This window comes from Oncorhynchus masou, chromosome 15 (assembly GCF_036934945.1).
Source record: "Oncorhynchus masou masou isolate Uvic2021 chromosome 15, UVic_Omas_1.1, whole genome shotgun sequence".
Taxonomy (NCBI): Eukaryota; Metazoa; Chordata; class Actinopteri; order Salmoniformes; family Salmonidae; genus Oncorhynchus; species Oncorhynchus masou.
In genome coordinates, this window is record NC_088226.1 from 2,980,206 (window position 1) to 3,050,843 (window position 70,638).

At 44.7% G+C, this 70,638-nt stretch overlaps 5 protein-coding genes across 8 annotated transcripts; 4 read left to right on the top strand and 1 right to left on the bottom strand.

The window, feature by feature from the left end:
• Nucleotides 1-2,148: 2,148 nt before the first annotated feature.
• On the top strand, nt 2,149-9,767 carry LOC135555336 (coronin-1A-like). Its single transcript, XM_064987676.1, has 11 exons — nt 2,149-2,260; nt 3,904-4,107; nt 7,067-7,189; nt 7,374-7,503; nt 7,620-7,801; nt 8,039-8,158; nt 8,246-8,350; nt 8,616-8,761; nt 8,870-8,927; nt 9,008-9,223; nt 9,381-9,767. The coding sequence occupies exons 2-11, from the start codon at nt 3,910-3,912 to the stop codon at nt 9,471-9,473; spliced, it is 1,371 nt and encodes a 456-aa protein (XP_064843748.1). The 5' UTR covers nt 2,149-2,260; nt 3,904-3,909; the 3' UTR covers nt 9,474-9,767.
• Nucleotides 8,826-12,849, bottom strand: LOC135555337 (claudin-4-like). Its single transcript, XM_064987677.1, has 3 exons — nt 12,693-12,849; nt 11,096-11,228; nt 8,826-10,899 (listed from the first exon to the last, which is right to left on the bottom strand). The coding sequence occupies exons 2-3, from the start codon at nt 11,225-11,227 to the stop codon at nt 10,396-10,398; spliced, it is 636 nt and encodes a 211-aa protein (XP_064843749.1). The 5' UTR covers nt 11,228; nt 12,693-12,849; the 3' UTR covers nt 8,826-10,395.
• A 9,934-nt stretch (nt 12,850-22,783) lies between these two features.
• On the top strand, nt 22,784-35,510 carry LOC135555338 (serine/threonine-protein phosphatase alpha-2 isoform-like). 2 transcript variants are annotated; one of them, XM_064987679.1, is made up of 8 exons: nt 22,784-22,921; nt 23,189-23,300; nt 32,439-32,570; nt 32,840-33,070; nt 33,172-33,276; nt 33,559-33,782; nt 34,385-34,519; nt 34,705-35,510. In XM_064987679.1, the coding sequence occupies exons 2-8, from the start codon at nt 23,246-23,248 to the stop codon at nt 34,819-34,821; spliced, it is 999 nt and encodes a 332-aa protein (XP_064843751.1). In that variant the 5' UTR covers nt 22,784-22,921; nt 23,189-23,245; the 3' UTR covers nt 34,822-35,510. The 2 variants fall into 2 exon arrangements, with proteins under 2 accessions (XP_064843751.1, XP_064843752.1); XM_064987680.1 differs by having other exon boundaries at nt 23,192-23,300.
• A 5,174-nt stretch (nt 35,511-40,684) lies between these two features.
• Nucleotides 40,685-53,380, top strand: kmt5c (lysine methyltransferase 5C). 3 transcript variants are annotated; one of them, XR_010457860.1, is made up of 10 exons: nt 40,685-41,007; nt 41,374-41,506; nt 41,752-41,917; nt 42,174-42,283; nt 42,599-42,762; nt 43,120-43,139; nt 43,384-43,520; nt 45,066-45,232; nt 45,494-46,773; nt 51,136-53,380. XR_010457860.1 is itself a non-coding variant. In XM_064987682.1 (9 exons), exons 2-9 carry the CDS (start codon nt 41,394-41,396, stop codon nt 45,847-45,849), a joined length of 1,233 nt encoding a protein of 410 aa, XP_064843754.1. In that variant the 5' UTR covers nt 40,685-41,007; nt 41,374-41,393; the 3' UTR covers nt 45,850-53,380. The 3 variants fall into 3 exon arrangements, 2 of the variants coding, with proteins under 2 accessions (XP_064843754.1, XP_064843755.1); XM_064987682.1 differs by having other exon boundaries at nt 45,494-53,380; XM_064987683.1 differs by lacking the exon at nt 40,685-41,007 and having other exon boundaries at nt 41,019-41,506; nt 45,494-53,380.
• On the top strand, nt 45,996-53,167 carry LOC135555339 (uncharacterized). The gene has a single exon (XM_064987681.1). It carries the CDS (start codon nt 45,996-45,998, stop codon nt 51,330-51,332), a length of 5,337 nt encoding a protein of 1,778 aa, XP_064843753.1. The 3' UTR covers nt 51,333-53,167.
• Nucleotides 53,381-70,638: the final 17,258 nt, after the last annotated feature.

Consider the following 70,638-nt stretch of genomic DNA (forward strand, 5'->3'; position numbering starts at 1 on the left):
TCAGCAGTAGTAGTAGAAGTAGGGATTATTTAGGGATTCTTGGGGTGGGATCTGATAAAACAAGGTGAAATGTATTTAAAGAGTAAGACTGTGGAAACGGGAAGATGAGAGGGGAGGGAAGAGTGGTGGGAGAAAGAACTGAAAACCATTTTTCAGAGACCGAACCAGGCCCATCAACAGTACCATTTTTCAGAGATGGAACCGGGCCAGCCAATGGTCATTGTTTTAGTCTGTATATTCTGCTATTCTATGATGATAATGATGACATGATATATGAAACACTAACAAAATGTAATGTTTTTTTTTTTGTACACAGGTGCCAGCTAGCCTGTTTCTGACTATTTATAAAGGATTAACTGTCCACTATTGTTATACGATGATGATGGTGATGATACTTATTATTATTGATACAATTACTCTGTGGGGGGTTGGTACTAATTATGATACTGTCTGTACTGATAATGAAATGCCCTTTTCCTCTTGATGAAGGGAGCTTTCTTGAGGGTCTGTCTGTTTCTCTGTTTGTCCTTGTCTTCGGTCTCTCTTGGTTTTTGTAAATGAATTGAATGGCTGTTTATTTGGCCCCATCTGGTGGACATAACTCTGTAACGTTGCAGTCTATTGCAGGCATCATATTGTATTGTATAAAGGCTCACCGCCAACCGTTCTGTGTCTTGCAGAGGAAGCCCAGTTTTGATATTTTCACTAATTGTTCTTTTGACCAATCAACTCAATCAAAAAGATCTGATGTGAAAAGACCTGATGTGATTCGTCAAAGGACCATTGGTGGAAAACAAATACCAGAATTAGACGTTGCTTTTACACAGGCAATGTGACTGACTGACATACTTACTACTCAACAGTGTTAACATGCTATGAGTGACCAAATCCTGCATGTTCAGGGTTGCACAAACCAGTTATGAATGTATATTTATGGACCCTGTATGTTTGAATATATGAGCTGTTTTAAGATCTCATACTTCATGTGTGAAATCTGTGTTTTAATGTGTTTTGTCTGTCCTGCTCCATGTCTGGGTGCAAGTTGCATCCTACTGTGCCTCATCGACCCGCCTGTGTTCTCACAAACTCTTCTGTTAATTTATGGCCATCTTGTATCTCCCTGTGTCTAGTTTCTCTACGTGTCCATCTGTAGTGTCATGCATTATACAGGCAGGCCCTCCCACTCCTCAGTCTCCAGCAACGATTGTGCAATAAACTGAAGATTATATTTTTAAACCTGTCTCTGGCCTTCCATTCTGTCTTTTTGGTCTCTCCTGTTCTGTTCTCTTGCTTGTTTTAATGGAGATGATTTCAGGGGGGTTGAGGGAGCAGGGTCTGGTTAAAGGATGCATACATGTGTCTTTAAACAGAGCCTAGCTGTGCCATGGCATTCTCTGTTTGACTTCATCTTGTTATCCATACATTGTGCACAGGTTAAATTGTGATTTTTGTAGGCGGTTGTCCTGTACACAGCAGCACCCTCTTTGCGCATATTTATATCCCACAGTCAACAGTCCCCACTGCAAGTAGGCAACTACAGTATGGTAGATGCTAAGTGGGATCCTTGGGATGACCTAACCCTATAATTCATTGTTCTTTAATTATTTAACTAGGCAAGTCAGTTCGGAATAAATTCTTATTTACAATGACAGCCTACTTTTGAGCCCCCTCGGCCAAACCCTCCCCTAACCCAGACGACACTGGCCAAATGTGCGCCGCCTTATGGGCCTCCCAATCACAGCCGGTTGTGATACAGCCCGGGATCAAACCTGGTCTGTAGTGACACCTCTAGCACTGCGATGCAGTGCCGTAGACCGCTGTGCCATTCGGTAGGCCCAAAGCTTTAGAGCACTCTGGAGACTCTGTTCCAGTGACATTACAATGTTTATCTTCATATATATATATATATATATATATATATATATATATATATATATATATATATTAATTTAAATGTAATCAAATCAAACTAATACAGACTTGATGATTTGATTAGTCTAATTAATTAGGCTCACTTTGGTCTGCATATCAACAACTTCATCTAATCTCTTCTTGAGATCTGTCATTTAAATGTTTCAACCCCAGCAAGTAAGAAGACAGAATGAGACACCTCCCATTTCCACCTTCATCTAAAACTCTCACTTCCTCCATCACATAAAGAGATCTACCCTAGACTACCGGCTCCTACTCCTCTCTGGCGACACAGCAGAACCAAGCAGGGAGCCTGACTGAGCAGAACATTTCCCCATCACTAAAACAGGTAGGCCTGCTTTCAGCACCCTTCTCCTAGTAATCACAAACCATGTGACTGATAGTCCAAAATTGCTGTCACTTTATATGATCATGCTGTAGGCCTACACACACACACACACACACACACACCATTATTGACATGTACTCTGGTCCTGGTCCTTTATAACATTAAGGTACACTCTGCAAAGGATTATTGCATTAGATGAATGTCTACCAAAGAAGTCTTGTGATGCACAAATGCTACAAGAACAATGAGGCCTAAGTCTTTAGCCAAGGGATCAGAGTCAGCGCAGCTTCAGATTTGAGGAAGTAAGGTCTGCAAATGGAGGTAAATTCTCTGCTCACTCTTTTAGAGTTGTCGTTTTACAGCATAAATGTATGGGCTGTAGGTCAGGACTGAGTCATTGTGTGCACTAATATTCTTATTGATAAATCTGAAACTTGTTAAATGTAGCCTATGCATTGAACATGAGGACTATCTACTGACAGTAATGCATTACAAACCCTACAAACCATAAATTGGACGACAATATTTCAACCAGTTGCATTCTCTTTGGTTATAGCTCGTAAAAAAAATAATATCATATATATATCTGCCAATTGTTCAATGTGTGAAAAGGAGCATCAGAGAGGGACAAGAGAGCATGTGTGTGAATGAAACGGAAAGAAGGATAGTTTTGTGGTTCTGTTGTTTGTTCTGTAGGATGTGGTCTAACTGTTGCTGTAGGTTCCTGGTTCACATGATTTCCAAACAGCAGTGGAGTATTTCTTTCAGTTTGCCTCTGTAGTCCCATATGCTCATATTTCCTTCAATTCTCCATGTTTTCTCTCTCTGTGCGGGTTCATCCCTATGACTAGATGTGAGTTAAAGCATTGCACAGAGCCACAAGTGCACCTCGGATAATAAAGACAAAAAGAAACAGTTGCAGACTGGAGGAAGTAGTTGTGCAAGTTCTTTCTTCCCCTTTTCTCTGCTTTTCCTGTATTGTCCTTCCTTCCTGTAGCTTTGTGTCTGTATGTTTGTCTCCTCACTATGTGTTTGTCTTGTGGTCTAACTAGGGAGTGGGCCAGTGATGCTCATGTTCTTAAGACATTTTGTGGCATCTAAGGTCACAGTATTCAAATCCCTACATTGCTCTTCATATCCTGTAAAATGTTTATACTTGCATTTGTGTATTATTTATGCAAATGAAAACAGTTACATTTATTTCACAGATTACTGCTTTTCTTCTATACATCTCTCTCACTCCCTCTCTGTCTCTCTCTCTCTCTCTCTCTCTGTCTCTCTGTCTCTCTGTCTCTCTCTCTCTCTCTCTCTCTCTCTCTCTCTCTCTCTCTCTCTCTCCTCTCTCTCTCTCTCTCTCTCTCTCTGTCTCTCTCTCTCTCCCTCTCTCTGTCTCTCTCTCTCTCTCTCTCTCTCTCTCTCTCTCTCTCCCTCTCTGTCTATGTAAATGTTGTAGAGGTGCCTGGTGACACCTCACTGGCTACAGTAGCAGTCTGCATATTCTTAAATACAATAACCACTTGATTAGTCTACTGCTGTGCATTAAAAACTCTGCCCTCTTCCATTTTCTTCTTATATCTCCTCTTAATCCTCACACTAACCCCCCCCTCTCTCCTCTCCCCATCCTCATCTCTCTCCCCTATCAGGTCACCATGTCCAGGAAGGTAGTCAGGGCCAGTAAGTTCCGTCATGTCTTCGGCCAGGGGGTGAAGGCTGACCAGTGCTACGATGACATCCGCATCTCCCAGATGACCTGGGACAGCAACTTCTGCTCTGTCAACCCCAAGTTCGTGGCCATGATTGTGGATGCCAGCGGAGGAGGGGCCTTCCTTGTGCTGCCTCTGAACAAGGTGGGCCTGAGCAGAGAGACAGAGGTCAAAGTGAATGCCTTAAGTGAAGTTAGACGTTTTCAGGTCTCAGAAGTGGCCTCAGTCTCAAATCTTGAAGTTTCAAAATGTCACTTTAATTCATGCCTAGATTTTCCCAACTACGCTACAATTTTGATGAAAATGCTCATTGGCGTGTCGTTTGTACAGTGTTCATTTTAATTTTGAATATTGCAAGGCGGCATCACACATTGTGCTGAATAAGGAAGTTTGGGGCAGTGTTTCGGTTCTACACGTCACTGGCTCTCTCTGTGTTGTTGCTAGTTTTTCACCATATTTGGAGCGGTTCAGTGCAACACAGTCTTGACAGGATGTGGCGAGGGCGCAGTATAGTGCAGCTGCATATACAGTCAGGTCCAAAATGATTAGCACACTTGATAAAGATGAGACAAAAAGACTGTATAAAATATATATATACTGAGCTAGAGTTATATTTTCGTGCCATCTGACTATAGCACCGCCTGGAGTTTGATCAATAGCATTGGCACATGAATTGGAACCGGTGCTATGGTCAGATAACATGAAAATATAGCTCTTTTGTCATGCATACCAGTGGTGGGTTTGACATTGAAAAACAGAAGCATATGTGGGATGCAGGTAGAGTATCAGCATGGGACGAATGTGCTGCAATATCAGCAACAAACACATACACTACATGACCAAAAGTATGTTGACACCTGCTTGTCGAACATTTCATTCCAAAATCATAGGAATTAGTATGAAGTTGATCCCCCCTTTGCTGCTATAACAGCCTCCACTCTTCTGTGAAGGCTTTCCACTCGATGTTGGAACATTGCTGCAGGGACTTGCTTCCATTCAGCCACAAGAGCATTAGTGAGGTTGGGCACTGATGTTGGACGATTAGGCCTGGCACCCTGTCGGCATTCCAATTCATCCCAAAGGTGTTCAATGGGGTTGAGGTCAGGGCTCTGTGCAGGCAAGTTAAATTCTTCCACACCGATCTTGACAAAACATTTCTGTATGGACATCACTTTGGGGGGGCATTGTCATGCTGAAACGGGAAAGGGCCTTCCCCAAACTGTTGCCACAATGTTGGAAGCACAGAATCATCTATAATGTAATTGTAATTGTATGCTGTAGCATTAATATTTCCCTTCACTGGAACTAAGGTGCCTAGCCCGAACCATGAAAAACAGCCCCATACCATTATTTCTCCTCCACCAAACTTTACAGTTGACAGTATGCATTGGGGCAGGTAGCGTTCTCCTGGCATCCACCAAACCCAGATTCGTCCATCGGACTGCCAGATGGTGAAGTGTGATTAATCACTCCAGAGAACACATTTCCACTGCTCTGGAGTCCAATTGCAGTGAGCTTTACACCACTCCAGGAGATGCTTGGCATTGTGCATGGTGATGAGCAGCTGCTCGGCCATGAAGACCCATTTCATGAAGCTCCTGAAGAACAGTTCTTGTGCTGACATTGCTTCAGGTTGCAGTCCACATACTTTTGTATATATAGTGTATGTAGTGGTCTTATAGTAGTCAATATCTAGATTGATTTTGAATGCGTTATGTGATATTGAAGCATAAAGGTGTAATTGAAAGACTTTGACATTAAGTGTATGCATATTCATATATAGAACAGATACGTAGATATAACAGATTTTTTTTTACCCAAAGATATAGACTGTCTCAACGTCATGGGTAGATGCCATTGCATCACTGTTTGGACTTCCCTGTAACAGGGATGAATAGTAGCCCTCTCAACCAAAATTCACAGTGCATTTAAGGCCTAATGATTTGGTCAAAGGAAGCCATTGTTCCCAAGTGAACGATAATTTGATTTAAAGGTAGACAGCGAAATGACTGCAGATATTGAGATGAGCGAGATGCACGACTTCACACAGTCACACAAAGTATCTGCGCATGTGCACGGGTTCGCTTCACGCTCTTACAGTGTGGGAGCCACAGGACCAAAACAGCTGAGAAGTTGAGTCTCGTGCTTCAACGTTCTTAGTTGTTGTGGAAATTGACCCACTATGCTGTTTACTTTCTGCATCTACGTCATATCGCTGATTCTACCTTGATTTATATGTTGGAGAAGTAAATTTTTCTGTCACTTAACTACTCTGTAGATATTACTACAGCCATATAACCCGTATGTGATCACTATTATTGAGAAGGTGACTAAGAGGTTTTAGGATGGCAGCTGTTCATCTACAATGAAGGCAGGAACATTAGGAGAAACATTTGAATAAAGTATGAAAAAAAACATTATGCCACTTCATATACAAAATAAGGCATGTACTATACATCCTTAGTACATTATTGAATGTAGATGGTTTTGTTTTGGTACTGTGAATGATGGGCGAGGGCCAACAGTCCAGATCCTGTGTGTGTTCCACCAGGGCCAACAGTCCAGATCCTGTGTGTGTTCCACCAGGGCCAACAGTCCAGATCCTGTGTGTGTTCCACCAGGGCCAACAGTCCAGATCCTGTGTGTGTTCCACCAGGGCCAACAGTCCAGATCCTGTGTGTGTTCCTCCAGGGCCATGGGAACCCTGCAGACTGCTAGTGCTCTCCCAGTAGAGTTCTCTGCTCTCTAAGGCTGATTTCTGGCATAGCTATACAATTGTCATCAGCTGACTGAGTTCCTCTCCTCTAAACCCTCTCTAGGTCTTTCTGTTGCCAAGACCACAGTGGTAGCAACACTATACATCTCCATGTGTTCCTATTGCATACTGTAGTATTTATCTCCTGTTTGAGCCATCAGCTTGTGTGTGTGTGTGTGTGTGTGTGTGTGTGTGTGTGTGTGTGTGTGTGTGTGTGTGTGTGTGTGTGTGTGTGTGTGTGTGTGTGTGTGTGTGTGTGTGTGTGTGTGTGTGTGTGTGTGTGTGTGTGTGTGTGTGTGTTTATTTGTGTCATAGTAACTCACCTTTTTCATTTGTGTCTCCCTGTAGACGGGTCGTATTGACATGTCCCAGCCCACAGTCTGTGGACACACAGGCCCAGTGCTGGATATTGAGTTCTGTCCCCACAACGACAACATCATTGCCAGTGGTTCAGAGGACTGCAGTGTCATGGTAAGTAGAGGTCACAACTTTTCATTGGCCATAATGTTGAGCTTGTTAAGTAGAATTATATTATGGAGGCACTTTAGGACATATGTCCCTGTGTGATCCAGTTGATCAGTGTTCTGTATCTATGTACTGTGTTAACTCAGTGTAATGCCATACCCTCCACTTCCTCTACCTCTCCATCGTTCAGATTTGGGAGATCCCGGAGGGTGGCCTGGTCACGCCCTTGAATGACCCCGTGGTGAAGCTGGAGGGGCACTCCAAACGCGTGGGCATCCTCAGTTGGCACCCTACTGCCCACAATGTGCTCATGAGCGCAGGTATAGCACTGCTATGATGCATCGACTCAGAATACAAGTGCCTCTTCAACTGTTAACATAAGTGGAGTAGCACTGCATGGCCTAAATGCCTGTTCTCTCTCTCCCCTGGCTTCCAGGCTGTGACAATGTGGTGATCCTGTGGAACGTGGCGTGTGGAGAGGCCATGGTGAGGATCGACTCGGTCCACCCTGACCTCATCTACAGTGCCTGCTGGAACAGGGACGGCTCCCAGATCCTCACCTCCTGTAAGGACAAGACCATACGTGTGCTGGACCCCCGCAAGGGCACAGTCATTGCCGTGAGTGCCCCCCTCCCTGCCCCCATCAATACCACAGGAGAACCAGCCACTCTAACCCTGGACAGTCAGATGCACCTAGCTACCAGGTTTAATGTCATAGATCTCAATAGAATTACATTCAGGGATTAGTTCATATAGTTCCCTTCACGCATCTTTGATAGATGAACCTCCTTTGTTGAGTGTCTGTCTTTCCCTGAATCTGCAATCTCTCTCTCTCTGCCTTTCTGTCTCTCTCAGGAGAAGGAGAAGACACACGAAGGCTCCAGGCCTGTCAAAGCTGTGTTTGTGTCCGAAGGGAAGATCCTGAGCACCGGCTTCAGTCGCATGAGTGAGAGACAGGTGGCACTTTGGGACCCGGTGAGTGTTATGAGACAATTATGAACTTCTTATAAAGCCTTATGAATAGTGTCTTAAGACCTGACATGACCTGTCTGTGTTTGACAGAAGAGCTTTGGGGAGCCACTCACCCTGCAGGAGTTGGACACCAGCAGTGGTGTCCTATTGCCCTTCTTTGACCCTGACACTGGCATCGTCTACCTCTGTGGCAAGGTTAGAGTTAAAAACACACACACACACACACACACACCCAGGAGGCTCAAATGTTTTTTGAGAACAGCTCAAAATAATGGCCAGAACAAAGCAAATGGAATGGCATCAAACACATTGAAACCATGTGTTTTATATATTCGATACCATTCCACTTATTCCGCTCCAGCCATTACCATGAGCCCTTTCTCCCCAAATAAGATGCCACCAACCTCCTTTGACACACACACACACTATGGTTTACTAACCATTCATTTTCGTGCCTCAGGGTGACAGCAGTATCCGGTACTTTGAGGTGACGGATGAGGCTCCCTATGTTCACTACCTGTCCATGTACAGCAGTAAGGAGAGTCAGAAGGGCATGGGCTACATGCCCAAGAGGGGCCTGGAGGTCAACAAGTGTGAAATCGCCAGGTAACCACACAGAGTCATGGACATTTTCACTTGCCAGTATACACACACATACACACAAGCACTGTTTGTAAAATGGGAATGTATATTGTTTTATTCGTCCTCCACCAGGTTTTACAAGCTCCATGAGAGGAAGTGCGAGCCCATTGTCATGACGGTGCCCCGCAAGGTAAATACACTTTTAAAAAATGACTATAACTCAAAGCATGTGATTCTTAAATATCTCACTTTCTCTCTCTCTCTCTTCAGTCTGACCTGTTTCAGGAGGATTTGTACCCAGACACCATGGGTCCAGAGCCGTCTGTGGAGGCCAATGAGTGGTTTGAAGGCAAAGAGGGCCAACCTATCCTGATATCCTTGAAGGACGGTTTTGCGACAACCACCAAATCCAAAGAGTTCAAAGTTCACAAAAGTCTTCTGAAGACCACATCAGCAGCCATGGGGCATCAGCACGGTAACACTGGGGTAAGGATATGGCTGCATCTACCTACATGCTCTGATATATCTGTGAGATATTAGATATGGCTTCCTCTTTTGCACATTTCACCAGGAATCTCCCCTCTCCTTCTCTCTCTCTCTCTCTCTCTCTCTCTCTCTCTCTCTCTCTCTCTCTCTCTCTCAGGAGGTACATGCCTTGCAGAAGGAGGTGAAGACTCTGAAGGAAACAGTAGAGGAGCTGACCAAGCGCGTGAGCAAACTGGAGAGCAAGAATTGAAACAGAGCCATTGGGTTTGAGATGGAGCTGATTGAGAGAGAGAAGGAGGTGTAAAGAGGAGAAGATAAAGAGGAGATGAAAGTAAAATAGTTATAAATAGTTGGGGATGTTTGAAGGAAAGATGTTTAAAGGGAGAGTTGGAGACAGGATCCATCAATATCAGCAGCCACATATTTTTGGGTCTGGAAGCTTGAATTTGTTTTGTTGGTGTCAGTTTTCCCATTTATAGAGACTTGTTTTTAATATATGCTCTTACATAGTTGGAAATAAAAGTCCTTAATATTATCCCAAATATTTAAACTTGTTTTGCTTTTGTTAACATTTCCAAACGTCATCCAAAGGATGACACACCTGAAGGAGATGACAATCATTTCTATTGCAACAGAATAAAATAAAAACATGTATTTAGTATTTGATACACAAAAGTAAAAGACAAGCTGATTTGACATAAGTAAAAAAGTTGTGATCTCATGGATGTAAATGATATATACAGTCATTTAACTATACCTGTATTTGGAGATGCATGAGTCACTCACCTTGCTAACCTTGCTCACTCACCTTGTCTAACCTTCATGTAGGTGATTCTTAGTGAGTTGGACACAGTTAAGAAACTGTATGAATTTAGGTACATCATCATCCCTACACAGTTTCGATTTGTAGTATATTATAGTATATTGAGTTAGTCCCCCCCTCAAAAAGAAACATATATTTGTATTTTAAATTGAACCACCATATTGGACCCTTGGATTAACTACAACTAAACCAGTCTTACTATTTTGAAATATTCAATATTTACAACCATTATTTCCGCTCATAATGTCCCTTCTTTATCCCCAAGATTAAACCCCTCCCCTTTCTTGTTTCCATTCCATCAAACTATCTCTCTACACACATACAAACATACAGAGGTGTAATACATGTACTAGACGTAGTTCTTGTTGGCAGCGGGGGCTGAAGCGCTGTTGCCGTAGTACTTGGCGGTTCCTCCCGAGCTGCCAGATTTGGCTCTGCTGAAGCACATGAGCAGGCCTCCGGCCAGAATCAGCAGCACCCCAGCAGCCCAGCCAATAAAGATACAGGTTCCCAGCTCCATCTTCTGGGCCACAAGGGGGTTGTAGAAGTTTCTGATGACGTTGTGGGCGGACCAGCTGACAGGGATGATGAGGAGGAGGCCAGACACCAACAGAGCGATCCCGGCCACAAGGCTGATCTTGGGCTTGATGTCCTCATTCTCCACGCAGGTGGTGAAGTCGGCGCCGGCGAACAAGATGAGGATGGCCAGGGAGGTGACCATGCAGCTGATGATGGTCATGGCGCGGGCCGCCTGCAGGTCAGATGGCAGGACCAGCAGGGACTCATAGCTCTTACACTGCTGCTGGCCAGTACTCTGCACCACACAGGTCATCCACAGGCCCTCTTCAGTTTCCTACACACAGAGACAAATAGTTACAGTAATACACACGCCATTCATTCATTACAGCTTATTTGACTTCAGAATATTGCATTCATTCTACATTTTCCGAGTTATTAGAGTCATTAGAGTCAATATAAGGTTAGAAAGTATTTAGAAGTTCAAAATGAAAACCACATAGGGCTAATAAAACACTTGATCTACTCAGTACCTGTGCCGTTACAATGTTCTGTCCTGTAAATGATGAAACTTTCCACCTAGGGATGGCACAGCACACAATGCCCCCGATCAGGCCCAGGACCCCAAGGGCCACACATACAATCTGTACCCCAGCAGATCCCATCCTGGAAGAGAGAGAGAGACAGCGGGGGGGGGGGGGGATACAAAACAGTTCCCATTCTGGTATTAAACAAATGTGGTTTCTTTAAACGTAGATATAGAATTACATGGTCATTTCTGTGATCATCACACAGCAGAGTAGCCCGCAGACGCCTACACACACATACTTACACACACGGACTCATTCCCTATGACAGGCCTGTACAAGTCAGGATTGTGTAGCTCAGAGGTGCATTTAAAAACAAAATCTCAGAAAGCACAGCCCTGGGACTAAGTCGTGTTGTGACAGGCCCGGTCTACCTCAGCCTGCTGCTGCAGCTCAGAGGCATGCTGCCACTCCTAGTCTCACTGAGACTTCAACCTCTCCTCACCTGGATCCACTCAATCTCACCTAGCCCTGCGAAAAAGTCCAGCAAATGTCATCCCTTTAGCCGAGTACAACTTTACTAAATCAAGCCAAAAGAGCTTTTCTTCCACCCCAACTGTCAGTAGCCTTGCAAAATGTCATCCCTTTATTTTCTCCACTGGATCATATTATTTATTCCATCTAAGCAATTGTTTTATTTTATTTAACTAGGCATGTCAGTTTAGAACAAATGCTTTTGTCACAATGACGGCATTGGAACAACTGCCTTGTTCAGGGGCATACTACAGATTTTTATCTTGTCCGCTCGTTAGTTCGATCTAGAAACCTTTCGGTGACTGGCTCAACACTCTAACCACTAGGTTACCTGCCGCCTCTTGATGGTCTGCTACTCTCATTGAATTAAGAAAACATGCAATAGTGCTTTACTTGGACCCTTCTCCTTATATTCAACTGGACAAGACCAGGCAGACTAGTAAAACAAAGACATGCATGTGTCTTCTCTTCTCACAAGGACCCATAGAGGTGAGGGTGAGAGGAAGAGGAGGAGGTCGAGAGGATGGGGGTGAGTGGTAAGAACAAAATGACTAATAGTAATTGTTGCTACTTATAGATCCTGGTGAATTACTGAATCCTGAGCATAACATGAAGGCGTTATGTTTGATTCATCAATGGAATAGAGTATGAATACATTTCTTATACCATTTTGAAAAAGTAGCGTATTTTGGATTAACCATGGAGTGTTTCACAATAGATTCATGTCAAAAGTAAAAGTTTGGGTGGAAATGTTCCTCAGAACTTATTATCTTTTAATCGATAGAGAGCAAAAAACGAGTTTATTTGTTTGTACTTTGCATATGGCCTGAATCATACATACCTTAGTCTGTTTGAATTAAGTGACATTCATGAAGGTATAAGGACACATGCATGTGTCTGCCCCCTAAACATACCATCAATATTAATTCATTTAAACTTGATTGGATTGGTTACTCCACTAAGAGTTATAACAAATTAAAATGCAGTTATAATGCACTATGGAGCTGGTATGTTTCATATTTGAAATAGCACAAAATCAGAAATACAAGTTGAAAAGTTTAACTAATACCTTATGTGTCCTCTTGTCTTGATTGGAAATTTGAAAAGTAAAGTTCTTTGTCAAGGGTTTTCCTTCTCTTTAAAAATGAAATTCTACTCTCTTAATTCAGGTGTTGATCTGTGTAAAGCGGTGGTCTGTTATGTAGCTGGTGTGATGTAAAGGGTTTTGTAGTGGACTGTGAGGTGTAGGGTGGGGCTGGGAAGAACAGGAGAGAGAGGGAGGCGGGATGTACCTCACAGCCAGACTGGACTTGTCTCATGCATCTCTTTCCCACTCTTTTTCCACCTTTCATTTGTTTCCAGTGTTGACATTCCAGGTTTAGTCACAACTTTATAGCAGTGTTGGGGAAGCTACTCTGAAAATAGTTTACAACCTACCAATTACTTCACACTGGAAGAAGTTAAGCTACATTAAAGTTCCCCTTAAGACAAATATAGTTTATTGAACTAAAGTTACTTTGAAAAACGAGTTCACTACATCCAAACTACTTTGTGAAAAATGATCATATGTAAATCTGAAATGTCATAGACTATAAAATTGCAACAGACCACTTTGTTACCAGAATGTGTAACGCTACCATCATGCTGCCCAAAGCTTAAGAAGGTGGGAGTAATGGAGAGGACAGTGTTTTGCTATCGCAAGTGCGTGATCTTTTAAATCAACAAAAATATGTCTACAAGCAATTGTTACAGCAACAGGAAAATAGCTTCAAGAACTTTGTCCAAATATTGGTTGACTCAGCTAACAAAAGAATGGACGATCAGACCAGAGAGATCCAAGACCTTAAGAACAGTTTGCAGTTCTCCCAGGGAGAGGTGGATGCCCTGAAAGAGACTTGCAGGAGGGGGGCAACAAACTCTAAGTCTATGTCTGTGAATCATTATTACAAATGACTGGGAAAACAGACTACAAGGATAATCCAGGAGGAATAACATTCTTGTAGATGGCATACCAGAGTCTCCACATCTGACCTGAATATAGTCTGAGGAGAAAGTGAGCAATTTTTTTACTGAAAAGCTGCAGATGGATCATAGGAAGATTGCGGTGGAGCGCGCCAATAGGTCTGGAAACCCTGTAACCAGCTCAGGTGACAGACCCAGGCCGATAGTGGTCAAGTTCCTAAGGTTCAAGGACAAGATGGCTGTTTTGGAGAGAGACAAAAACTTGAGAGGAATCATCTTCCTCAACGAGGGACTTCTCTGAACCTGTGTGCCAGAGGTGGAAGGAACTTATCCCAGATATGAAAGCTGCCAGAGAGCATGGGTGTAATGCGTCTGTGTGAAGCTGGTGAGATGAGTCAGGCGCAGGACAGCAGATATGAGTAATGAAAGCAATTTTACTCAAATAATACAACAATACACGTTGTATAAATACAAGGCCACAAATACGGACCACAATGCAATAAATAATTAATCACAAACAAACATGGGGGAACAGAGGGTTAAATAATGAACAAGTAATTTGGAGAATTGAAACCAGGTGTGTAAGACAAAGACAAAACAAATGGAAGATGAAAAGTGGATCGGCGATGGCTAGAAGGCTGAACAAGGAGAGGGACCGACTTCGGCGGAAGTCGTGACAATGGGAACATTGCTTATATTGCCTACTACAAGCTCATTGTCCACCCTCCCTCTCAAAGCCTGGGAGGAGTGAGAGAGCCAAGCTTCTGGGTCAGTAGCTTCGGCCCAACATCACACAAACAACAACTGACACAAGTGCCTGATTGACTGACTCTATTAGCTAAACAATGTTTTTATTGAATTTTTTCTTCTCCACATAACTATCTCTCTGATAAGCTACCAAGGAAAATAAGAACAGCCCATATTAATATACAGTGCCTTCAGAAAGTATTCACATCCCTTGACTTTTTCCACATTTTGTTGTGTTACAGCCTGAACCCCATAAAGTGAAATTATGTTTTTCTATTTTTTTTTTTTTTTTTTTTTTTACAAATTAATTAAAAATTTAAATCTGAAATGTCTTGAGTCAATAAGTATTCAGCCCCTTTGGGGTGCTACATTTCGCCACGAAGTGCTAACACTCAGTATTTGGATCATATGTGATCTTATGTGTGCAATACTCGATATTGTGTGTGATATTAACAGAGAAGTCTATTTTCTCTCAAAAGGAAGCTTCTAACTGTGACTAATGCCTGTAATACGACCCAGGTTATCACTCAACCAACTACAGTGCATACAAATAGTGTTGGATCTGTTACATTGACTTGTATTGATCATCTCTTCACTAATACTGAAGAGCTTTGCTCCAGAGCAATAACAGTTCCCATTGGCTGTAGTGACCATAGCATTGACCATATTAATATGCGCACAGTAATCCGGATAGTAGCTCATATCCCGCTTAAGGTCTTTATAGGTATAAGCCATATGGACACTGACTGTAGGCCTACAACCTCTCACGTGTAGCATAACATAATATTAACTCCTGCAGAATTATGCATTTCTTGCAGTGAAATTATACAACAAATTCTAATTTTGTCTTGGGAACAGGAGTGGAGAACTAGGATTTCTTTCTTTCAGGATCTCTTGAGAAAATGCAAATGCCCATGTAATGTGTTATCTTTCACACTGTTATGCAAGCACAGTGTTTCAACCACTGTCACACCCTGGCCATAGTTTACTTTGTATGTTTCTATGTTTTGGTTGGTCAGGGTGTGATCTGAGTGGGCATTCTATGTTGGATGTCTTGTTTGTCTATTTTATGTCTGGCCTGATATGGTTCTCAATCAGAGGCAGGTGTTAGTCATTGTCTCTGATTGGGAACCATATTTAGGTAGCCTGGGTTTCACTGTGTGTGATTGTTCCTGTCTCTGTGTTTTGCACCAGATAGGGCTGTTTAGGTTTTCACACTTTTGTTAGTTTATTAGTGTATAGTTTCTTTATTAAAATAAAATGAATAACAACCACGCTGCATTTTGGTCCGCTCCTCCTTCTACAGATGAAAGCCGTGACAACCACATAAAATATGCATCCAAGACAAACTGAAATCTTATCAGAAACATGTTTTGTCATTTTCTCAGCCTTTCATTTCCTTAAAACTGGTCAAGCACAGGACCAATTGTCACGCCCTGGTCTTAGTATTTTGTGTTTTCTTTTTTTATTTGGTCAGGCCAGGGTGTGACATGGGTTTTGGTATGTGGTGTGTTTTGTCTTGGGGTTTTTCGTAGGTATTGGGATTGTGGCTTAATGGGGTTTTCTAGCATAGTCTATGGCTGTCTGAAGTGGTTCTCAATCAGAGGCAGGTGTTTATCGTTGTCTCTGATTGGGAACCATATTTAGGCAGCCATATTCTTTGAGTGTTTCGTGGGTGATTGTTCCGGTTCCTGTCTCTGTGTTAGTTTGCACCAGTATAGGCTGTTTCGGTTTTCGTGTTACGTTTGTTGTTTTTGTATTGATTCGTGTTCCTTGTTTCATTAAAACATGAATCTAAATAGCCACGCCGCATTTTGGTCCGACTCTCCTTCACCTAAAGAAAACCATTACAGAATCACCCACCACAACAGAACCAAGCGGCGTGGTGAAGGGCAGCAGGAGCAACAGCAGCAGCAACAGAGGCAACAGCAGGAGAAGCAACAGAGGCAGCAGCAGCAGCAGCAGCAGCAGTGGGAGAGGCTGCACTATTTGGATAAATGGACTTGGGAGGAGATCATTGACGAAGAAGGACCCTGGGCACAGCCTGGAGAATATTGCCGCCCCAAAGAAGAACTGGAGGCGGAGAAAGCGGAGAGGCGCTGGTATGAGGAAGCAGCATGGCGACGCGGATGGAAGCCCGAGAGTCAGACCCCAAAAACTTCTTGGGGGAGGCACACAGGAAGTGTGGCGAAGCCAAGTAGGAGTCCTGCGGCAACTTCCTGTGCTTACCGGGGGGCGAGAGAGACAGGGCAGGCACCGTGTTATGCGGTGGAGCGCACGGTGTCCCCAGTGCGGGTGCATAGCCCGGTGCGGTACATTCCAGCTCCGCGTATCGGCCGGGCTTGAGTGAGCGTTGAGCCAAGTGCCATGAAGCCGGCTCTACGCATCTGGTCCCCAGTGCGTCTCCTTGGGCCGGCTTACATGGCACCAGCCTTGCGCACGGTGACCCGGTTCGCCTGCATAGCCCAGTGCGGGCTATTCCACCTCGCCGCACTGGCAGGGCGACCGGGAGTATTCAACCAGGTAAGGTTGGGCAGGCTCGGTGCTCAAGAGCTCCAGTGCGCCTGCACGGTCCGGTCTACCCAGTACCACCTCCACGCACCAGCCCTCCGGTGGCAGCTCCCCGCACCAGGCTTCCTGTGTGAGTCCTCGGCCCAGTACCACCAGTGCCAGCACCACGCATCAGGCCTACAGTGCGCCTCGCCTCTCCAGCGCTGCCAGAGCCTTCCTCCTCTCCAGCGCTGCCGGAGTCTCCTGCCTGTTTAGCGCTGCCAGAGCCTTCCTCCTCTCCAGCGCTGCCGGAGTCTCCCGCCTGTTTAGCACTGCCAGAGCCTTCCGCCTCTACAGCGCTGCCGGAGTCTCCCGCCTGTTCAGCGCTGCCAGTCTGCAAGGAGCTGCCAGAGCTGCCAGTCTGCATGGAGCAGCCAGTCTGCAAGAAGCCGCCAGAGCTGCCAGTCTGCAAGAAGCCGCCAGAGCTGCCAGTCTGCAAGAAGCCGCCAGAGCTGCCAGTCTGCAAGAAGCCGCCAGAGCTGCCAGTCTGCATGGAGCAGCCAGAGCTGCCAGTCAGCATGGAGCAGCCAGAGCCGTCAGTCAGCATGGAGCAGCCAGAGCCGTCAGTCAGCATGGAGCAGCCAGAGCCGTCAGTCAGCATGGAGCAGCCAGAGCCGTCAGTCAGCATGGAGCAGCCAGTCAGCATGGAGCAGCCAGAGCCGTCAGTCAGCATGGAGCAGCCAGAGCCGTCAGTCAGCATGGAGCAGCCAGAGCCGTCAGCCAGCATGGAGCAGCCAGAGCCGCCAGTCAGCATGGAGCAGCCAGAGCCGTCAGTCTGCCAGGATCAGTCAGCCAGACTCTTCCAGATCCGCCAGTCAGCCAGGATCTTCCAGATCCGCCAGTCAGCCAGGATCGGCCAGTCAGCCAGACTCTTCCAGATCCGCCAGAGCCAACTACCTGCCTGAGCTTCCTCTCAGTGCTGAGCCACCCCTCAGTCCCGAGCCACCCCTCAGTCCCGAGCCGCCCCTCAGTCCCGAGCCGCCCCTCAGTCCCGAGCCGCCCCTCAGTCCCGAGCCGCCCCTCAGTCCCGAGCCGCCCATCAGTCCCGAGCTGCCCCTCAGTCCCGAGCTGCCCCTCAGTCCAGTGGGGCCCTTGGTGAGGGCTACTGAGGCCAAGGTCGGCGGCGAGGGTCGCCTATCTAAGGACGCGAGGAAAATGGACTAAGACTTTGTTGGAGTGGGGTCCACGTCCCGCGCCGGAGCCGCCACCATGGACAGACGCCCTCCCGGACCCTCCCCTATGGGTTTAGGTGTGCGGCCGGGAGTCCGCACCTTGGGAGGGGGGGGTTCTGTCACGCCCTGGTCTTAGTATTTTGTGTTTTATTTATTTATTTGGTCAGGCCAGGGTGTGACATGGGTTTTGGTATGTGGTGTGTTTTGTCTTGGGGATTTTCGTAGGTATTAGGATTGTGGCTTAGTGGGGTTTTCTAGCATAGTCTATGGCTGTCTGGAGTGGTTCTCAATCAGAGGCAGGTGTTTATCGTTGTCTCTGATTGGGAACCATATTTAGGCAGCCATATTCTTTGAGTGTTTCGTGGGTGATTGTTCCTGTTCCTGTCTCTGTGTTAGTTTGCACCAGTAAAGGCTGTTTCGGTTTTCGTTACATTTGTTGTTTTTGTATTGATTCGTGTTCCTTGTTTCATTAAAACATGAATCTAAATAGCCAATTTTCTGGGGCAGCAAGTTATGACAGAAGAGAAGCTGCATGTATCAAAATATAGTTGATAAACAAATGACCTACCAAATGTCAGAAATGATAATATGGCCAGTGGCGATTTTAGCATGTAAATCTTGGTGTGGCAAAAAAAAAAAATGTGGTATGTATGCCAGCAAAGCCACAACACTAAACAATACATTAATTGCACTGTACGACTGCTACACCTTGCTATCAGTGGAGCCTTGTCTGGCAGTGAAACAGTTCATTTACTGCCTTGGCAGTGACGTCGTGTCCCCATGACTGACAGAACACTGCGCCGCAACGCTCCGTATTTTCTGCTGGCTTGCCCCACCACAACAGAAAGCAGAGCTGAAACACCTGCATTTTGGAGCGTCCTTATAAAAATGTTTTAAAAACAGACCTTGTTTGTATGCGGCTTTATTAACTCAATGATATATATATATTTTTTTATTGTTTGTAAACTGACATGTATTAATTTATGTATAAAAGATCTAATAATAAAAGAGAAGGATTGCTGTTTTGAATTTGGCCAAATTAGTGTGGGAGAGGTGGAAAATTGTTGTTTTCCATCAGTAATGATCAACCACCAGGTACAGACAACCTTGATGGGAAAATATTGAAAACGGTAGCAGACTGTATTGCTATGCCTATTTGCTATGTATTTAACCAAAGCCTAAAGGACTGTGTGTGTCCACAGGTGTGGAAGGAAGCTAAAGTATTTTCACTGACTACAAATAGTAAAGCACCCTTTGCTGGCTCTAAAAGCTGCCCAATCAGTGTGCTGCCTGTTCTTAGTAGACTGGAGAGAAATGTGTTTGACCAAATACAATGCTATTCTTCAGAGAACAAGTTAACTACTGACATTCAGCATGCATATAGAGAAGACACTCAACTTGCACTGACTCAGATGACTGATGATTGGTTAAAAGAAATGGATAATAAGATGATATCTGGAGCAGTATTGTTAGATTTCAGTGCAGGCTTTGATGTTATTGATCATAAATTGTTATGGAAAAAACTATCTTGCTATGGCTTTACATCACCTACAATCACATGGTTGGAGAGTTATTTATCCAATAGAACCCAGAGAGTATTCTTCAATGGAAGCTTCTCTAACATCAGATATGTACAGTGCAGTGTCCCTCAGGGAAGTTGCCTTGGGCCATTACTGTTCTCTATTTTTACAAATGATTTGCCACTGGTCTTATACAAAGCTAGAATGACTATGTATGCGGATGATTCCACATTACATGTCAGCACCCAAAGCCAATAATACTGAAATTCTAATTAAGGAGTTACAGTCAGTATCAGAATGGGTGATTAATAATAAACTGGTCTTAAGAACATCTAAAACTAAAATTGTATTTGGTTTAAAACATTCCGTAAGACCTAAACCTCAACTGGAGTTGTGCATAAAGGGTGTGAACATTGAGAAAGTTGAGGAAGCTAGATCCTAGTTATAACATTGGATGGTCAATTATCATGGTCAAGTCAAACAACAAAGTTGTTGTGAAGGTGGGGAGGGATATATCTGTTATAAAAAGATGTTCTACGTTTTTGACACAAAGATCAACTGCACTAGTTGTTCAAGCACTGGTCTGGTCCCATCTTGATTACTGTCTGGTAAAATGGTCAAATGCAACAAAGAAAGACCTAGCAAAGCTGCAGCTGGGTCAAAACAGAGTAGCACGCCTTGGCCTAAACGACACATACAGAACTAACATCAACAACATGCATGCCAGTCTTCCCTGGTTGAAGGCTGAGGAGAGATTAACTGCTTCTCTTCTAGTTTTTATGAAAAATATTACTGTGATAAAAATTCCTGATGGTCTGCACAATCAAATTACATACAGATCAGACACCTACACATACCCCACAAGACATTCCACCGGGGGTCTCTTCTCAGTCCCAAGTCCAAAACAAATTAACGGCAACACACAGTATTATACAGAGCCGTGATCGCATTGAACTCCCATCTCTTATTACTAAAGTAAAAATCTAAATGATAAAATAACATCTAATGGCACAATAGGGACTGTGAAATGACACACACACAAACACATGCACACATAAACACAATCTAACACACACACAATCTACACACACATTATTCTTTAATTGTATTGTTTGTATTTCAAATTTGTGTGACTGTTCTTGTCAGTCAGTTTATCAGTGTTTTGTTACTTGTCGTGTTTTATGTTTTTGTGTGGACCCCAGGAAGAATAGCTGCTGCTTCTGCAAGTGTCACGCCCTGGCCATAGAGAGGCTTTTTATTCTCTATTTTGGTTAGGCCAGGGTGTGACTAGGGTGGGCGTTCCATGTTCTTTTTTCTATGTTTTTGTATTTCTTTGTTTTTGGCCGGGTATGGTTCTCAATCAGGCACAGCTGTCTGTCGTTGTCTCTGACTGAGAACCATACTTAGGTAGCTCTTGCCCACATGGGTTTTGTGGGTAGTTGTTTTCTGTGTCTCACCATACAGAACTGTTTTGATTTTCATTGTTTCACTTTGGTTATTTTCTATTCAGTGTTCAGTTATATTTCATTAAAATGAACACTTACCAACGCTGCGTTTTGGTCCGATCTTTCATACTCCTCATCAGATGAAGAAGATTGTTACAGCAAGAGCTAATGGGATCCAAATAAATGAATAAAAACAATAAAACATAACTGTTTCAAGTGAGAATTATGAAGGTCTGATGCTGAAAAAGAAAGGAAATGATTGCCCACTTCACCCATATGATATTTTTGTAAAAAAGTAGTGTGTACTTCCAGTAGTTAGCTACACCGCTTCATCTCAAAAAAGTAATTCAATACTCAAAACACTACCAAGAATCAAATTGAGTTCAACTACCTACAAGCTACTGCAAAATTAGGTTCACTACCCTGTCATACTTTATTTGGATAGTCTGGATAGTCATACTGACAACATACTATCTGTTGATAAGAAACTGCTAGCTAAGGTTAGAGTTAGGTTTAGAATAAGAGTTAGGGTAAGGGTTGGGGCTTGGGATAGGTTTATTAAGATTAGGGTTAGGATAAGGATTCCGTTTGGGGTTAAGGCTTAGTAGATAGTTGAGATGTTACGGATAGTCTGAAGAACATCTACAGATGGACTATAAAGTGTTACCCACTACCCACTACATGAAAAAATGAAAACAAAGGATATGTGAGTGAAAGATAAATTGTTTATTTTTGGTTGTATAGATTGAAGACATGAACAACAATAACTGCAGAGGTCTCTCAATAACATCATGAAACCATGAATCATTTGGAGTTCACACGTTTAGGCTCTGATTCATAGTAAACATGTAGCCTATGATTCACTGTGAATTCAGTCGAAGTCACCTCCTCCCCTACCCCTACCTGTATCATAAGGCACATAACTCACAATGTCCCACCCCATGCCCCACACCTCCAAGGAAAAGTTTTGCCCATACCTCTGTTGAAACTGTCTGACGAATAGGAACACAGTGAGGTGAGGGATGGATTTGGAAACCGGTAAAGAACAAGTAAGGAGGAGGATTGTGTAATAGTAACCTGTAATGGAGGAACGTGTATTTGTGGAGATTATGGGAAGGAATTAGGAATGTCGGTAAAGAGATGAATTAGGGTTGCACAACATCCACATATTACCTTCCCACAAAGTTATACACACGACACACTAAACTACTACATTATTTGAATAATCTGTGTAGTGATAGGGCAAAAACCAAGACTGAGTTTGGGAAACCCTGGACTCTACCCTAATGCAAAATATGCCTTCCACTTTTAACTTCGAACACATGGTGGCAGTCCTTGCCGGTACCAACCCCGTTGACGTCGGTTTCCACTAGATAGCACAGTCACAAAGTAGAAATGGACTATATCGTAAAAATTCTTGAAAACATGCTTTTTGGTCTTAATTTGGGGTTAGGGTTGCGTATATGGTTAGCAATGTGGTTGTGGTAACGGCTAGGTCTAAAATCAAATTTTAAGAAGATACATTGTAGAAATAGGCGGAGTTTCTGACTTTGTGGCTGTGGTAGTTCTTTATACATCAGTAGTGGTAACTAGTGACGACCGTTGATGTCATCCGTAAAACAGCTGGAGGTGGGGCACCACTGTGTGACGGATGTACAATGTTTCCAATGGAAAACGACAACATGGGTTCAAAATCAAGCAGTGACCCAATCATCATTGACTAAATCTAAATCTCGCCTTAGTATCAACCCCCTGTCTTCTCGCTTCCCCTGAACAACACGGCCCTTTTTAAGTTCAGTGGGGGAAGAGAAAGGGGGAATCTGAAATACGAAGACAAAAAGACACTAAACAGACCTGAAAGGGCCCTGTCTTCTACACGGGAAGACTATTGTCAAATCAAAGGTTGATTATAACATTTCGTATTTGCATCATTCATCATTGGCTAGCTATAACTAAAGCGGGTAGCTTGGTTTGTTAGCTAACTAACATCGGCTAGCTAGCTTGAACTAACTAGCTAGCTAACCCATTTAGCCAGCTAGCTACAACACGGAAGAGAAAGTAAAGCCAAATTACATTTTTTTCCCTCAATTTGACAAAATATAAGCTGAAATATAAGCTGCCTAGTTGTTTGTTTAACTTGATCGGTACTTGTTTTTTGTCTCATCGAAGAAGCAACACGAAACGAAGGTCTTGACTGCCTGAACCACGACAAAAAAAATAAGTAAAATGGCGGAGCCGGACAAATTAAACATCGACTCCATAATACAGCGTCTTCTGGAAGGTGAGGATTTGCACTTAACTAGGAATCAAGCCACTTAATTTGATTAATTACGAATCATTTGCTATTTGGATTTGTGTATTTTCAAAGAAGCGTCGGAATTCCAACAATGTCTGGTGTATGTTAGCGTAGTTAGCAGGCTTAACGTCAAGTTAGCTGTTCTCTTAGAAAACGATGTGTCCGGGTAAGAGCGCGAGAACGTTACCTAGGTCTACGAACTAGTAGGGCAAATGAGAGATGGCTGGCTTGCTGCTTCAATCGTTATCACTCGTCCTGAAGTGCCCATTTTGTTGTATTATTAGTATTAATTGCAAATCATTATTACGGTGACAAACGCCGCTATTTTACGATGATACTGTTAGCTAACTAACTCTAGCTAGCTACTGTAACGTTAAATATGTTCCGTGTTCTGTCTAGTGTATGCTGTTATAAAAATGAATGCAAAGCTAGCCAGTAACGTCGGTTAGTAGGCTTTGTTTGGCTGCAGGAAACAGTAATAAATGGCAATCTTTCCATAATGTCGTTTTTTTGTTTGCAAGTATTTAGCTAGCTATGTCTAGCACACATCGGCTATACTGTAGCCTAGGCAGACGATAGTACATGGGCGCTAGATCTGTACTATGGTCTAGGTTGGATGTGCATTCCCAGTATAACACTAGTGTCCCCCTATGGATCGGCTTGTACATAAAACATCCCCCATTCAAGGGAAATATGCTTACTTTATTCTTGAAACACAATTGTTTATATTTTTGGACGATCTAATATGTTGCACACCATGTTCAACCAAGAATGTGCAATATCCAAAATTGTCCGAAAAGACAAAGTTTCATAAAGAAAGTATGCAGTTTTTTTTTTAATGCCCATTAAAGCTAGTTAAGGAGCAAAAATGATCCATTTGCAGCCTTAATGGAGGATGCTGTATGTAGGAGTAGGCCCATTTTTTTTACCTTTATTTTACTAGGCAAGTCAGTTAATAACAAATTCTTATTTTCAATGACGGCCTAGTGGGTTAACTGCCTGTTCAGGGGCAGAACGACAGATTTTGTACCTTGTCAGCTCGGGGATTTGAACTTGCAACCTTTCAGTTACTAGTCCAATGCTCTAACCACTAGGCTACATTCATGCCTGGATGAGGGAGAAGCATACTTAAGCATGTTTTTCAGGGCTGCGGATGCAATTATCATGTGCTGACTGAAGTAATAAATTGCTTTTATTGTTTAAATGCAAGTTACAGTGGGTTTAGCCATATCATTAGTGGTTGGTTACACAGAGTGAAGGGCACCAATGGGTCACTGGCTTTCATTCGGTGCAATTGTCTCCACCATGATAACGTACTACTGTGATACTCCAAATTCCATGGACAGGAAACATCAGTGCCCTGGTTTTAAAGGGAATATCCAGATTTCGGTTTGTTTTTCATTGGCCAAGTAGCTTATAGGAGGACTGAAGTTGTGCATACTGTGAAGACTAGAGGTGGAAACATTATGGCACATTACATTCTCTGCGATCTTAGTAGATTTGTAATGAACTGTTGCTTCCGTCACTCTCCTTGCCCCAACCTGGGCTTGAACCAAGGACCCTCTGAACACAGCCAACTGTCACCCAAGAAGCATCATTACCTATAACTCCACAACAGCCGTGTCCCTTTAAGTGCTAGGGAAACAACTACTTCAAGCTCTGAGCCAGCACTAGTTAGCGATGCTGTCTAGTAGTAATTGAACACTACTAGCCCGTACCGCTAATTAGCTAGGTATTTCACATCGGCTACAGAAGCATGAATAGTAGAAATATGGGCTGTCTTGGGGAATGAGAGGGACAGTGTTGTTTGCAAGGAGCAGGCCTAATGTCTCACTTTCTCTTGGGTTTTTACTCTGAACACGTCTTTTGTTGTGGGCAGCTTATGGATGTATTGATGGATTAAAACGATTCCGCTAACCGTGTTTCTGATTGTGACCACCACACCACTCTTGGAGTACAGTGGGGCAAAAAAGTATTTAGTCAGTCACCAATTGTGCAAGTTCTCCCACTTAATTACAGGGTGGCAAAGTAGCCTAGTGGTTAGAGCGTTGGACTAGAAACCTGAAGGTTGCAAGTTCAAACCCCTGAGCTGACAAGGTACAAATCTGTCATTCTGCCACTGAACAGGCAGTTAACCCACTGTTCCTAGGCCGTCATTGAAAATAAGAATTTGTTCTTAACTGACTTAACTAGCTAAATAAAGGTAAAAAAAAATATTTAAAAAAAGATGAGGCCTGTAATTTTCATCATGGTACACTTCAACTATGACAGACAAAATGAGAGAAAAAATCCAGAAAATCAGATTTCTGGCTCTCACAGACCTGTAACTTCTTTAAGTGGCTCCTCTGCCCTCCACTCGTTACCTGTATTAATGGCACCTGTTTGAACTTATCAGTATAAAAGACACCTGTCCACAACCTCAAACAGTCACACTCCAAACTCCACTATGGCCAAGACCAAAGAGTGGTCAAAGGACACCAGAAACAAAATTGTAGACCTGCACCAGGCTGGGAAGACTGAATCTGCAATAGGTAAGCAGCTTGGTTTGAGGAAATCAACTGTGGGAGCAATTATTAGGAAATGGAAGACATACAAGACCACTGATCATCTCCCTCGATCTGGGGATCCACACAAGATCTCACCCCATGGGGTCAAAATGATCACAAGAACGGTGAGCAAAAATCCCAGAACCACACGGGGGGACCTAGTGAATGACCTGCAGAGAGCTGGGACCAAAGTAACAAAGCCTACCATCAGTAACAAAGCCTACCATCAGTAACACTATGCCGCCAGGGGCTCAAATCCTGCAGTGCCAAACGTGTTCCCCTGCTTAAGCCAGTCCAGGTCCGTCTGAAGTTTGCTAGAGAGTATTTGGATGATCCAGAAGAAGATTGGGAGAATGTCATATGGTCAGATGAAACCAAAATACTTTTTGGTAAAAACTCAACTCGTCGTGTTTGGAGGACAAAGAATGCTGAGTTGCATCCAAAGAACACCATACCTACTGTGAAGCATGGGGGTGGAAACATCATGCTTTGGGGCTGTTTTTCTACAAAGGGACCAGGACGACTGATCCGTGTAAAGGAAAGAATGAATGGGGCCATGTATCGTGAGATTTTGAGTGAAAACCTCCTTCCATCAGCAAGGGCATTGAAGATGAAACGTGGCTGGGTCTTTCAGCATGACAATGATCCCAAACACACCGCCCGGGCAACGGAGTGGCTTCGTAAGAAGCATTTCAAGGTCCTGGAGTGGCCTAGCCAGACTCCAGATCTCAACCCCTCCTTTGGAGGGAGTTGAAAGTCCATGTTGCCCAGCAACAGCCTCAAAACGTTACTGCTCTAGAGGAGATCTGCATGGAGGAATGGGCCAAAATACCAGCAACAGTGTGAACCTTGTGAAGACTTACAGAAAACATTTGACCTCTGTCATTGCCAACAAAGGGTATATAACAAAGTATTGAGATATACTTATGTTCCACCATAATTTGCAAATAAATAAAAAATCCTGCAATGTGATTTTTTTTTTCCCTCATTTTGTCTGTCATAGTTGAAGTGTACCTGTGATGAACATTACAGGCCTCGTCTTTTTAAGTGGGATTGCTTGCACAATTGGTGGCTGACTAAATACTTTTTTGCCCCACTGTAGGTGTTAGTGTTTGGTGCAAGGGAGAAGCTGTCTATACCACACAGGTTTGCCCTCAGTCCTGGCCACTCCTTAGATTTATGATGGCTTCTATAGTAACAGATATGAGACTTGGGGGGGGCAGAAGCAATCTTATGATCTGTATGATAAATGTTGCGTAATGTGAGACCTGAGGCTGTCAGACCATCATAAACCCCTCAGCTACTAAATCTGCAGGGGCCTTCTGCTGTAATGAGCACAGTGGCTGAGCCAGACATGAGCTTCTGCTGGCCTTGGAACAGTTCAGAAAACAGGAAGTGGGGCATTCTGCTGCTTTTGGAACTTGTCTAGTTAGATTTAAAAAATGTCTCTCTCCAAGTCTGGTCTTACTGGTTTAAAAGTCACGTCAGGTGTTCAAACCCCTGGATCTGCTGTTTTGTTCTTCCCTTTTTGAAATCTATTGATCTTGATGTATACAGATTATTACTGTATCAATTTATAGGCTATCACTTATTTCTTTCTTGACAATTATTGACTGTAATGGTACTGCAGTTAACCTAGACATTTTCCCATGTCTGTTTTCTCAGTGTTAGCGCTCCTCTACATCATGGTAATAGCGGTGCATCATGTTGTAGGGCTCCACCACAGATGGAACAATAATCCAGACATTTCATCGGATGTGTAAGTGTGAAGCATCCGATGAAGCTACCTAATATGGTGATGAGAGAGCGCCCAGTGGCCAGCAGTGAGACAAGATGGAACAAGGTGGATTTTTGCAGACATCGTGATCATTTTATCCTTGATGAAACATATGACCTCAACACAGTTTTCTGTTCTCAAAGCTAAAATTGGTTATGAAGAGTGGACTAAGTTTGGGAGATTTTACCCTTTGTCAATATTAAAACAATTAAAATGTTGTTTAGAAGGAGTGCAAGGGCAAATTGAATTATTGCACACACACTTCAGAGTAGGTGTTCCTTAACGGAAATATGCAGATACATGCTAGAAGGCGCCAATAGGACCTCTCTAGCTCTTGCTTGGCTCTGCCCACTATGACTCATTTGTTCCCGACGGAAACGCCAGGCTGTGGTCATTCTTGGGTTAGTTACAAAAAATCTTAGGCTCTACCATGTTGTCTGTCTCCAACTGTTTGAATAACATACTAGCCTGTCCACTTTGTTGTTTCCCACAATGAAATCAGGTATGGGGACTGGATCGGTCTCTGTTCGTACGTTAGTAAAAACGCCATCTCAGAGAGCACTGGCCTGAGCTTGTTGAAACTTGGGTGAATGATGACACTGATTGGCCCAAGGCAGGAGATATAGTAATTAACTGAAATTTGTGAGTCACACCAGAGAGGAAGAGGTGAAGCGTGAGTGATAGCTGGGCCCAAAATCTGTCTTCTCCAGCAGATGGTGCTTTTATATTTTTCGCTCGTTGACTGAGGTGTTTTTGCATGGAGGTCAATGCTCTATCTTGGCCAGGTCGCAGTTGTAAATGAGAACTTGTTCTCAACTAGCTTACCTGGTTAAATAAAGGTGAATAACAAAAATTTGTGTCCATATGAATGATTCTGTTGTACCAAACCTCAAATTCAAATAGCCAGTTGAAACTGCTTGTTGTCATGGAGAAAGAAGTAATCTATCAATTTTGTTGTTATGGGGAGGAGCCTGCTGTGTGTGAATGGGAAGGTGCACACAGCACTGGAGTAAAAAGACAAGCAGACATAAAAGCTCATAAAAACGGGAGAACGTTATTCTTGAGATGCATGTGTTTGGAATTTCGCTTTAAAATGCACATTCAAATGAATTAGATATATCGCTCAGTCCTAGCCCCCTTCTGACTGACTGTGGCTCTTGATGGCTGGAAATGTTGTGGAAACCGTGTTCTACTCTGTCCATGATAAGGTTGTCTGACAAGTTCAGTAAAATAATAAAAAAACAGCTGTACTGGCAGTATATAGCGGACCTTTTTTTTTTTTTTACGGTGTGGCAACTCATTACAATGCAGAGTTTGCCTCTGTTGTGAGTTGTCATAATTAGCCTAACACGTCATGTATGGCATTTTCTAAATTAGTTTTGAAGTCTTGGCTAGTCCATAAACCATCACCTGTGTCTTTTTGTCTATCCAATCCTGCTGTATTTCTATGATGTAGAGACAGGCCAAGGTAACTGCCTTCTGGTTGCTTAATCACTCGTTTGTCAGAGAATGGTGACTGGCCACCATCAACCTTTAGCTGCACCATGTACACCGTAACACATGGGCCAGCCTGGTGACAATGTTTGCAAACCAGTTAAATGTGGTGACGGTGTGACTAGTTTCAATGGGATTAACCATCGGCCTCCTGACCTGTACATCTGAACGGTCAGTCCAGGCCACTACTACCACCTCCTGTCACCGTCTATGAGGATGTCCATATCAGCCATGGACATATCAGGAGGGGAATCTGAAGCCAGCCAACTGTTGATTCCCAACGGCTTTCCTATTGTGCTTGTCCAACTTTTTCTTTTCTATCCCGTGACCAGCAAAGCAGAAATCCCTTTGTCTCACCCCCTCCCCATCCCCCACGCCCCTTCTCTAAGCTCACTGTTGCCATTGGCCATGTGGCTAACTTTAGAGTAAGCTCTGTCATGGCTTAGCCGACCCTAATCCAGGTTTAAAGTGACAAGCAGCACTACCCTATTTATACCCACAATTCACTCTTTAGGGCCAAGGCCTGTGTTGCTGCCCTAACATAACACTGCTCATTTAGATCTATTACTGAGGTCCTACCTGGAAGTCCTCGTCCGTTTCCATCCTCCATTTTCAGAACAAATATGTGTGCCCCTATCCCACTGCCTGTGATTTTATTAGGGCAGAATATATTTTTGTGAAAGCACTACACTGAACAAAAATATTAATGCAACATGTAACAATTTCTAAGATTTGACAGTTACAGTTCAAATAAGGAAATTCATTATGCCCCAATCTATGGATTTCACATGATTAGGAATACACATGCATCTGTTGGTCACAAATAGCTTACAAAAAAGGTAGGGGCATGGATCAGAAAACCAGTCAGTATCTTGTGACACATAGTTGGGCGGCAGGTAGCTCAGTGGTTAGAGCATTGGGCCAGTAACTGAAAGGTTGCTGGTTCGAATCCCCAAGCCGAATGTTGTCCCACGACTCTTCAATGGCTGTGTGAAGTTGCTGGATTTTAGCGGGAACTGGAACACGCTGTCATACACGTCGATCTAAAGCATCCCAAACATGCTTGTTGGGTGACATGTCTGGTGAGTATGCAGTTCGTGGAAGAACTGGGACATTTTCAGCTTCCAGGAATTGTGCACAGATCCTTGCGACAAGGGGCCGTCCATTATTATGAAACATGAGTTGATGTCGGTGGATGAATGACACGACAATGAGCCTTACGAGCTCGTCACGGTTTCTCTGTGCATTCAAATTGCCATCGATTACAATGCAAATGTTTGTTGTTCGTATCTAATGCCAGCCCATACCGTAGCGTTGACATCAGCAAAATGCTCGCCTATACAACGTGGTATGCAGTTGTCAGTACGTCCAACTGGCCTCAATTTTCTAAAACAATGTTGGAGGCGGCTTATGGTAGAGAAATGAACATGACATTCTCTGGCAACAGCTCTGGTGGACATTCCTGCAGTCGATTGCACTCTCCCTCAACTTGAGACATCTGTGGCATTGTGTTGTGATAACTGCATGTTCTCTAGTTTGGTATTTGGCAAGGTCAGCAACGTTCAGTTTGAGCTGTCAGAGTTTTGACAAGTGTTCAATTAACCCCGGTGTGTGTTTTTGTAAAGAACACTGTCTGCACCCAGCTTGTAAAGCAGAATGTCACTGAAGGGTTTCAGGCAATTTTATTGTTCTGCTCAAGTGTGTCTAACCCATTTATCTTCAGCAATTACAGTACCAGGTGCATGATAGAGCACAACAAGTGTCTATGGTTGAATATTAGGTTTTCTTTTGATGCTTGTTTGTCATTGGCCAGTTCTCCTGTGATGGTTTATAGAGCGCTGGCATTGGACTTTTCACCTGCACCTAGGGAAGACAGCAGAATGTGCAGGAAAGGGGGTGGAATTGATTATGTGACACAAACAATCCTGATGCGCATTCTTGCACAAGTCCCCTGTACATCATGAGTCACTGGAATACACTTACTACATGCTCCCTTATATCCTTGCCTGGAGCTTGTCATGCAAACAGGATTTCTGAATAATATAGTCCTACTGTTGTATTTGTTTGACTATAGCTGTGCTGTTGTAGTGATCCCTTGCAGCTATAGTGAAGGTTCTAGTTTGGAAGGAGTATTGAGATTGAAGTAGGAGCCTCATCCAGCTGATCATATTAAACCTGTACTTGACCTGCAGCGCCACAAAAGCCTCAAGCTGCCCTGCAAATCATGCCAACATACTTAAGAGTATTTGCTGCTCCAGGGCTACAATGGTGCGATAACATTAAACATTTTACCAATTTGTGGCTCCAGTAGAGCTGATCACCTGTCTGTGTTGATCATTGAACACTTATATCAGTTACACTGTGGATTTGCACCTCTGCTTGATGAACATGTAACACTTACACAGCCACAGGGTGGGTTTTCCTTTTCCTGGTAGAATGTGTGAATGTCATAACTAGCTACTGTACTCAACAAACATGTAAGATTCTTGAGATCCAGAGCAGAGTTAGGGGACAGCCTGCCTCAGGAAGATGCTCAGCTCAGCACTGTGCATGTGTCCCTTGTGACCTGACCACATCTCAGACCAGCCTGCTTAGCTCTGCCGTGTGGTCAGAGGCGGCCTAGCAACGTTTGCTGTCAGTTCACAGGCTCTATGCTACCAGACTGCATGCGGTGTACTTGTAACCAGAGAGCTCTGAAGTTGGCCATCAATGATATGTTTATTTAATTGTGATTTAGGCCTACTTTGAGTTAAAGGGCAGTGTATTTGATCTTTGTTTGAGTCGTACAGTGTGAGATACGCTGCGTGTGCCTCTTTCTGTTGCAGTCTCTCTGTCCTGGTTACATCATCAGACAGGCAGGTGGTGTGTTCATACGTGCTTCTGGAGCTGGGTGCACACTGCACACATTTGTTCAGACACATAGCCAGGCTTGTACCTTCTGCTGGTGCTCAGTTCAACACTGCCATCATCATCCCCTAGTCTTGAGTGCTCAGAAACAAAGACCCCAACACCCTTTTCATTTAGGTTTCACGCTCTGTAACCTTGAGATTCTCACATCAAATAGTTCATCCTCCTGGCTTATGCTGTGTGAGCAGATTCACCTTGGCTCTGCAGTATGCTCAGGGTTGTGCTATCAGCGGGACCCGTGATATTGATTGGTTTCTCTGCTCTGGTGTGCTGTGTGTTAGATCTGTGGCTGTGCTATTTGTGTATGTGTTGTTTTCATGGTCTTGGCCTAGCATGTTTGTTCCAATAAGCGCAACGTCGGTCCTCACTCTGTTTGCTCTGTCTTTCTCTCCCCTTCAGTTAAGGGCTCTCGGCCAGGCAAGAATGTTCAGCTGACAGAGAACGAGATCCGTGGCCTTTGCCTCAAGTCTCGCGAAATCTTCCTCAGCCAGCCAATCCTGCTCGAGCTTGAGGCACCACTCAAGATCTGCGGTGAGTCATATTGGATAAGTTATGATGGCTGAAATTGGTTTCATAGTAATTAATGTCAGTGTAGCAAAGCAGCTGCGCCTCTCTGACCCAACTGATAGTGAAAGCTCCAAGGTTTCATAACACGACTGATTGTCTGATTTACTGTAGAATTCTAATCTCTAATTGCCTTTGCTATCTCAGTCCAACGGCCTGTATACACACACAGATCTAATGTAGTCAGGGAGGGTGTGGTAGTGACTGACTGGCCACCTCTGTGCTGCCCCCTGCAGGTGACGTCCATGGTCAGTACTACGACCTGCTGCGGCTGTTTGAGTACGGAGGTTTCCCCCCGGAGAGCAACTACCTGTTCCTAGGGGACTACGTGGACCGAGGGAAGCAGTCCCTGGAGACCATCTGCTTGCTTCTGGCCTACAAGGTCAAATACCCAGAAAACTTCTTCTTGCTGCGCGGCAACCACGAGTGTGCCTCCATTAACCGTATCTATGGCTTTTATGACGAGTGTAAGTGCCGAGACGAGAAGCTGGAACACATGCTTAACAACAGGAGACCGGAACACACACAGAGTATTAACCATTTAGTAATGCCCCTTGCTCCTCTTTAGGTAAGAGACGGTATAACATCAAGCTGTGGAAGACGTTCACAGACTGCTTCAACTGTTTACCCGTGGCTGCCATTGTAGATGAGAAGATCTTCTGCTGCCATGGAGGTGGGTGGTGTATGCTTGCATGATCTGTGTGTGTGGGTCTTTCCCCTGTAGGCCTTATCAATAAGCACTTGGTGGCCCCATGATCGTTTGGATTAACCACTCCCCTTAAGTGTTTGTGGTGGAAGATGACTCAAGTGTATACACTATACGTTTGATAAGAGGTGGTAGTTATCAAGGTGTGATTTCAGAACTTCCTGTTCTTAGTGGTAGAAGACAGTATCATGGCAGTCAGCATTCATTTGTATGGTGATGTAATGTTTCTGTGTGCTATGTTCTGTCCAGGCCTCTCTCCAGACCTCCAGTCCATGGAGCAGGTGCGCAGAGTGATGCGACCCACAGATGTGCCTGACCAGGGCCTGCTGTGTGACCTGCTTTGGGCCGACCCAGACAAAGATGTCCTGGGCTGGGGCGAGAACGACCGCGGGGTCTCTTTCACATTTGGGGCAGACGTGGTGGCCAAATTTCTGCACAAACACGACATGGACCTTATATGCAGGGCACATCAGGTAATGGCTTAGCTCAGTGGTTTAGAGTTTTGGATGGGGGTTAGGGGCTGGGAAGAGAGTAGTTTGCAGGATACTGTCAGACCAATGGTAGGTTTGGAAGAATAGAGGTATTTTGTTATTAATCAGGGAAATCAGATGATCAAGGGTCATTGCACCTACATTAAATATTGAAGCACTTTTTTTAAAGCTGGAATCCTTAATTGGTGACACTGCCACGTCTGTTTGGGATATTACAACAACAAAGAAGTTGTAAACAACAAACCCTATTTTTCCTCTCTGACATCATTGCACGCGGGATAGAACAGCAGACTATGTACTGCAATTGTTTTGGTCCATGCTGCCGAAGACGACGACTTTGTTTCACAACACAAACAACAACAAAGATGCTGGGGTGAACAGTGGCTCTGTTTCCCCCGATGCGGATTCCATCTTTAAAGCGTGTCATTTTGTGTTTTTACTGGCGATGGAGGTTGTGTTCATATAGGATGGTAACTCCTCTGTTTGAAATGTACTGATGGCCCTGCAGTTGTTGGTTATCCACTCCTGGTATTTTTCCTGTTTATTTTTCATTGCGTTCTTACCTCTTTCATTCCTGTCCTCAGGTGGTAGAAGACGGTTACGAGTTCTTTGCAAAGAGACAGCTTGTTACTCTGTTCTCTGCCCCTAACTACTGTGGAGAGTTTGATAATGCCGGTGCCATGATGAGTGTGGATGAGACCCTCATGTGTTCCTTTCAGGTGTGTACTCCTCTGCTTTTCTCTCTGCCCCTTTTCTCTCTACTTCAGTCTGGCTGTTCCTGTCCATCAGTCTAGATTTTAAGCTCTGCCAGTCCCCTGTCTTACCTGTTACGTGCTGCAGTGTTCAGTCTGTAGGAGTATATGTATATTTATAGCTGTCTAAAGAAAGCCTCTCTATTCCTCAGATTCTTAAGCCAGCGGATAAGAAGCTCTACTCTTATGGTGGAGGTGGAGGAATGGGATCTGGACGCCCCGTCACCCCACCACGAAATTCCGCCAAAGGCGGAAAGGCCAAGAAATAACACCCACTGGACCCCCCCCCTCCCTGAACCAAGCACCCCCCCCCCCATACTCTTTCTCTGCCTCCCCACTTTTCCCCTCATCACCAAACAGCAACAAAGCAGACAGTACCTAGGGTTCGGTCCTCTTTTTCTCTGATACTGTTTTTAACTGTTTGAGTGTATGTATGTCCGTGTGTCTGAAAGAGAGGTTTATTGTATTCTGTTTGTATGTCCTTCCTTTCCCCTGCTCTGTTCTCCTGTCACTTTGTAGACAAAATTGGTCCTTCTTTTCAGTGATGTAAATGCACACCTGAGGGGGAGAGGAGGGGAAAGGAGCCTTTACTGTTTGTTAGGGCCCTGCACTGTTTTGATGCTCAACACAAGCTTTTGTACATCCTGTTTGAGAGGTGTGTATGGAATGGGGTCAATCTGCATGGTCAGATGGTAACAACGGCACACACTGAGAGCACAGGTGGATATGTGCAGATGGACCCTTTTCGTTTATGGATTCACAAAGATCAAGAAGCGGACACGTTTATTTTTTTTTCTCTCCCAAAAACCAATGATTTGAAAACGCAATCATGGATGTGAAATAGTTTGGCTTTTCTGTATTTTTTTTTTTTTTGTAGATGCATAAAAAAAGGTTTGAATCCTTGAGTTTTAGTTTATTTGGAAGCCGATGATTAATAAAGAACCATTTATTTAAAATATTCCATCACACTGTTCATTATGTTCACCTCAACATTGTTTTGATATTTGTTTATATATTAAATTCCTCTAACCCACATGTCGAACTCATTCCACAAAGGGTTGCGTTTCCATGGGTTTTTGCTCCACCCTTGTACTTGGTGGATGAATTAAGGTCACTAAATAGTAATGAATTTCAGGGATCCCGAGTGGCGCAGTCTAAGGCACTGCATCTCCGTGCTAGAGGAGTCACTACAGTCCCTGGTCCGATTCCAGGCTGTATCACAACCAGCTGTGAGTGGGAGTCCCATAGGGCGGCGCACAATTGGCCCAGTGTCGTCCGGGTTAGTGTTTGGCCGGGGTAGGACGTCATTGTAAAGAATTTGTTCTTAACTGACTTGCCTAGTTATTGAATGGAGGACCAAATGTGAGTTTGACACCTCTGCTCTACCCCCTTTGTCATTCCCACTTGTTCTTCTCGTCTGAACGGTATCAAACGCTTTGTTCAGAGTGGGATGTTGGCATAAGTTGCTGGCTCCAAGAAATACACAGCATTTTGGTGGCTTAGCCATTTTCTATTATCCCCTTTCCTTTAAAATGTGTTCTCCTTGCCCCTATCCTTTAAACACGGTCAATGTTCATCTCTGGTTCTCACCCCCCCCAATTTTGCTCAGTAGTTTCCCTCTGGGTTCTGAGTAGTCAAAGAATGTCATACCTCAATTCTCACCCCACTTTGCATCTGCCCCCCACCCCTTACTCAGCTCATGTTTTCCTCTTCTCTTTTATATTTAAAGATGTGTAACAACTTGCCAGACAGCATTAATGCTCATTTCCTGTGCTGGGTTCTTTCTCACATTTTAGTAGCTAGCTCATATCTGCCTCTAGTGCTCTCTCCTCTCCACTAGGTGGTGCATTTCATACAACACTCACCATTGCGTCATCTCACTGAAGACGGGATCAGGAGTACTGTACATTCAATGTGCCCCAACAGTGCTGAGTGCATTCATGGTGCATAGGCGGCAGTATGTTTTTTAAAGAGCACATGGCTCAAGGTTTTTTGGCTTTGTAGTTTATAAAGAAAATGTATCATATTGTGAGACCAAGGAGTGTTGGTTTTAATGACATGTTATGATCTATTGACCAGAGGAAGTGTTATTTGCTGTTAGATAAGGATATTGAATGCTTGATATACAATATGTTACATGGAAAGGTAATACAATTGTTTTTAAAAGAGCTGTAATATTAGAACATTTTGGGTTGGAAAACTTTTTTGCTGATCAAATAACAGGTTGTTTCAAGTTGTCGGAGTTGTCAATGGCTTGTTTTCTGGCAAGGCTTTAAGACAATGATTCAGAGCTGTAATGTAGATCATCTGCAAATGTTTTTAAATATGCATTTTGGAAACAAGCTTTGCTTACATGCTTTAGGCAGTAGGGTAGAGCAATGCCTCAACTTGAAGATAAATTGTTTTGGGGTTCATTGCAGGTCTTTGTAATGCTGTTCTGAATGATACTTCCAATTTCACCCGACCGACCCTACTCTGTTCAGAGCAGGGTAAACGTTCTGCTTGTAATGCTGGTCAGATTAATTTGCTAAAATCATTAAGACATCACCAACAATCTACTGTAACTATCGATATCAATCTTATTTCTTTTGAACTTTTATTTCAAGGACTAGGGCAATATAGATATTGTGATAATGTAAAACGTTTTTATTTTATTTTAACCAATCAGGGACGTTTTTCCTTAATGCACTGTCGCTGGAGGCAATACAAGGCCACGTTCAGTTGCCAAACGTTGTCGAACGTTGCAGATAGAAATGCCATGAATAGAGCTGATGCGTTCGTATTCTATATGTCAGAGGCGTTTGTTCTACATAGCCTATTTCTATCCGAACGTATCAAGACGTTAAGTCCTGCTGAACGCGCCCCAGGCTAGAAAAGCTCAAATATAAATGAATCAAAAACGTTAAATAAAAATAAAATAATGTTTTATTTTTATGTAATTTGTTTTTCAACCAATTACAAATCCTGTCTCTGTTACCGGGTAGAAAATAAAAAATAGTGACTTTGTACTTTGTCTGTTTTTGTCTTGAAGATGATACAATATGGACGTTTTGCTCGAGTGTTGGCTGTAAGGTTTGTATGCATGATGTGCAACATAACCTTTTGCTCATGGGTGTGGGGAGGTTGGACCCCCTTCTGGAGAAGTAATTTCTGGACAATATTACTGTCCATAATAGTGGACCATTTTTGTCTCAAGAAACGGCCAATATTCCATAATGGAACTTTAAATGAGCCATGGTTTGTGTATAATGTAAAATAAATTGACGCTATAGGCCACTAATGTTGAATTACCTATATTGTGATACATACTACATATTGTATGTTTGAGATTACATTTAAATGGGCGCCATCTAGTGTATACAACAACGTATGCAGTTCATCTATAGGAAATCATTTACAGTAAAATTATATTATAGGGAGAAATAGGCGGAGCATGAATGCACGTTTCTATTTTGCACATTGCCCTATCAATTCCGATCATATAAAACAGCTGAACCAAATCTCAAATCAATAGCAGACAAAGCGCAACTGGAACGGAGTCAGGTCAGCCTTGTTGAATTGTTTGAGCTAAGATATAATTCAAACTGAAAATGGATCCTTGTGATTGCTCAAAAAGTAAGTTTGCCTAATGGAATTGATCTCTAAATTCCGAATTGACCTGAACGGGTACAATGGATTTTTATATAGATTTGCGATGCAGGTGACCCTTTAATTTAGTAGTTGACATGTTTTGTTTACAGCTGGACGCTGCAGTTGCGGTGGACTCTGCAAATCTACAAACTGTGGATGTGCCACGAAAAGTAAGTATGTGTTGATCCGTTTGAGCTCGGAACAAGAATTGTTTCACCCGCAGTAACTTCTGCAAAATGTGTGATCTATAAGACTTGATCAATTGCAATCCGTCGAAGGAAAGCGAGGCTAACTGATGGGAACTGGAGAAATGTACACATTGACTGCGCTATGGGTTGTAAGGACTGATTAGCCATTAAATAATATGTTGTTATACTCCAATATTTTAAGCATTTTATATTGGTTTCTGATTGAATATGCGTACGATAGTTAAACTAAGGACATTATGCATTTAAGTTAAATTCATAACGAATCAATGGGTACATGTCGAATTTGTCAATGGCTATAACACGTGCAGATTGCTTTTTTTTTTTTTTTTTACTTTACAGTTTAGTTGTGAACAATTCGTAGCCACGTCTGACAGACTGGACATCCCAAACCAAGGATTCGAAAAAAAAATTGGGCCCGGAGAGAAAGATTTGCGTTCGTTAGCCAGGTGCCCGGAGACGCCCACGGCAAAATCGGCTCAAAGTGACGTAATTATGCGCGTGGAGTAATGAGTAGGATTGCCTTCACGTGCAATAGAGATTACTATTTTACCTTCCCTATGAACAACTAGTTTGCAAATGCGGTGCAGATTAATGACTGTTCGATTTGCGAACTGGCTCCTCCCTCACCGCCTTCGCCTTTTCACATCAAGAGCCATAAACTGTGCCCCGCTGCTCGGCATAATCAAATCCGCCTAGTGTCAACGCGCAACCCACCATTGAGATTTAAGATTGAAATTGACTACCCTAGTGTCCCTTAAAAGCATGGGTTCCCAAACTCGGTCCTGGGGCCCCCTCTTGGGTGCACGCTTTTATATATTTTTTAGCCCAAACACCTTTGCTTATTTGAATCAGCTGTGTAGTGCTTGGGCAATGATCTAAACATGGGCCCAATATCCAAGTTTGGAAAACCTGCTTTCAAGGAATCCTTCACCTGAAATTACAGTTGCAGATCTTTCCTTACATTGTAAGCATTTAGTGCAATGCCCAAATAATACAAAAACATTGAATATCCACTGTCAAACTCTGGATGCTGCCACTGGTGGCATGTCTAACATTCAGCTGAACTTTTAGCCCAGATAAAATGCCTTCAGGCCTGTTATATAGCAGCCACAGGTCTTGTTGGAAAACCAGTCAGGGTCATTAATCAGTACTAATCTGTTCTATCATTCCTCCAGGTTGTTGTTCCTGCTGCCCGACTGGATGCAGCAAGTGCGCCTCTGGTTGTGTGTGTAAGGAGGGCAAGACGTGCGACACAAGCTGCTGTCAGTGAGGGCTTGACACAACACTCCATGTCCTCTACCCGTGCACATGACATTATCCCTGTTGTACGACAGAGCATTGTAATAAATTGCATCTCCAATTTTGGCTGTCTTCAATCATGTCAAACTGTTTCCTTGCTTTTTTAGTGAGCACTAATGTGAATTCCAGTGACATTACCATTTCCTTGGCAAGTTAAATGTCTGGCTAAGTAAATGTGTGATCTGTCTGATTGTAGTGGGTACCACCTGGGGCCAAAATTACGCCCTTGCTGGTATAGGGGGACTTTGCATGTCTTCCTTATTCAGTGGTGCCATATATTGTTCATAGGACATGGGGGGGTATCCACTGTCCTTGATCAATCCTCAGTGATTCCAGTTTTCTGGCTTCTTCAATCGAGTCCTAGACATTTGCTAAGTGTTCTATTGTCGTTTGCCCAATCACATTTCAGAAGTGACCCATTGGTAGGAAGAAAAATCAGAATTGGTCTGCCTGTGTAAATTTTATTAGGCCAACATCGTAATATTGGCTTTGTATTTAAGCGTATAGGCTTAATCAAGGTCTGGAAAACTGGCCCAAAACGTCAGTGTAGTTGGAATGGGCTCGATCTACAATGATTTGTGTATCAAGCCTGGGAAGATACACGCTTCCACTGATGCGTTATCCCCTCCGTGTCCCGTGCAAGACCCCCAGCATGCGTGTAAGGGCACACTTCAAAGACCATGAAGGACCACTGACATGATCCCACTGCTTACACAAATGTAGTAGATGGCTGAGACCTTTAGCCATGGATTCTGTCGATGTAACAGTAATTTTGAGAGGGTTATCAATTTGTGTAACGTGAAAGTTATGTTAAACTGATTTATAAATAACGACTGTCCATTCAAGCAACTGAAACCCAACCTACTATGACCAGGTACAACCAACAGTATTACTCGAACTGAAGTACATCCTCTACCAATTGACAAATGGCCTGTGAGAGATTTCGTAACTGGCGTAAAATTGACCTTGGCACTAGCCAATGAAAAACAACGGATATGGCCCTAGTTCGGTTTCACTGCAGCAGTGTTACTCGCATACCTCAATGGTTGTTCGCCCAACTTCTGATACGAGAATAACAAACATTTAAAAAAAATATTCCTTCCCTCGGGTCAGTCGTTTTGCTGTGGAAACTAGCTGATTAGCTAATTTGATTACATTTGCAGCGTTGAATCAACACCAAGAAACTGCTGTGTTTCGGCGGATCAGCTAGCTACGTAACGTTAGCTGACTCGACATCTGACATAGCCAGCTAGCGGCTAGCTAGCAACCACTACGGATACAATCTAGCTAACGGCTTTCGTTATCAAATACTCCCAGGTAATGTTATGCTAAATATATATGCAGACTAACTTATATAAATCAATATAGCTAGTTATATTTATCATGTTTGCTTATGCCTGAGTCAGACGCTAACTAGCTAGACTTTCAGTTTAACGCTATGTCCTGCGGTAGCTAGCTGCTAGCTATGATGCTAATTTAGACATCAAAATCAGAAGGCTAGTTAGCTGGTCAGTTTGCTAGTTTCTAACATAACCTTATTGATGTTTAAGCTAGAACTAGCTTATCAAAGCCGTACACAAAGGCTAACGTTAGCTTGTATGGGGATACGAGGGCAACTTGACTCAGTTGGGTGGTTGTCAGTCGCATCGCCCTGTCCCTTGACCCCGACCCCTGTCCCTTTAGCATGCTGATGGTGGGAGGCGATGGACGGATGCAGTAAAATGAGTGTGATGGAGCTGTGTGAGACGGATGATCTGGCCACCAGCTTGGTGCTGGACCCCTTGCTGGGGTTCAGCACCCATAAAATGAACGTCAGGTAATCTTGTTACACCTATCCATTACATTATATTTGACAAAAGTGTGTGAAATGACAAACTTTTGCCATAGATGTATGCATTGTACCATTTTTCTTGTGCTTGGTCTTGATGGTTCCTCTATGCGTCTAGTAATCAGTCTTCATCAGGCAGTTAAGGCACAACTTCAGCGTTCTTCAAAGAGAAGTGGAAAAGTTCATTCACAAATGCGAAGAACAGCACACACCTAATTCTTGTCGCCTTGCAGTCCCCCCCCAGAAGTCCGTCGTTGGGGCTACCTCAAAGAGACTCTGCTACGCTTCCAACGCACACATGACTTGCAGGCCACCTTTGAGGCCCTCACAGTGGGAGACTGGGCCTGTGACTACTTCACTGGACTGGGAACACACCGTCTGGAACTACTGAAACAGCATGTAAGTGTGTGTTTGCAGGATTAATTAACCCCGTTATATCAGTGTGCACTAGAAGTATGTTTTTGATTGCCCCTTCCTTTCTTTAGTCAGTGTAATTTTTTTCATTTGTTAATTTATTTTTATTGCCTCTGTCATTTTTTCTTATTAGTTTGGGTAGTTAGCTAATATGACCTATTTTCACTCTGTGGGTATTCATGATTGTGTGCATGAACATGCTTGGCTATATGCATGGTCTTGACAGCTATTATTTCTTCAGGTGTATCGCTACCTCTGTGCCTTCCTGTTGGATAGTGGTGTCCAGATTGAGTCATGTGACCGATACTCTTCAGAAACCAACGGAGCAAAGATAACCTCTACCAAGCACTGGTAAGGATCAACTTCTTTTAACAGTTGCAATTCAATATTTTTATTTTTTTATTTTTTTTATTTCACCTTTATTTAACCAGGTAGGCTAGTTGAGAACAAGTTCTCATTTGCAACTGCAACTGCGACCTGGCCAAGATAAAGCATAGCAGTGTGAACAGACAACACAGAGTTACACATGGAGTAAACAATTAACAAGTCAATAACACAGTAGAAAAAAAGGGGAGTCTATATATAGTCATGTATAACTCTGCAGATTAGATAAATCTTGTCTGTGATTTTATATATCATGTTTAACTGTGACGCTGAATGCTGCAGGTTTGTAGGTGAGCGGATGGAGGTTCTGTTGGGTTGTATAGCCGAGCTGAGTCCAGCAGACAGTGCTGTTCTGAGAGCAGGGGTGAATGACTTTAGTGTGATGTACTCTACTCGTAAGCGCTGTGCACAACTCTGGCTTGGGCCTGCGGCTTTCATCAACCACGGTGAGTTTTTCAAGATTCAACTCCAGTTACTGTCTGCCACACTGTATTGGCACTGTACACACACTAAAACAGAAATCCACTGTGCATACACTATCACAGAACACACAGACAGAGCATCTGCCTATGGGATTTCTCTTAATTAGGCAATCCTAACAAGTCATGCATTAGATCTAGAGTGATCAAATCAAATGCACTAATCTAATCCTGTTATTTAATGTGCTCCCCTATAGCAGAGCTTCACAGGATTTGCTCATGGTCAATACTTTTATTATACAGACACATGGTATAATTTCCAGTGTTTTTAAGTTGTTATATTTGTATTGTAACCATACGTTTGTTTCTGTTTCCTGGGTGAAGACTGCAGACCAAACTGTAAGGTAATTAACTATGTTTTATATTATTAGTCATTGTTACTCTTCTATATTTTTAATTGCTCTCTGTGTTTGTTCCTGTTAAGCATTGTTCCCTTTTTATAGAAGTGTTGTTATACATGATTATTGTTATTATCCTCCTCATCTGTGTCTTTTGTTTGTACTATTATGGTTTTATTGTTTGAAGTGTTACATCCCCAGGGCTAGCGATGTCACCTTGTTTCTTCCCTCACCTCCCCCTTCTCTCCAGTTTGTTCCTGGCGATAAGAATGGAGGCTGTGTAAAAGTGGTGAGGCCCATCGCACCTGGGGAGGAGATCACCTGTTACTATGGCGACAGCTTTTTTGGAGAAGACAATGAAATGTGTGAATGCTGCACCTGTGAGAGGTGAGTGGATTGAGACATATCTGCTCATTGTCTCAATGACCAGCTTAACATACATACATACATGCATACATACTATTTTCTACATTGTACATTGTTAAACAGATAAAAAAATATATATTTCAGATTCTTCAAAGTAGCCAACCTTTGCCTTGATGACAACTTTGCAAACTCTTGGCATTCCCTCAACCAGCTTTTCCAACCAATGCTTTTCCAACCGTCTTGAAGGAGTTTCCACTTATGCTGCGTACTTGTTAGCTGCTTTTCCTTCACAATCTCAATTAGGTTGAAGTCGGGGGTTTGTGGAGGCCAGGTCATCTGATGCAGTACTCCATCACTCTCCTTCTTGGTCAAATAGCCCTTACACAGCCTGGAGGTGTGTTGGGTCATTGTCCTGTTGAAAAACAAATGATAGTCCCACTAAGCCCAAACCAGGTGTGATGGTGCATCACTGCAGAATGCTGTGGTAGCCATGGTGGTTAAGTGTGCCTTGAATTCTAAATAAATCACTGACCGTGTCACCAGCAAAGCACCATAACACCACCTCCTCCATGATTTTTACGGTGGGAAATACACATGCGGAGATCATCCGTTCACCCACACAGCATCTCACAAAGACACAGTTGTTGGAACCAAAAATCTCAAATTTGGACTCCAGACCAAAGGACAAATTTTGACTGGTCAAATGTTCATTGCTTGTGTTTCTTGGCCCAAGCAAGCCCCATCTTCTTATTGGTGTCTTTTAGTCGTTGTTTCTTTGAGGCAATTTGACCACGAAGGCCTGATTCACACAGTCTCCTCTGAACAGTTGATGTTGAGATGTGTCTGTTACTTGAACCCTTAGTGAAGCATTTATTTGGGCTGCAATTTCTGAGGCTGGTAGCTAATAAACTTATCCTCTGCAGCAAAGGTAACTCTGGGTCTTCCATTCCTGTGGCGGTCCTCATGAGAGACAGTTTCATCATAGCGCTTGATGGTTTTTGTGACTGCACTTGAAGAAACTTTCAAAGATCTTGATATTTTCCGCATTGACTGACCTTCATTTCCTAAAGTAATGATGGACTGTCGTTTCTCTTTGCTTATTAGAGCTGTTCTTGCCATAATATGGATTTGGGCTTTTACCAAATAAGGCTATCTTTTGTATACTACCCCTACCTTGTCACAACAACTGATTGGCTCAAACGCCTTAAGAAGGAAAGAAATTCCACAAATTAACTTTTAACAAGGCACACCTGTTAATTGAAATGCATTCCAGGTGACTACCTCATGAAGCTGGTTGAGAGAATGCCAAGAGTGTGTAAAGTTGTCATCAAGGCAAAGAATGGCTATTTAAAGAATCTCAAATATTAAATATATTTTGATTTGTTTAACACTTTTTTGGCTTACTATATGATTCCATATGTGTTATTTCATAGTTTTGATGTCTTCACTATTATTTTACAATGTAGAAAATAGTAAAAATAAAGAAAAACCCTTGAATGTGTGTCCAAACCTTTGACTGGTACTATATAATGATGTGTAACATTATACCATTTCTTTATTATTTAGAAAAGGAGAGGGTCACTTCCGACACAGAGAGAGGCAGCCTGGTTGTGACGACTCTAATGACCTGTCTGGCCAGAAGTACCGCCTCAGAGACACAGACCTTCGTCTTAACAGAGGGAAAGCACCCTGTCCTCCTACATTTCGGCCTACATTTACATTTTCAAATTCAGGTAAGTTTGTGTCTCTTGTTTCAAACATTAAGCTAACGATGTTCATGTCTTTTAACAATGCCCGAAATTCTCATTCTATGAAGATACAAGTGGTACTACGTATTGGTCATTGAGCAATAAACTGTCTATTGCTAAATGTATTGCAGATAAGACAGTTAGTGACAGTATGCAACTAGAATGTAATGTCAGGTGCGGTATGCATTTATTTGTTATGCTATTGGTTTTGCCTGAATTTCTTAGTTCTTTGTCTTCCTGTCTCAGCTATCCCTTCAAGGAATTCATTTACCCAGCAGATGAAGAGAAATGCTCTGATGATGAGCAGGAAGACCAAAAGGTTGAAACAGGAGGGGCAAAGGAGGATATCGGGAATGAAGCAGCAACGGCTGATAATGCCATCCCTATCAGAGGTGGTGTTGAGGGACCTTCGGGTCCGAGTACGGCGCCACACGTTCAACTTCTTGTTGAGCTGCAAGGACCCCACCAGCAAAGAGAGGGCCTTGCTGCACCAGCTTGAACATGTGGAGACAAAAGACAAGTGGAGGAAGGAACAAGCTGCTCTCTGCTGTACAACCAAAGAGAATGACAAAAAGAGAAGAGCAGCAATACTTGTGAGTTAAACCTGAAGCCTTTCACTCTTCACCCTTCCTTGTCTTCTCAACAGAATGCTGGACCAGCAGTTTGTGGACAGATACTGGGTGGAAAGCCCCTTCGAGTGGTGGAAAAAGTATCTGTCCAGACAAGGATCTCTTCCAGAACAAGGAGCATGATCAGAAACTGTCACACACGCCAGTCTGTTTCCAGAGCCAAGAAGAACAACAAAATAATTTGCAAGCGCATTGAACTCACCAAATCCATTTGCAGAAAAAGCAACAGCGCAAGTCCTCAGAAACACATGGATAGCTGTAGTGGAAAAGATTCCACGCACAATGTTATCAAAGATATTCATGGAACCAATTGCATAACCATCGAAAATAACACCAGCAGCAACAACAATGATGTGGCATACATCAGCAACAGAACATACACTGGTGGAGGCGGGCCCAAAGGCAGCAAGGCTCAGGATGCAGATCAGAAACCAGTGGATCTGAAAGTGGAAATCAAAACCATTGGAGAATCGGGGACTGACGGGACACTTGTGGCGAGCAAACCCTCTGGTAAAAGAGTTGAAGTTTGCCAAAGTGCTTTGGACAAAGCCAAGAAGCCTGGGAATCACCAGAAACCCATTAGTACTCCCCTTGTCACTACCACCCCTAGCACCATTTCTCTCTCTTCCCCCTCACTTGACCATGTTCCGGTAATGTCAGGACTGAAGCACGTTACAGTTAGCTTGATAAGAGTGTCTGTGCCGGGAAGTGTAGCAGAAGAAAGGGCCTGTCCAGGATTGGAGGGAAAGGGCAATGTGAGAAGAGAGAGCAGCATACCAGTGCAAGCAGAACAGATGGCTAGATCAGCTACACAGGGAGGAGAGGCAGACACCAGAGTGTCCAGGTCCCAGCAGAAGTCCATGGAGGAAGCAGGCAGGGAGTTGTCAGACGCTGAAGGTAAGAAAGGGGTGAGGGAAATGTATTTCAAGGCTAAGATTAACAAAGTTGATGTAGGAAGGGAACAGACTGCTGTGGTGAAGGTCAATTTATTACATGGTGAGAAAGGGGCAGGTGAGAAGGTCATTGAAATAGAAGCTGCTGGTGGGGGGGGGGAGGTTAGTGTGGCTGGGAAGGGGCATAGGGGGAGTGTAAAAGACATTGATAGAGGGGCAAAACTAAATAGTAAAAGTGTACAATCTCAAGTTGTTGGCTGTGATAAGAGGGTGCTTAGAGGGCGAAATGATGCAGAAGAACAGAGTAATGGAAAAGCAGGAGGACAAAATAGCAAAGTTTGTGACAGCGTTATCAGAAAGGATGGAGGTAAGAATGACAGGGTGTCTGAAATGGGGAGTAGTATAACTATGGACAAGAAGGGTGTTGTCATCAAACAGGTGAGGGTTCTGCTTTCTGATATTCTAAGAAAAGAGTGGGATCAGAAGGCTGGGGGCTCAGGAAGTGGGAACACAGGAAAGAAAGATCTAATTTCCTCCAACCGTAAACAAATGGAAGATGGCAGAGAGGCAAATAATGATGGAGGGAAAGAGGTTAGGGAACAAATATTTTCTGATGCACAGACAAATAGTTTGCCTCATGCAACAACACAAAGTGGGATAACTTCCAAACGGGGCAAAGGAAGGGCTAATAAGATGAAACTTGAGGGTCCAGGTCAAGACTTGCATATTCACTCGCCACAAAGTAATGATGATTTAATCCCAGCGAAAGATAGGCTTTCCAAGTCTCCCCCTCCTTCTTCAGAATATATTCAGACACACACCCAGGCCAACATTCCTCTGAAGAAACGGATGTTCCGTAATTCGGTGGAGACTGACTCTGAGCAGAGCATCAACTCTCCTGTGTCAGAGCCATCCTCCAAGGACCTCAAACCCTCCACAGAGCTGAGGCAGAATCTTACTCTGTGTTCAGGAAGAGAAACTAAAGCTATCAAAGTGTTGGAGGACAGCGGTAGAGGTGGGTTGCGGTCTAATAGGGACCCTAAGTCTACCGTTTCAGAGTTTGGGGTCCAATCTCGGACACAGACCTTCAAGAGGACAGCAAAACAAAATGCAACGCCCAGAATGCTGCGTCCCAGAGTCAATCAACTGGAACAAGACCGGCCACGGAGGAGTGCAGGAAAGTATAAAAGAGGGACCCGAGACTCAGAGGTACTGGAGAATGAATCTGATGAGGACAAACACAAAGCAGGACATGGTGAAATCTCACTGGATTCTAAAAAAGAACATGTAAATGAAGGAGGGAAGAAGCCAGAATCACAGTTACTGAATTCACTCACCTCGCAAACATGCAAGGAAGAGAACGGGAAAGGGCAGAGCCTCAACTTCAAAATTCGTTTTAAGAGAAAGAGGGGCAAAGTGTGGGAGTTGGACAGACCTGCAGGAGGAGAGGATTTGATTATTGAAGCAGAAAAGTCTATTGATTCACAACAATTGGAGCCTTATAGGGCCATTTTAGATTCTGTGTCAATCTTAAACTTAGAAATGGAGAAGGGTGCCCAGGCAGATGGGAAGGAGACTCATGATGTACGATTTTGGAAGAGACGTAAAGTTAGACGAGACAGATTGGGGAGTTTGAAAGATAAAGGTCCCATTTTGATGAACAGGCAGAGTGAGGTTGTAGCTGTAGACTCGAAAGAGAAAAAAAAGGAACAGGGGGAGATCAGCGAGGTAGAGATAAATGAGGTGCTAGACGAGGTTATTTATGGAGTAAAGCAACTGCCAGGAGAAAAGGGCCATACAATTTCTAGTGAGGGTATGTCTGTTGGAGTGGGGGGACTGCAATGCGACTATCAAGTCACACCAAGTCCTGTTAGAATCTGTGAAAAAGAGAAAGATATTCCATCCTTGGCTGAAGACAGAGAACAAGTGAAGGATACTTGTATTGGAGTAGAGAGTACTTTGGTTGACAGTGGGGCACTGCATGAACACAAAGTAAAGGATGAAGACCAACCCTTACCACGGATCAAACTGCGGAGAAAAATACAGGGTGTATGGGAGGTGGACAGCCAGGTGTTGGAGCAGATTGAAGCAGAGTCTGAAAAAGAGAAGAAGGAAATGACATGCGTTAAGCCAAAAGAAGAGTGTCCTTCTCAACCTCCCACCTGCCAGAAACTCAACAGTGCAATCAAGTGCAACACTTTAAAAGATTCCTCTGCTGTTCTTCTGAAAAAAGAACCTCCCCCCCTCACTTTATCTCTCTCACCCTTGACCCTTAACTCACCCCAACCTTTGGGTTCTGATGTGATGGCCTATGCTCCTGAAACAATGAATGATAGGGCCATGCCAAAAATCACTAATAGGGGAGGAAGGGGAAGGGGAAGGGGACGGAAAGAAAGGCAGAAAACTGAGACTGCTCGTAAGGTTGCAACTGGAGAGATGGGAACTTCTTGTCTCAGTCATAACCTGCTACAGATAGACAACAGCCTTTCTAAACTCTCAGAAGGGTTATGTCAGTCACAATCCTTAGAAAAAAACATACCTTCTGATTACACTGCTTCCACCTCAAAGATTCCATCCCAGTCTCAGTCTCCACCGTTCAGTTTTCCAGAAAGGATGCTTTCCACAGAATCCAGCTTTGCTAATTGCTGTGAAGATCTCCTCGACTTTCAGTGTCTCAATCTTGAAGGGTTCTATCATCCACAGAACATCCTCCAAACCTCTCCAATAGACCTCTGTCCAATGGATCCACCCAGCGGGCCCTTTAGTAGTCCCCTCTCTCATAGCCCCTCGGATGCTTGGAACCCAGAAACTCCATACCTTGGCCCTCCAAGCCCAGGAAGTATCTTCAATGCAGAGGATCAGCAATTTCTTAATGGTCTTGTGTGCTCCAAAAATGAGTCTCTGGATTGTGGAGTTAAGGATACTTCCAAAGACAGAGGACAGCTCAATGCAAATTTTTGTTTTACACCCCTGAGCAGCGCTGAGGGGACTTTCATGGATCGTTTTTTGATGAAAAATCCTGGGATGAAATTGTCAAAAGAAGATTCTAAGACACAGGCCTTATCTTCAGCAGCCAAAACCCACTACTCTCAGAAAGAATCATTCATGTTTAATACAAATACTCCATCCATCGGTTCCCATTCCCACAATACCCCAGTCAATGTTCACCATCAGAGCACCAATGGTACTAAGGCTAGTTCTGCTCATTCCAATTTTTCTAAGGTCCAGCCTCAAGTCAAAATTCCAGGTCCCTTCCACCTGATGAGTTCTTCCAACAAATCTCAATCTTTTTCCACCTCTCAGCCAGTGCCAAGTTCCTTCAAAACTGGGCCCCAGAATTACTCAGTCAAGTCTGTCCATTCACCTCAAGTGGTTTCTAACAAGTTTGGCTCACAATTAAATCCTAATGTAGGAGATGCTTTTCGCAACACGTATGACAAAAGCTCCAGTGTGATCCAGAGTGTGCTTAAGTTTCAAGGAGGGAAACCAAGTCAGAATTTGAATAGTGCCCCTTCTAAAGTTAATATTGTCGCTGGCAACCCTAAAATTGCGGCCAAACCTCATATTGCCAAATCTAGGTACAGTGACATTGACAAGGTCCACCAGAGTAACAAATGTTCAGGTTTTAGCACTGGCGTCCATAAAGGTAGCATGCCCAGTTATAGCATCATTTCAGGAAAAGATCCAGTTCGTCTCAATGCATCAAACTACCCCATCAAGTCAAATCTTCCCAATGACAAAGTCCATCCAGATTATTTCCAGACATCCAGTAAAAGTACAACGACAGCTTTGGAGAAGCCGCCCTCTGACAAACCTCAATACACTGAAACCAGCTTTGGCAGCAAAAACTTCTCCACTCTCCCAAGGCCTTTCTTTTTCCCCAGCCAAGCACCTCAGAGTTATGGGTCTCCTCATGGCAAACGTTTGAATCAGGACAAGTCCTGTGGTGCTGTGCACTCCCAGAACCCTCACTCTTCCTATGCCACATCGGCGTCACCTGACAAACTGTGTTACGATTCCTCAGACTTGACCTTTTCCACCTCGCTCTCTCCCTCTATGTCTCAGCACAATAGCCCCCAAGTAGCACACAGCTCTCCCTCTGGATCACAGACACCAGCAAACAAACAGCAGCCCCCCTCCTCCTCCTTCTCCTACTCTTATGGTCACCAAGGCCCACCTTATGTGGTCAACTTTACTGGTGACCACTCAGTCACCATGGGCCTGGGAGATTACCCAGGGTCACCGCCCACCAACTATACGTACCGCTGCCTCATGGAGCCTTCGGGCACCCAGGGGAGGCTGGTTCTGGAGCCATGTGGACCCCAACTCTCACACTCACCATCTTTCTCTGTGGGGGGCTTTTCAGGGCTTAAAGGCCAGGATGACCACTGCAAGAGGGACACGCAACAGCAGTGCCAGCCCATAGACCACCCACCAACATCCCACCATGCTCCCACATCCTCCCACTCCTTGAGTACCCCGGTCTCAGACCGTAAGCCCAAAAGACTGAGGCTAGTGGTTACTGATGGGCTAGTGGATCTGGACCTCCAGTATACAGACTGATTTATACCCGTTCTTCTCATCTGACTTTGATGCAGGTTATAATATATCAACATTATTGTACAGAATTGTTCATGAGGAGCATATCTCTGCCCTGATGTTTTTTTAAACAGCAATTTACACAGTCTACCTATCATTATGTTTGTTTAATGGTTACTGGTGTTTGTTCTAATCCCTCTCTTGGATACTGTTATGATATGAATGTCGCAGAGGTTTTATTGACATCTGTGTGGATCGAGTAATGCTTATGCTTAACAGTTTTACTACTATTTATTTTGTGAATGCAACCATCTTATGTGTCAGTTCAGTGATTTGCAAGAGGAAAATATGTAGTGAATAGATCTCCACAATGCTTTTCTGGCATGATGTCCTTTCATAGTCTGTCATAGCAGAGGTTAGCCTCAAGGTGGGCACATTGAACCCTCTAGTTAGTAGTATGTGGAGGCCTTCTTATTGTACTGTAACATAGTTGAATGGGTTGTTCTCTGAAGTTGACATGTCAGGAAGATAGGCCTACACAAACCGTTTGCACATTCTACAACATGATTACTTTGGCATAAAAATGTGTTTTTAAGTTTTAAAACAAGTGTGTGTCTATCATGTTTCTGTGATTTTGGGCAGTAGGGCTTTGATTCCAGTCGGTTTAAGTACTGTCTACGAGCTCTAAAATGTACAGTTTTATTGGATCTGCTCTCTGTTTCTCTAAGTACATAGACTTTCACGTGTGTGGGAGTGAGGAGGAATTTTAGGTACCATGCTTTTCTGTACATGGTATGTTTGTGCACTGCCTTGCCAATTTGAGTGAAGATTAGCAGTCGATTGTGCATTAAGAAATGCACAGTGCATCAACAGTGTGTGTACTGTAGAATGACTTCCAGGCCTGTAAATTCCAGGACAACTCCACTGAGGGGTGGCGTGCATGATATGAACTGCAGCTCTGCAGCCGCTGTCCAGAGCACCCACAGTATACGAGGGAGGGAGACCGGGTGGGTGGGAGACTGACTGCAATGTTTTCTGCAGAATGAGGTTTTTTCTTTGGTCTGGTGTAGGTCAAGGGGTAGATGATACTGTATTAGTGGGGCATCTTGGACTAAGTGGGTACATTTTGTGTTCCCTCCCTTCTTTCCCCTCTGTATCCACACTGAGAATACTTGGTGCTTATGGCATTATTTATGAAGCAACTTCAAAGCAATCTGTTGTGAATTAGAACAAGGACAGTGACTTGTTACTTGATAAACTTGCTTTGAGTCTTGTCTCGCTCATTACCTAATTGGATCACACTGGTTAGGCTAGTTGTGTAGATGGTGATCGCAATGAAATGTTATCCGAGAAATGTGTAGTCAGCCACGTGGTTGCATGTATTATTTTTCCATCCATGAATGAGATTCACATTTTTGAAATGGACGTTGCTCTTACACATTTTTAATGTCATTTGAGCATTCCACTTTCGTCATCTAGACATCGTTCCAGTAGCAATCCAACAGAGGTACTACATCATCTTATGTAAAACCATGAAGCAGTCATGTCTGTTATTATTATTATTATTATTATTGAAAATGGTGCTTTATTGTAATTTAATATTTTACATATAATATTGATTGTTCCAGATATGAAAGGTTTGTTTATATTACATGATAGAACATATTGTTTATTTACTTTAAAAAAAATCTAACATTTCATTTATGGTTCCCCAACGTTTCCCCTGGACCAAGATTTAGAGTTGATTCAGGTGGTGATATATAATCAGCCTTCTGAAGAGGTAAACATTCTAATGGTCTGCTGTAGAATTGTAAAATTTAAATCATTAAAGGAAAAATGCATTCTTTTTTTTGAATTAAGCTTTGGATGTGTCTTCACAATTTATTCGTGGTATGACATGTATTTATTGGTTCAACAAACCCCCTTGTGTCGTGTGGCATGAAACTGTATTATGAACCATGATTCATTTATAGATTTGTGGATCGTCTGAAGCATGCTATGTTGAACTTGTAATGTTAGCTTACAGTGCCTACCTAGTTAATCATTTTGCTTAATTAAATACAGTAATTATATTATTTGACTGAATTTGTTTGGTTGCAACCATCATTGTAGTCCACAGGAAATGCTGTAAACTGTATTTTGACTTATTTGTTCATTCAGCCATTTTGTTATACTGTAGTTTATGAAAATACCAAACTTCTAACAGTGTATATGTTTAGGGTGGAAAAACAATATGCTGGTTTGATTGTAGGTTTGAATGAAAGCTTCCTTCAGGCAACTACTTCCTTATTTACTCAACATATTTACACAAGCTTTCATATTCCTTTCTTGACTGGATGTGTGTCCCTCTCCAGTCTGTAATGTCTTTCTATCCATACAGTATATGACTGTCATTTACATCTTGTCACTAAGCCTCCTCCTGTCGGTTTCCCATCTTCTCCATCACTCAGTTTTCAGTCTTGTTTCTAGCAGCATGTACTTCCCATTGGCATGTTTAGTGCTTCAGATCCTGTGACCCACTTTGCTTGTCTCAGTGGAAAGTGAGGGGTTAAATGTGATGCCAAGTGGAACAGCTTTTCCATAATGAGGACAAGCAGAGCAGAGCAGACAAGCATGCAGCAGAGAGGTGTGAGAGTGTGCTAAGAGACTGGATCCTTTGAGGTGTTTCACCAACCACTGAATGATCCTACAGCCCTTAGTATCAATGCTAGCACCTGCTGACACCTACATGTACATCAGATCAGTGATATCAATGCTTGTAAATGGTATTAATCCACACCATGCACCATCAGCTTCACCTACACACAGCCTAGTGCATATATGTGCAAAATAGCCACACACTGCGAATGATTCCTTTACTGGCTCAGGGAACTGAAACTGGCCATCTTTAACAACGGTGATGTTCCTTTTTCAATGATTCTATAATGCCTCACCCACTCTTCCTCCTATTCTTCTGTACTTCACAATCCCACTCAACTCTTAAATATACACTACATGACCATAAGTATGTGGACACGTGCTCGTCGAACATCTCATTCCAAAATAATGGGCATTAATATGGAGTTGGTCCCCCCCTTTGCTGCTATGACAGCCCCCACTCTTCTGGGAACACTTTCCACTAGACGTGGAACATTGCTGCGGGGACTTGCTTCCGTTCAGCCACGAGCATTAGTGAGGTCGGGCTCTGATGTTGGGCGATTAGGCCTGGCTCGCAGTTGGCGTTTCAATTCATCCCATAGGTGTTTGATGGAGTTGAGGTCAGGGCTCTGTGCAGGACAGTCAAGTTCTTCCACACTGATCTCGACAAACCATTTCTGTATGGACCTCGCTTTATGCACGTGGGCATTGTCATGCTGAAACAGGAAAGGGCCTTCCCCAAACTTGCCACAAAGTTCGGAGCACAGAATCATCTATCAGAATCATCTATCTGTCATTGTAAGCTATAGCCTTAACATTTCCCTTCATTGGAACTAAGGGGCCTAGCCTGAACCATGGAAAACAGCCCCAGACCATTATTCCTCATTTACAGTTGGCACCAGAGTCCAATGGCGGTGAGCTTTACACCATTCCAGCCAACGCTTGGCATTGCGCATTGTGATCTTAGGCTTGTGTGTGGCTGCTTGGATATGGAAACCAATTTCATAAAGCTCCCGACAAACAGTTATTGTGCTGATGTTGCTTCTAGAGGCGGTTTGGAACTTGGTAGTGAGTGTTGTTACTGAGAACAGACGATTTTTAAGCTCATCGCGCTTAACTCACCAGTCACGATCTGTGAGCTTGTGTGGCCTACCACTTTGCAGCTGAGCCGTTTTGCTCCTAAACATTGCCACTTCACAATAACAGCACTTACGGGGCAGCTCTGACTTGTTGGAAAGGTGACATCCTATGACGGTGCCACATTGAAAGTCACTAAGCTCTTCAGTAAGGCCATTCTTCTGTCAATGTTTGTATATGGAGATTGCATGGCTGTGTGCTCTATTTTCAACAACGGGTGTGGCTGAAACAGCCAAATCCATTAATTTGAAGGGAGGTCCACACACTTTTGTATATATAGTGTATGTAGCAGCATGAGCTCCTCTGCCCCCATTTCTAACACCCTCTGGTGATTACATGCTGTCAGAGGGGCAGAGAGTAGCTGTAGCCATGTGTAGTGTAGTGGTGTAGTCTTAGAGATGGCTGAGACGGACTGAGTGGACTTGGTGTTGGAGTCTAGAGGAGACCAGCGGTAGACAGTACAGTAGGAGTACAGCTCAGTCACTCTGCCAGTGGAGCGGAGAGACAGAGAGAACAGCCCCTTTTGTTACCCTGAAAAATGAGCTCAGCTGGAGAGGAGAGAGAGAGAGAACAGAGAGATGGAGGAGAGAAGAGCAGACAGAGAAAAGAGCTAGATTTTGAGAGCAGGGCAGAGATGGAGGAGAGGAGAGAGAAAGCAGAGGGCTTAGAGAGGGCTTCGAAGGAGGTAGAGTAGCAGGACATTATTTCCCAGGTGACAGGAGGCTGAAGCTCCAAATGAGGGTCCAGTGCTGGTGGTGTCAGGGCATTAGTGTAAATTATGGCTTGGACAATTGTGGAGGAGAGAGAGGACTGAATAAATATGTCAGCTCCACGGCCAGGGATATGGCTTTTATCGTTATTATGAACATCTTTCTTTCTGACAGTTCCTGTTAGTAGTTTAATTTCAGACTCTTTGCTCTTTAGAGCTTGGGGTTTGAACTATTTTGTTAGATTGAGTTAATTGATATAAAGGTAGCTCCAAACATATTGGAACAGTGACAATCATTTTGTTGTTTTGGCTCTGTACTCCAGCACTTTGGATTCGAAATGACGCAATGACTATGATGTTGAAGTGCAGACTGTCAGCTTTCATTTTAGGGTATTTTCATGCATATCAAGTGAACCGTTAAGAAATTACAACACTTTTTGTAAATAGTCCCCCCATTTTAGAGGACTAAAAGTATTGGGACACTTATGTGTATTAAAGTAGTCAAAAGTGTAGTATTTGGTCCCATATATAAGCTACATCATACCTCCCCCCCAAAAAAGGCTAATTACTTGGGGTAGGTTATTTGTGTGTCTGTAACTTTCTCACTCATAATTATTCACGATTAATTCAGGGCTATCCGTAACCATTGTAGTATTCACATTAATGTAGGAGTGTTTAGAAACATATTCTATACTTATTTACAATAAAAGTGACTCCAAAATGAGTTATTTATTATTCTATTGGGCACAACATAATCAGAAACAACCAAAACAAACAGCAAATGTATCCAACAAGTTTGTAGAGTCACAAGCTTGATTTAATCGTTGCATGCTATGAATATGGGACCAAATACTTAACTTTTGACTACTTTAATACACATAAAAGTGAATTTGTCCAATGGCCACCAATTTTTCAACCCTTGTATTGGTCAACCTGTTGCATGCTTTGGTGTGTGCTCCCAAACAAGGACCAGTTGTGCTCTGAGGCGGCTGATGTTGGTGGAATTTGGAGGATGATGGAGGCAACAGGGGAAAGAGCCTCAGATCCACAAAGTCCCTTCCACCAGGTGGCTGATGAGATATGTTTCAACTGTTCTGCCTGCGGCTATAGAACCCTGACCTGTTCACCGGATGTGCTACCTGTCCCTGACCTGCTGTTTTCAACTCTCTAGAGACAGCAGGAGCGGTAGAGATACTCTGAATGATCGGCTATGAAAAGCCAACTGACATTTAATCCTGAGGTGCTGACCTGTTGCACCCTCGACAACTACTGTGATTATTATTATTTGACCCTGCTGTTCATCTATGAACATTTGAACATCTTGGCCATGTTTTGTTATAATCTCCACCCGGCACAGCCATAAGAGGACTGGCCACCCCTCATAGCCTGGTTTCTCTCTAGGTTTCTTCCTAGGTTCTGGCCTTTCTAGGGAGTTTTTCCTAGCCACCGTGCATCTACACCTGCATTGCTTGCTGTTTGGGGTTTTAGGCTGGGTTTCTGTACAGCACTTTGTGACATCAGCTGATGTAAGAAGGGCTTTATAAATACATTTGATTGATTGATTGATTGATTGTTGGTACGACTGCCATATTGTATCTCCATCCCAAAGCCCTTGCTTGGAAATGTACTTTTCCATACTTTTAATTATAATTTATTTTTTATTTTTATTTAACCAGGTAAGCTAGTTGAGAACTAAGTTCTCATTTACAACTGCGACCTGGCCAAGATAAAGCAAAGCAGTGCAACAGAAACAACAACACAGAGTTACACATGGAATAAACAAGCGTACAGTCAATAACACAATAGAAAAAAAAGAAAGTCTATATACAGTGTGTGCAAATGGCATGAGGAGGTAAGGCAATAAATAGGCCATAGTAGCAAAGTAATTTCAATTTAGCAGATGGTGCTGTGTAAGTAGTGATATTGGTGTGCAAAAGATCAGTGAAGTTAATAAAAACAATATGGAGATGAGGTAGGTAGATTGGGTGGGCTATTTACAGATGGACTATGTACAGCTGCAGCGATCGGTTAGTTGCTCAGATAGCTGATGTTTCAAGTTAATGAGGGAAATGTAAGTTTCCAGCTTCAGCGATTTTTGCAATTCGTTCCAGTAACTGGCAGTTGAGAACTAGAAGGAAAGATGGCCAAAGGAGGTGTTTGCTTTGGGGATGACCAGTGAGATATACCTGCTGGAGCGCGTGCTACGGGTGGGTGTTGTTATCGTGACCAGTGAGCTGAGATAAGGCGGAGCTTTACCTCGCATAGACTTATAGATGACCTGGAGCCAGTGGGTCTGGCGACGAATATGTAGCGAGGGCCAGCCGACTAGAGCATACAGGTCGCAGTGGTGGGTGGTATAAGCCTCTTTGGTAACAAAACGGATGGCACTGTGATAGACTACATCCAATTTGCTGAGTAGAGTATTGGAAGCTATTTTGTAGATGACATCGCGGAAGTCGAGGATCGGTAGGATAGTCAGTTTTACTAGAGTAAGTTTGGCAGTGTGAGTGAAGGAGATTTTGTTGCGAAATGGAAAGCTGATTCTAGATTTGATTTTGGATTGGAGATGTTTGATGTGAGTCTAGAAGGATAGTTTACAGTCTAGCCAGACACCTAGGTATTTGTAGTTGTCCACGTATTCTAGGTCAGAACCGTCCAGAGTAGTGATGCTAGTCGGGTGGGCGGGTGTGGGCAACGATCGGTTGAAAAGCATGCATTTGGTTTTGCTAGCGTTTAAGAGCAGTTGGAGGCCAAAGAAGAAGTATTGTATGGCATTGAAGCTCGTTTGGAGGTTAGTTAACACAGTGTCCAAAGAAGGGCCAGATGTATACAGAATGGTGTCGTCTGTGTAGAGGTGGATCAGGGAATCACCCGCAGCAAGAGCGACATCGTTGAACCTTGCCCTCATCCAGGCCAAGGTGGCGAGACACAGTAGTGATGACACCGTAGGCCTTGTTGATCTCTGCACCAGACAGGGTGCTCTTGACAGCATATTTGGTGTCCAACATGTACGCTGCGGCATGTATGGGCTTCAGCATCCAGCAAATGAGTAGATACAGCATGTCTGGTTGGAGGGGTGTATGCTGGGCGAAGAACATTCAGAAATCCTTTCCAATACACGTTGCCTGTGAGCTTCAGAGGTGAACCAGTTGCATACACAGCTCGAGCAAGACATTCATCAGCATTTCTCTGACTACGTTCCTTCATTGAGTCAAAAAAAACCTTCTGGTTCCAGGAGGACCATGAGCTGTTGCTATCGATAAGGTGTCTGATTCATAATTTTCACCTTGAATAGAAGTAGAGGGACTTTTGTCAGAGGTTGCTTGTTGTGAGCGCTGAGGGAACTTCATGCACTTGACCAGATGATTCTGCGTCTTTGTTGGATTCTTCACATATGATTTGGCACATTATTTGCAAATGTACACAGCTTTTCCTGCAGTGAAATGTCTCCACACATCAGATAATGCCCGTGGCATTATTCTTTAAAGATTTTAAAAGAAATTGTAAAAAAAAAAAATAATAATACAATTCCATGTACAGATAAATAGTTAAGCAGTAAGATTAAACAACTCCTTTGTAAAATAAATGTTTTAAAATGAAACATGTTGTCACGGGATACTAGGAGTGGTGGGTTGGAATCAGGCGCAGAGAGCAGGGTTCAGTAAATCGTGATTTATTCTCCGGCCAAAAAACGGTCACGCCAACATACAGGGCGCATATAACAGACCAGCCCAAACACAGGACAAAACAGTCCAGAGAATACACACATGAAAACCACATCCAACAGAGTAACAAAAAACAATCCCGCACAAAACAAGGGCGGGACAAACTACTACATATAAGGAAGTTCATTAAACTAAAATACACACAGGTGAAACTAATAAGACAAAACCAACAGACAAACGAAAAAGGGATCGGTAGCAGCTAGTAGGACGGTTATGACGACCGCCGAGCACCGCCCGAACAGGCAGGGGAGCCAACGGAAGTTGTGACAGCACCCCCCCCCCCGACGCGCGGCTCCCTCTGCGCACCGCCTCCGGCCTCGAGGTCAACCCGGAGGACGAGGTGCCGGGCGAGCCGGGTGGAGGTCGTGGAAATCTCTCAGGCGAGAAGGGTCCAAAATGTCCTCCACCGGAACCCAGCATCTCTCCTCCGGACCGTACCCCTCCCAGTCCACGAGGTACTGTAGGCCACCCACCCGGCGTCTCGAATCCAGAATGCCACTAACCGTGTATGCCGGGGACCCCTCGATGTCCAGAGGGGGCGGAGGGACCTCAGGTACCTCACCTTCTTGCAGGGGACCAACCACCACCAGCCTGAGGAGAGACACATGAAACGAGGGGTTAATACGGTAATACCTAGGAAGTTGTAACCTGTAACACATACCTTGTTTATTCTCCTCGGGACTTTGAGCGGCCCCACACACTGCGGCCCCAGCTTCCGACAGGGCAGGCGGAGGGGCAGGTTTCGGGTCGAGAGCCAGACCCTGTCCCCCGGTGCAAACACGGGGGCCTCACTGCGGTGCTTGTCAGCGCTCCTCTTCTGCCGTTCTCCCGCTAACTTTAGCGAGTCCTGGACGGCTTTCCAGGTGTCCTTGGAGCGCTGTACCCATTCCTCAACCGCAGGAGCCTCGGTCTGGCTCTGATGCCATGGGGCCAGGACCGGCTGGTAACCTAACACACACGCAAAAGGGGACAAGTTAGTTGAGGAGTGGCGTAGGGAGTTCTGAGCGAGTTCAGCCCAAGGAACATACCGTGCCCACTCACCAGGCCGGTCACGGCAATAGGACCGCAGAAACCTGCCCACATCCTGGTTTACGTGCTCCACCTGCCCATTACTCTCGGGGGGGAAAACCTGAGGTTAAGCTGACCGAGACCCCCAGTCTCTCCATAAACACCCTCCACACTCTGGACGTGAATTGGAGACCCCGATCAGAAACAATGTCCTCAGGCACCCCATAGTGCCATGAGACATGGGTAAACAAGGCCTCTGCAGTCTGCAGGGCCGTAGGGAGACTGGGCAATGGGATGAGACGACAGGACATAGAAAACCGATCCACAACGACCAGGATCGTAGTACTTCCCTGGGACGGGGGAAGGTCAGTAAGAAAGTCCACCGATAAGTGTGTCCACGGCCGTTGTGGAACGGGGAGGGGTTGTAACTTCCCTCTAGGCAGGTGCCGAGGAGCCTTGCTCTGAACGCACACTGAGCAGGAGGAGAAATAAAATCTCACGTCCTTAGCCAGCGTGGTCCACCAGTATCTCCCTCTAAGACTCCGCACTGTCCTCTCGATGCCAGGATGACCCGAGGAGGGGAGAGTATGAGCCCACCGGATCAGCTTATCCCGGATCCCCCTCGGCATGTACTGAGTCCCCGCTGGACAGTTAGGGGGGGCCGGCTCTAAGGCCCCCTCTATCTCCGCGTCCACCTCCCATACCACCGGTGCCACGAGACATGAAGGTGGAATGATGGGAGTTGGCTCAACGGACCGCTCCTCGGTATCATAGAGGCGGGACAGCGCATCGGCTTTGGTGTTTTGGGAGCCTGGCCGGTATGAGATGGTAAAGCGAAACCTGGTGAAAAACATGGCTCATCTAGCCTGATGTGGATTTAGTCTCCTCGCTGCCCGGATATACTCGAGATTACGATGGTCAGTCCAGATGAGAAAAGGATGTTTCGCCCCCTCAAGCCTATGTCTCCACACCTTCAGAGCCTTGACTACAGCTAAAAGCTCCCAGTCCCCCACGTCATAGTTTCGCTCTGCTGGACCGAGCTTCCTCGAAAAGAAGGCACAAGGGCGGAGCTTGGGTGGCACGCCCGAGCGCTGGGACAGCACGGCCCCGACCCCCGACTCGGACGCGTCCACCTCCACTATGAACGCTAAAGAGGGGTCCGGATGCGCCAACACGGGCGCATTGGTGAACAGCTCCTTCAAACGACTGAAAGCTCTGCCCGCTTCTGCTGACCAACGCAAGCGCACCGGTCCTCCCTTCAGCAGTGAGGTGATGGGAGCAGCCACCTGACCAAAACCCCGGATAAACCTCCGGTAGTAATTGGCAAACCCTAAAAACCGCTGCACTTCTTTCACCGTGGTCGGAGTCTGCCAATTACGCACGGCTGTAACGCGGTCATCCGCCATCACCACCCCGGAGGTGGAAATACAATAACCCAGGAAGGACATGGCCTGTTTGAAAAACTCACATTTCTCCGCCTTGCAATACAGGTCATTCTCCAGCAGTCACCCAAGTACCTTATGCACCAGAGACACATGCGCCGCGCGTGTGGCAGAATAGATCAAGATGTCATCGATGTACACTACCACTCCCTGCCCGAGCAGGTCTCGGAGAATCTCATCTATGAAGGATTGGAAGACGGCTAGAGCATTCTTCAACCCATATGGCATGACGCGGTACTCATAATGGCCAGATGTAGTACTAAATGCGGTTTTCCACTCATCTCCTCCACGGTTACGTACCAGATTATACGCACTCCTCAGGTCCAGTTTTGTGAAGAAGCGCGTCCCGTGAAATGATTCCACCGCCGTAGCGATGAGAGGTAGTGGGTAACTAAACCCCACTGTGATGGAATTTAGACCTCTATATCTTCACAAAAAAGAAGCTCGAGGAGACGGGTGATGCGGAGGGCCGAATGTACCCCTGTCCCAGCGCTTCAGCAACATATGTTTCCATCGCTACTGTCTCCTCCTGGGACAAGGGATACACGTGACACCTAGGAAGTGCAGCGTTCTCCAGAAGTTTTATCGCGCAGTCCTCTCGACGATGGGGTGGTAATTGGGTCGCCCTCTTTTTACTGAAGGCGATAGCCAAATCGGCATATTCAGAGAGAATGCGCACGGTGGAAACCTGGTCTGGACTCTCCACCTTAGTCGCACCAAAGGCAACTCCTATACACCTGCCTGAACACTCCTCTGACCACCCCCTAAGAGCCCCCTGTCGCCAGGAAATCACCGGGTTGTGTTGAGCTAGCAAGGGAATTCCCAACACCACTGGAAACGCAGGTGAATCTATAAGGAACAGACTAATCTGCTCCTTATGATCCCCCTGCGTTACCATGTCCAGCGGCACCGTAGCCTCCCTAACTACTCCTGACCCTAATGGTCGGCTATCTAAGGAGTGCACGGGGAAAGGTAGGTCTAACGACACCAGGGGAATCCCTAGCCTTAACGCGAGCCCACGATCCATGAAATTCCCAGCTGCGCCTGAATCGACTAGCGCCTTATGCTGTAGAGAGGGAAGAAACCCGGGGAAAGAAGTTAACACATACAGTGCCTTGCGAAAGTATTCGGCCCCCTTGAACTTTGCGACCTTTTTGCCACATTTCAGGCTTCAAACATAAAGATATAAAACTGTATTTTTTGTGAAGAATCAACAACAAGTGGGACACAATCATGAAGTGGAACGACATTTATTGGATATTTCAAACTTTTTTAACAAATCAAAAACTGAAAAATTGGGCGTGCAAAATTATTCAGCCCCCTTAAGTTAATACTTTGTAGCGCCACCTTTTGCTGCGATTACAGCTGTAAGTCGCTTGGGGTATGTCTCTATCAGTTTTGCACATCGAGAGACTGAAATTTTTCCCCATTCCTCCTTGCAAAACAGCTCAAGCTCAGTGAGGTTGGATGGAGAGCATTTGTGAACAGCAGTTTTCAGTTCTTTCCACAGATTCTCAATTGGATTTAGGTCTGGACTTTGACTTGGCCATTCTAACACCTGGATATGTTTATTTTTGAACCATTCCATTGTAGATTTTGTTTTATGTTTTGGATCATTGTCTTGTTGGAAGACAAATCTCGGTCCCAGTCTCAGGTCTTTTGCAGACTCCATCAGGTTTTCTTCCAGAATGGTCCTGTATTTGGCTCCATCCATCTTCCCATCAATTTTAACCATCTTCCCTGTCCCTGCTGAAGAAAAGCAGGCCCAAACCATGATGCTGCCACCACCATGTTTAACAGTGGGTATGGTGTGTTCAGGGTGATGAGCTGTGTTGCTTTTACGCCAAACATAAAGTTTTGCATTGTTGCCAAAAAGTTCAATTTTGGTTTCATCTGACCAGAGCACCTTCTTCCACATGTTTGGTGTGACTCCCAGGCGGCTTGTGGCAAACTTTAAACAACACGTTTTATGGATATCTTTAAGAAATGGCTTTCTTCTTGCCACTCTTCCATAAAGGCCAGATTTGAGCAATATACGACTGATTGTTGTCCTATGGACATAGTCTCCCACCTCAGCTGTAGATCTCTGCAGTTCATCCAGAGTGATCATGGGCCTCTTGGCTGCATCTCTGATCACTCTTCTCCTTGTAAGAGCTGAAAGTTTAGAGGGACGCCCAGGTCTTGGTAGATTTGCAGTGGTCTGATACTCCTTCCATTTCAATATTATCGCTTGCACAGTGCTCCTTGGGATGTTTAAAGCTTGGGAAATCTTTTTGTATCCAAATCCGGCTTTAAACTTCTTCACAACAGTATCTCGGACCTGCCTGGTGTGTTCCTTGTTCTTCATGATGCTCTCTGCACTTTTAACAGACCTCTGAGACTATCACAGTGCAGGTGCATTTATACGGAGACTTGATTACACACAGGTGGATTGTATTTATCATCATTAGTTATTTAGGTCAACATTGGATCATTCAGAGATCCTCACTGAACTTCTGGAGAGAGTTTGCTGCACTGAAAGTAAAGGGGCTGAATAATTTTGCACGCCCAATTTTTCAGTTTTTGATTTGTTCAAATTTTTTGAAATATCCAATAAATGTCGTTCCACTTCATGATTGTGTCCCACTTGTTGTTGATTGTTCACAAAAAAATACAGTTTTATATCTTTATGTTTGAAGCCTGAAATGTGGCAAAAGGTCGCAAAGTTCAAGGGGGCTGAATACTTTCGCAAGGCACTGTACATATGACCGACAGGAATTTCTGGGTGAGTCTGGTGCTTACTCACCTGGGGTGATCGAGTAGTGCTCCGCCTGCCCTCCCGACTCCCAGAAGAGTTCCTCCAGCACCGGTCGGCCATGTGCCCTCGCCGACCACAACTGGTGCAGAAGGACACTCTTCCTCTGGTACCTCTCGAAGCCGCTCCTCCTAACTCCATAGGGATAGGGGCAGGAGGGCTGGGAAGTGGAAACGACAGGACCTGATCCGAACGCCCGCGGGCAGCCAGCAGGTTGTCGAGACAGATAGCCAAGTCAATGAGTTCATCCAGTGTGAGGGTGGTGTCCCGACATGCTAGCTCCCTGCGGACGTCCTCCCTGAGACTGCATCGGAAATGATCTATCAAGGCCCTGTCGTTCCACCCTGCTTCTGCGGCCAAGGTCCTGAACTCCAGGGCAAAGTCCTGCAGGGCTCGTCCAGTCAAACAGGAGACGAGGGCGCTCACGCTCTCCTCTCCGGAGGGAGCAGGACGCACGGTAGCCAGGTACAGTTCCAGTTGTAGAAGGGAACCCTGGCACCCAGCCGCCGTTCCATCATACTCCCGTGGGAGCGTCAGCCGAAGAGCCTCGGAGCCAGATGTGGTAGCAGGAACAGGAGGTGCTGGAGGAGGGGGTGCTGGTGATGAGGTGGGGAGGCCACTTCTCTCCCATCGATCCATCCTCTCCATCATTTGGTCCATGGCCGAACCAATCCTATGAAGAACGCTGGTATGATGGAGGACTCTCGTCCATCGATGGGAGAGGAGATGCGGCTGCTCCTGCTGATTCCATGTGTAGTGGTGTGGGATTCTGTCACGGGATACTAGGAGTGGTGGGTTGGAATCAGGTGCAGAGAGCAGGGTTCAGTATATCGTGATTTATTCTCCGGCCAAAAAACAGTCACGCCAACATACAGGGCGCATAAAACAGACCAGCCCAAACACAGGACAAAACAGTCCGGAGAATACACACATGAAAACCACATCCAACAGAGTAACAAAAAACAATCCCGCACAAAACAAGGGCGGGACAAACTACTACATATAGGGAAGCTCATTAAACTAAAATACACACAGGTGAAACTAAGAAGACAAAACCAACAGACAAACGAAAAAGGGATCGATAGTAGGACGGTGACGACGACCACCGAGCACCGTCCGAACAGGCAGGGGAGCCAACTTCGGCGGAAGTCGTGACACATGTATGGAAACAGGTGAATTAACACTCCCCAGTTAGCAGGCTTAAGCAAGCTAAAACCCACACTGTAGCAAAAACTAACTAGCAGAAATTGTTAACAAGTTAGAAATTATTTAAACAGACTTTGCTGTAGGCTACTATTTACTAGTTTACAAAAAATCATGTATGTCAAATAGAATATATTCACCCCACCCAGTATTATAATCAAAACTCAGAGCTCAGTGTAGTAGTATGCGCTCAATAGCATCTCATTAATGTGCAAGATCTTGAGAATCAGCTGCACATGTAATGGAAAAAGGCACTGTGCATGCAGAGGGTTGCAATTCCATCAAATTGGGGATAGTTTAACCAAAATATGCCACAAGACCTAGAATTGACATATGTGTATCCCACAAAAAAGGTTCACTGTTATAAGCTAACTTTTTTGATGAATTTAAGCAAAATTCCCAGGCTTGACTTCCCATGGAAATTTCCCGGAAAGTTTCCGTCCCTTTGCAAACCTACTCATTGTATACTAAATTCAGCTAACCACACACAGACTCTCACAGATAGACACAGACAGGGGCTGCGTTTGGACAGGCAGCCTAATTCTGATATTTTTTTCCAATAATTGTTTTTTTGACCAATCTGATCAGCTCTGAAAAATATCTGATGTGAAAAGATCTGATGGGATTGACCAATTAGTGGAAAAAAGATCAGAATTTGTCTGCCTGTGTAAACACACAGACTCATCCAATCACGCAGGGGGAAAGCAAATTATTCAACGGCAGTGTGTACACACAAATCAATGCAATCTCAATTTAGTGACAATGATGATGGATCACATTTACATTATGCTTGATATTGTATGAGGTATGAGGTATTGTATGAGGTAACTCGCTAGAGTGAAGGGTTGACGTTTCCCACAGGGGACACATTTTGAAGCAGATTTGATTGAACTTAGCTCTCAGTGTTTATCCACACTTTGATATGTCACTTTTATATTTATTATATTTCAGCCAGTGAGATGGTTTTGATAGATGGCTTTGATGGGCACACCGCTGGGGCACTGGGATAGTCCTGGGATACATAGGAATGACTGACAGCTCTTTCTTGTGGTTGTCCATCCAGATACTAACCAAGCCAACACACACAACTCATATTAATTTCAGGGTGTTAGGAGGTAGGACTTCATCTCCATGTATATTTCTGAACACATCCACAGGCGTCCATGCTGACTGATTCCCTCTGAGGGTAGTGTGTTTAAGCCATGAAAGGGGCGTGTCTGCTATCAGAGCCCCCCTAGCAGCTTTGACATGCCTCACTCATGTCAGAGGGATTTCTACTTGATATTCATTTCAGTTAGTCAGTTGGAAGGCTCTATCCACCCACTGTACCACCACCCACTGTTACCCCTCCCCACACACACATAGTCTCTCCCCACTGTTACCCCTCCTCACACACATACAGTCTCTCCCCACTGTTACCCCTCCTCACACACACATACAGTCTCTCCCCACTGTTACCCCTCCCCCCACACACACATACAGTCTCTCCCCACTGTTACCCCTCCCCCACACACACATACAGTCTCTCCCCACTGTTACCCCCCCACACACACATACAGTCTCTCCACACTGTTACCCCTCCCCACACACACACATACAGTCTCTCCCCACTGTTACCCCTCCCCTCCCACACACACATACAGTCTCTCCCCACTGTTACCCCTCTCCACACACACATACAGTCTCTCCCCACTGTTACCCCTCCCCCCACACACACATACAGTCTCTCCCCACTGTTACCCCTCCCCACACACACATACAGTCTCTCCACACTGTTACCCCTCCCCACACACACATACAGTCTCTCCCCACTGTTACCCCTCCCTCCCCACACACATACAGTCTCTCCCCACTGTTACCCCTCCCCACACACACATACAGTCTCTCCCCACTGTTACCCCTCCCCCCACACACACATACAGTCTCTCCCCACTGTTACCCCCCCCACACACACCCTCCCCACTGTTACACACACATACAGTCTCTCCCCACTGTTACCCCTCCCCACACACACATACAGTCTCTCCCCACTGTTACCCCTCCCCACACACACATACAGTCTCTCCCACACTGTTACCCCTCCCCCCCCACACACACACTGTTATACAGTCTCTCCCCACTGTTACCCTCCCCACCACACTGTTACCCCTCCCCACACACACACATACAGTCTCTCCCCACTGTTACCCCTCCCCACACACACACACATACAGTCTCTCCCCACTGTTACCCCTCCCCACACACACATACCTCTCCCCACTGTTACCCCCTCCCTCCCCACACACATACAGTCTCTCCCCACTGTTACCCCTCCCCCCACACACACATACAGTCTCTCCCCACTGTTACCCCTCCCCCACACACACATACAGTCTCTCCCCACTGTTACATACAGTCTCTCCCCACTGTTACCCCCCCACACACACATACAGTCTCTCCCCACTGTTACCCTCCCCCCACACACACATACAGTCTCTCCCCACTGTTACCCCTCCCCCCACACACACATACAGTCTCTCCCCACTGTTACCCCTCTCCCCACTGTTACACACACATACACTGTCTCTCCCCCCACACTACAGTCTTCCCCACTGTTACCCCCCCCCACACACACATACAGTCTCTCCCCACTGTTACCCCTCCCCCCCACACACATACAGTCTCTCCCCACTGTTACCCCTCCCCCACACACATACAGTCTCTCCCCACTGTTACCCCTCCCCCCACACACACATACAGTCTCTCCCCACTGTTACCCCTCCCCACACACACACACCCTCTCCCACACACACATACAGTCTCTCCCCACTGTTACCCCTCCCTCCCCCACACACACTACAGTCTCTCCCCACTGTTACCCTCCCCACACACACATACAGTCTCTCCCCACTGTTACCCCTCCTCCCCACACACACATACAGTCTCTCCCCACTGTTACCCCTCAGTCTCTCCCCACTGTTACCCCTCCCCCCACATACACACACATACAGTCTCTCCCCACTGTTACCCCTCCCCCCACACACACATACAGTCTCTCCCCACTGTTACCCCTCCCCACACACACATACAGTCTCTCCCCCCACTGTTCCCCCCCTCCTCCCCACACACATACAGTCTCTCCCCACTGTTACCCCTCCCCACACAGCCACATACAGTCTCTCCCCACTGTTAACCCTCCCCACACACATACACACATACAGTCTCTCCCCACTGTTACCTCCCCCTCCCTCCCCCCACACACATACAGTCTCTCCCCACTGTTACCCCCCCTCCCCACACACATACAGTCTCTCCCCACTGTTACCCCTACCCCCCCACCACACACACATACACACTGTACCCCCTCTCCCCCACACATACAGTCTCTCCCCACTGTTACCCCTCCCCACACACACACACACACCCCTACAGTCTCTCCCCACTGTTACCCCTCCCCCCACACACACATACAGTCTCTCCCCACTGTTACCCCTCCCTCCCCACACACATACAGTCTCTCCCCACTGTTACCCCTCCCCCACACACACATACACATCCCACAGTCTCTCCCCACTGTTACCAGTCTCCCCACTGTTACCCCTCCCACACACATACAGTCTCTCCCCACTGTTACCCCTCCCCACACACACATACAGTCTCTCCCCACTGTTACCCCTCCCCACACACACATACAGTCTCTCCCCACTGTTACCCCCCCCCCACACACACATACAGTCTCTCCCCACTGTTACCCCTCCCCACACACACACACATACAGTCTCTCCCCACTGTTACCCCTCCCTCCCCATACACATACAGTCTCTCCCCACTGTTACCCCTCCCCACACACACACCCCTATACAGTCTCTCCCCACTGTAACCCCTCCCTCCCCACACACACATACAGTCTCTCCCCACTGTTACCCTCTCCCCCTGTTACCCCTCCCCACACACCTCCCACAGTCTCTCCCCACTGTTACCCCCCCTCCCCACACACACACATACAGTCTCTCCCCACTGTTACACATACAGTCTCTCCCCCTGTTACCCCTCCCCCCCACACACACATACAGTCTCTCCCCACTGTTACCCCTCCCCACACACACACCTCTCCCCACTGTTACCCCTCCCCCACACACACATACAGTCTCTCCCCACTGTTACCCCTCCCCACACACACATACAGTCTCTCCCCACTGTTACACACATACAGTCTCTCCCCACTGTTACCCCTCCCCACACACACATACAGTCTCTCCCCACTGTTACCCCTCCCCCCACATACAGTCTCTCCCCACACCCCTCCCACACACACACATACAGTCTCTCCCCACTGTTACCCCTCCCCCCACACACATACAGTCTCTCCACACTGTTACCCCTCCCCACTCACACACATACAGTCTCTCCCCACTGTTACCCCTCCCTCCCCACACACATACAGTCTCTCCCCACTGTTACCCCTCCCCCACACACACATACAGTCTCTCCCCCACTGTTCCCCACTACCCCTCCCCCATACACATACAGTCTCTCCCCACTGTTACCCCTCCCCCACACACACATACAGTCTCTCCCACTGTTACCCCTCCCCCACACACACATACAGTCTCTCCCCACTGTTACCCCCCCCTACCCCTCCCCCACACACACATCCCCACAGTTACCCCTCCCCACACACACATCTCTCCCCACT

What these genes read in the sequence shown, in the direction of transcription:
- LOC135555337 (XM_064987677.1), bottom strand. Translation starts at nt 11,227, where the DNA reads ATGGGATCTGCTGGGGTACAGATTGTATGTGTGGCCCTTGGGGTCCTG. An exon ending in AGAACATTGTAACGGCACAG is followed by an intron (nt 10,900 to 11,095) that starts GTACTGAGTAGA and finishes CTCTGTGTGTAG; the next exon opens with GAAACTGAAGAGGGCCTGTG.
- LOC135555336 (XM_064987676.1), top strand. Translation starts at nt 3,910, where the DNA reads ATGTCCAGGAAGGTAGTCAGGGCCAGTAAGTTCCGTCATGTCTTCGGC. An exon ending in CAATGTGCTCATGAGCGCAG is followed by an intron (nt 7,504 to 7,619) that starts GTATAGCACTGC and finishes CCTGGCTTCCAG; the next exon opens with GCTGTGACAATGTGGTGATC. An exon ending in AGGTGGCACTTTGGGACCCG is followed by an intron (nt 8,159 to 8,245) that starts GTGAGTGTTATG and finishes TGTGTTTGACAG; the next exon opens with AAGAGCTTTGGGGAGCCACT.
- LOC135555338 (XM_064987679.1), top strand. Translation starts at nt 23,246, where the DNA reads ATGGCGGAGCCGGACAAATTAAACATCGACTCCATAATACAGCGTCTT. An exon ending in CTATGGCTTTTATGACGAGT is followed by an intron (nt 33,071 to 33,171) that starts GTAAGTGCCGAG and finishes GCTCCTCTTTAG; the next exon opens with GTAAGAGACGGTATAACATC. An exon ending in TTATATGCAGGGCACATCAG is followed by an intron (nt 33,783 to 34,384) that starts GTAATGGCTTAG and finishes TCCTGTCCTCAG; the next exon opens with GTGGTAGAAGACGGTTACGA.
- LOC135555339 (XM_064987681.1), top strand. Translation starts at nt 45,996, where the DNA reads ATGATCAGAAACTGTCACACACGCCAGTCTGTTTCCAGAGCCAAGAAG.
- kmt5c (XM_064987682.1), top strand. Translation starts at nt 41,394, where the DNA reads ATGGACGGATGCAGTAAAATGAGTGTGATGGAGCTGTGTGAGACGGAT. An exon ending in ACCCATAAAATGAACGTCAG is followed by an intron (nt 41,507 to 41,751) that starts GTAATCTTGTTA and finishes GTCGCCTTGCAG; the next exon opens with TCCCCCCCCAGAAGTCCGTC. An exon ending in ATTTACATTTTCAAATTCAG is followed by an intron (nt 45,233 to 45,493) that starts GTAAGTTTGTGT and finishes TTCCTGTCTCAG; the next exon opens with CTATCCCTTCAAGGAATTCA.